This window comes from Oncorhynchus masou, chromosome 1, assembly GCF_036934945.1.
Source record: "Oncorhynchus masou masou isolate Uvic2021 chromosome 1, UVic_Omas_1.1, whole genome shotgun sequence".
Classification (NCBI taxonomy): Eukaryota; Metazoa; Chordata; class Actinopteri; order Salmoniformes; family Salmonidae; genus Oncorhynchus; species Oncorhynchus masou.
This window is the reverse complement of record NC_088212.1, coordinates 38,743,549-38,804,089: the sequence shown is the minus strand read 5'-3', so window position 1 is coordinate 38,804,089 and position 60,541 is coordinate 38,743,549. Positions and strand designations below refer to the sequence as shown.

The window sequence follows — 60,541 nt, the reverse complement described above, 5'->3', positions numbered from 1 at the left end:
TCATGCAGGAACCAATGGGATGCTCGATGGGGGGATTCCTGCAGATGCAGGAATGCCCACATGCAGAAACGCCCCGAATTGTAGGCTGCAGTTGCACCCTATTGGAAGCCGCAGGTAGAATGAACACGTCGAACGAGCCTGTTGGAATCTCTTGTGCCCTAATACCAGAGCACAACCATTCAGCACCATGGACAGCGCCCCGGACCTGATTCAGCACCACAGCTGCTAGAAAAGCACAGCGCCCAGGCATCTCAATCCACTTTTCCCTGGACTTTAGATTTGTGATAAGGTGCAACGTACCTACCTGTATGTAGTGGTGTAGTGGGGGCTATACGCAGGTGAAAAAAAGTGCCACCAACTGGTGGTGGACTCTGATAGAGGTGCCAGTTTAGATTGTAGGTGCAACTGACCCAGCGTCCCGGTAAGAAGATGGAAATGACTAGTAAGACACAGGTGTACAGAACACACGTTTATGGACACACTCAAGACAGGCACACACACAGTGAATAGGAAGGAGAATAGACCAGTGGAAGAAAGGTCCAACTGATGAGTTGGTGTGAAGCCAGGGGTTTACAGGCTGTGCTCAACCTGGGCTCCAAAATGCAACTGACAAGTTCAGAGGTTGTGTTGGGGGTTCTCCTGCCCCTGGCTAGGCCAATGATTGTCTGACCATGACACAGGTCAGGAAAGCATTGCCCCTAGCATTAGAGGGCAGAGGGAGGTGTGAAACTGGGGGATGGTAGGCTCTGCTGGGTTGGAGAGTTTCTCTCTGTGTCCCAGGGTCATAGAGAGGGTTTGAGAGAGATTTTTAACAGCAGGTATATGCTGTATACCCACACAGCCTAGTTTCAGCGAAATATCAGGCAGCAAGAGGGCCCAGCTCTCAACTGGCTGTCTCATGCAGCCACTCATCGGTAGCCAGTAGGGTAGATAAGAAAGATGTTTCAACTTATGATATCTACCAGTAATTGCTAACTTTTATTTTTTATTTCACCTTTACTTAACCAGGTAGGCTAGTTGAGAACAAGTTCTCATTTGCAACTGCGACCTGGCCAAGATAAAGCATAGCAGTGTGAACAGACAACACAGAGTTAAACATGGAGTAAACAATTAACAAGTCAATAACACAGTAGAAAAAGAGAGAGTCTATATACATTGTGTGCAAAAGGAATGAGGAGGTAGGCAAATAATTAAAATTTTAGATTAACACTGGAGTGATAAATGATCAGATGGTCATGTACAGGTAGAGATATTGGTGTGCAAAAGAGTATAAAAGTAAATAAATATAAACAGTATGGGGATGAGGTAGGTAAAATTGGGTGGGCTATTTACCGATAGACTATGTACAGCTGCAGGCAACAATGGGTATGCAAACCAGACATTGAAAAAGTTTGGTCCGAAGTCTTGGTTGAATCTTTGTAATGTGCAATTCAGTCATCATGTGCTGTTTGAATGAAAATGTTAAAGACTTTTCCACAAAACCTTCCCAATTTAATGTTGACTGCAAAGTAGGTCTACCTGGCAGAATGATATCATGATTTGTATCAATCGGAAAGGCAATTGTTTTTCCATCACATGTATACTGTACACGTCCAACACACAGGGGCAGACTGGGCTGGTCAATAGTTTTGCCTGGCGGACTTGTCTAACTTAGTGTTTTCTTTAGCAAAATTATAATAATCTGGATAATTATGGGGGCCTCAAGGGGAAGAAAATAAACTGGTGCGGGTGCCTCCATGACAAAAATGGGCCGGTGTGTTATGAATTACATTATTGATTTTGGGTTTCAGTCTGCCCCTGACTGTAGGCATACATTGTACAGTAACACTACTATGGTCTCTTGCTACATGCACAATTGAAGATTTTATAGATTTTTGCCAAAATTAGAGTTTACCCTCTTCTCCAGGCACCACTACACCACTGGTAGTGGATATATGCAGGTAAACACCATATACTCACTTTTTTGTGGGCATTGCATATACTCACTTCTTAATCCCAACGATGTGTATCGAAGTAGTGTAGTGGAGGTATACAACGTATCAATTAATAAGGCTGATGGAACAGATCAGAATGTTTCACTTAAGATGTTGATAAGCTATTATTTCTTCACATTTTAAGTGCATCGGTGTGCACATGGTGGTAGGCCTACGAGCTAATGTTCCAAAATGCAATTTGCTGAAAGCACCATTCTAAAATGCCCACCGCACATGCAAGTGGTTTCATGGACAGAGATTGAAATATCCATTCGAAATTTAGAAAGAAGGAAGATCTAAAGGATGCAACAACTATCAATCATGGGTTGCTAATATGACTAGGGTAATGCCATCGGCTGCTAAACAATGAAAGAAAGTTGATTTGGAAACCAATAGAACAAGGAGAGTATATATGAAGAAGTCTATGATTTAAAAAAAATCTCCTCCACATTTCTATGCTGGGATTTTGGCTAGGTTACTTTGAAGCAAGGTAAGACATGCTTCATAATACAAAGTAAAATATCCAGGTATCAAACGATTAAGAAACAGGAAAAATATAGTGATGCTAATGATAGAACAAACCATCTTCTGATAGATGGAAAAGCTTTGCCAAAAACCTCTATTAAACGTTAACGAGCAACAAAGTAACCTATGCCTACCTGGCAGAATAATATCAAGATTATTTGCGTCAATCCAGTGGCCATTTGTTATGCAAACTTAATCTCATCTCATTAATCTCATGAAGTGCTTTGAGAGACTAGTCAAGGATCATATCACCTCCACCCTACCTGAGAGCCTAGACCCACTCCAATTTGCTTACCGCCCCAATAGGTCCACAGACGACGCAATCACAATCACACTGCCCTAACCCATCTGGACAAGAGGAATACCTATGTAAGAATGCTGTTCATCGATTACAGCTCAGCATTTAAAACCATAGTACACTCCAAATTCGTGATTAAGCTCGAGACCCTGGGTCTCGACCCCGCCCTGTGCACAGGGTCCTGGACCTCCTGACGGGCCGTCCCCAAGTGGTGAGGGTAGGAAACAACATCTCCATCCCACTGCCCCTCAACACTGGGGCCATGCACACCTCCAACTCAATCATCAAGTTTGCAGACGACACTACAGTGGTAGGCTTGATTACCAACAACGACGAGACGGACTACAGGGAGGAGGTGAGGGCCCTCGGAGTGTGGTGTCAGGAAACTAACCTCACACTCACGTACAAACTGAAATGGTCCACCCACACAGACAGTGTGGCTTATCACCAAAAACACTCACAAACCTTTACAGATGCACAATCAAGAGCCTCCTGTCGGGCTGTATCACCGCCTGGTACGGCAACTGCTCCGCCCACAACCATAAGGCTCTCCAGAGGGTAGTGAGGTCTGCACAGCCCATCACCGGGGGAAAACTACCTGCCCTCCAGGACAACTACGCCACCCGATGTCACAGGAAGGCCAAAAAGATCATCAAGGAAAACAACCACTCGAGCCACTGCCTGTTCACCCCGCTATCATCCAGAAGGCGTGGTCAGTACAGGTGCATCAAAGCCGGGACTGAGAGACTGAAAAACAGCTTCTATCTCAATGCCATCAGACTGTTAAACAGCCATCACTAACATTTTTATGAATTGATACGCAAAACAACGCCGGATTCAAAACTTCAAATTTTTCAATATAAGTTACAATACAAAATTCTTGCAACTAATATAATGTTATATATATGGGGGATACAATCTTCCCAGCTCTGCAGATTCTGCTGTGAGGAGGCAGAGTCATTAGATCATTTATTTTGGTATTGTCCATATGTAGCTCATTTTTGGTCACAGGTCCAGGAATGGCTGAAGAATTGCAACATTTGCCTAGTACTAACACTACAGATAGCAATACTGGGTGATTTGAAAAGCCATAGTCAATCAATCAATAATATAATACATATTTTAGCAAAAAAACAATATTTTTAATTTACAATCTGTAGAAGCTATGAGAATAGGCAGGTTCAATTATTTTGTGAAGCATCACAGCACAGTTGAAAAATATTTGGCAAATAGAAATCGAAATGGATGATGTTGAGAGATAGATGGGAGGGGTTGAATGGAGCTGAAGGGTGGGACTAATAACAAGATAAACAATGTAAAGCATACGGGATCTGTAAAATGTATATACTGTAGGTTCGGAACTTTTGTGAAATAGCATAGTTACAAATAGAAATCAAACTGGATGGACAGAAGTAGAGGAAGGACTAAGAACAAACAAGAGATAACTATTGTAAAGTAGACTGTGTCTGTAAAATGTGTATAAGATATATAAATTGAAGGTAAAATCAGAAGTGTTTATTAGTTTACTCTCATTGGGGGATCGGCGGTAGGGTTTGCGGGGAATAATAATAAAGGTATATTCTTTTTTTAAAGTATGTATGTCTATATAGGTATGTGTATGTATATATGTGTATATGTATGTATGGATGCATGTATGGATATATATATTTACCAAAAAAATATGGGGCATTGGAAATGATGCAGACAATTACATTGGAAGCAACATTCTGTCCTCAATATTAAGCTGATCCACCCCTTGAAAAAAAAAAAAAAAAAAACATTGAGTGGCTGCTGCCAACATATTGACTCAAATCTCTAGCCACTTTAATAATTAAAAATTTGATGAAATAAATGTATCACTAGTCACTTTAAACAATGGCACTTCATATAATGTTTACATACCCTACATTACTCATCTCATATGTATATACTGTACTCTATACTATCTGCTGCGTCTTGCCTATGCCGTTCGGCCATTACTCATCCATATATTTATATGTACATATTCTTATTCATTCCTTTTGTCAGAATGTGTGCGTACTGGTAGCGAAGTCAGGTGCAGTAGAGCATTTGTGAACAGGCGCACACTTTATTTAGGCAAAAGTGCAAAACGCACAAAACAGTCACAAGAATTATGATTAACAATAAACATCTTCATGAAAAATAACACGGAAAAAACAAGCCAGTCTGGCGCGTCAACAATACACACATAACACAAACAATCTTACACAAAGACATGATGGGGAACAGAGGAATAAATACATGTAGATTGATTGGGGAATGAAAACCAGGTGTGCAGGCAACAAGACAAAACAAATGGATACATGAAAAATGGAGCGGCGATGGCTAGAAAGCCGGTGACGTTGACCGCCGAACGCCGTCCGAACAAGGAGAGGAGCCGACTTCGGCGGAAGTCGTGACACCTTTACACTTATGTGTATAAGGTAGTTGTGAAATTGTTAGATTACTTGTTAGATATTACTGCACGGTCGGAACAAGAAGCACAAGCGTTTCGCTACACTCGCATTAACATCTGCTAACCATGTGTATGTGACCAATACAATTTGATTTGATTTGAATTTGATTTGAACAGTGGTAGGTGCCTGCTCAGTTGAATTAATGGGTAACAACACAAAAAAATCTAATCTATCTTAGATTTTTCCCAGACCTCAAAAGTGGTATACTGGCATTGTTGTGGAGTTATAACATACTTTAAAAAAATATATTACTTTGAGAGGGAAAACCTGAACATTTTGGGAAAAATCTGAAACCTCTGACTCAGTTGACAGCCTCATTTATCTATTTCAAGAGTAGGCCTCCTATTAGTCTACTTGCACAGTGCAGCTTGGATTGGCCTGATTGAATGAACAATATGCGTTTGATCATTTTAGGTTATTCAGAGTGTATGTTACTGTTTGTCATAGACTTTTTCACACAGGGCACATTTCCTTCGCCGGGCGGGCCATTCAGTAAAGTTTTGGCAAAATTTGAGTATACCCACTTCTCCAGGCACCACTACACCACTGCTTGTTGTGTGTCTTTGTTGTCTGTAATCTATGAAAATGGTATGCTTAATTGCCGTCCAATATGACTTTACATTGTAAAACACAACAGGTGTCATTAAAGAACATTTAATTTGCCTCGAAGAGAATTGCAATGCTGGCATCGGAGACCACAGCTCACACAATATAATGATGCTGCAACATTTACTGAGTGGGCGGAAGATTGACATGGCCTGCATCCGAAATGGCACCCTATTCCCTAGTGCACTACTTTTGACCAGGGCCCTAGTGCACCATATAGTGAATGGAGTTCCATTTTGGATGCGTATATGGTCTTTTTGGAATGCAGGTCAGCACCCTCTCCTCCATCACCTCACCATATTTGGAAAAAAAGTAGAGTCGATGTCCGCACCCTCGTGGAAATCTAATTAGCATAATATATACAAATCCCCATCAAAATCCGTATGTTTAAGCTAGAGATATGTGGGGGGGTTTTTTTGCATGGGTTGCGTCTCAATCCACCGTATCCGGCCATGTCGGCCTTCCACATCTGGGGTGGAAGGTAGCAGAGCTACAGTGTTTGTCAGACCAGGAGACTTCCTGAAAATCTGACTTTTCACGAAAATGTCTGCAGAGTCCAAATGGTTTGGGCTGTATGACCACCACAATCCATGTTTGTTGTTTTACTCTACTACGCCCACAAGCCTCACAAGACTTATCTGAAGGTAATCCAGTACCGGGATGAGAAATGTATGGAAGTGAATAGGGCATTTCCAGGTCAAACGTATACAGGTCATTCCCCGGTAAAAACAAATGAACAAATAATAAACAATCCTTAGCTTTCTTATATCTCGCAGATATAGGACAGACACTGCGTTTCTATGGGCTAATAGCGAATTCGATATTTAATTTAAAAAACAAATGTATATATAAGTAATTTGACTCTAGAGTGATTTATCTCCTCTGAGATACAGGGGCTGACCACCAAACCTAGTTCCCATTTATTTATTTGAATATTCACTGATATTCATAATTAATTTCCCCCTGTATTGAGAGGTAGTGGCTTGAGAAAGGAGTCAAGTTATCAACTGAGATAAATGGGCTCGTTGTAGAAATAGGATATCCTGTCTTGTGGCATCCTATTCCCTAATGCTATATAGTGCACTACTTGTGACCAGAGCCCTGGTCAGAATTAGTGCACAGTAAAGGGAATAGAGTGCAATTTGGGATGCACACTTACGCTTTCCCTCAGGGTAGATATTATTCTTACCATGATTTGGATGGTAGTTGGTGCATGGAATAGAGGAATTTGGAGCTGATTGCAGGCTATGGAGGTTTGCCTCTGATTGTGCTGTATAGGCCTGACCATGATGAAACAAGAGAGCTGAATATCTATGGGGAATCTAACCTGTCGGTGTCTCACTTAGCTTTTTACTTTTCCAAATGCTCATACTGATTCCTTTCAGGATTCAAATTGAGTTTGAAGAATAGGCAAGTCAATTATGGAGCTGACAAGTCTTCACAGGTTGAATATAGTTTAAGGTTGAATAGGTTCACAAGCTGAATAGTTGTTATATTTTCATCTATAATTACTTTTTGACTACACCCTTGTTGGCTGAGCTTCCTGCCTTGTTTCTTAACTGCTCTTAACAATGTTATTCTTCTACTTCTTTCACCTGTTACATTATACAGTCTATACCAGATACATTCTATACCAGTTTTGATGTATTTTCAATTATTCTAAAATGTAGTAGGTGTGTCCAAACTTTTGATTGGTGCTGTACATGTAGGTAGGGGTAAAGTGACTATGCATGGATAATAAGTAGCGAGAAGTAGCAGCGTAAAAAATGTCTTATGGCTTGGCGGTAGAAGCTGTTAAGAAGCATTTTGGACCTAGACTTGGCGCTCCGGTACCGCTTGCCATGAGGTAGCAGAGAGAACAGTCTATGACTAGGGTAGCTGGAATCTTTGGCAATTTTTAGGGCATTCCTCTGACACCGCTTGGTATTGAGGTCCTGGATGGCAGGAAGCTTGGCCCCAGTGATGTACTGGGCCTTACGCACTGCCCTCTGTAGTGCTTTGCAGTCGGAGGCTGAGCAGTTGCCATACCAGCTGATGATGCAAACAGTCAGGATGCTCTCTTTTTCTCGTCCTCCTGGTTTTGACCCTTGCCTGTCCTGACTCTGAGCTCGCCTGCCTTACCACTCTGCCTGCCCCTGACCTCAAGCCTGCCTACTGCCCTGTACCATTTTGGACTCTGTTCTGGCTATGAACGCTTGCCTGTCCCCAACCTGGCTTTTGTCTATCCCTTGGATTATAATAAATACCAGAGCTCAAACCATCTGCCTCCTGTGTCTGCTTCTGGGTCTCGCCTTGTGTTGGGATAAGCATACTCTGCATTTGTGAGATTTTAAGCAATCCTATTGATGAGCATCAATACAGACAGTCCCCATTGTAAGGCCTTCCAACTGCGTAGTGATGTATAACTATGCTACAGGGATGTCAATGGTGGCTCTTTGTGGAATCCTATTTTAAATGATTCTTCTCTAATGTTATAGGTACATAAAGGCTGATGAATCAACCTCCATTTTCAGTGATAAGATTACTACAGTATATACGATTCTAGTTGTACTACAACAGGTGTGTGGTCTTTTCTCAATTCCCCAGAAGATTTTCCAAGAACAGCAAAGCCTCACAGGCTTCACTCACAATTGGTGAAAGCCTGTGATAGAGGCAAGCAATGCCCTTATGCTGCGTTCATTACCAAGTGGGACCAGGGGGTATTTACCACATATAACTGGGAAAAATAAACTTATACGCCTCTCCAACTGGTTTTTTTAACCTTTATTTAACTAGGCAAGTCAGTTAAGAACAAATTCTTATTTTCAATGACGGCCTAGGAACAGTGGGTTAACTTCCTGTTCAGGGGCAGAACAACAGATTTGTACCTTGTCAGCTCGGGGGTTTGAACTTTCAACCTACCGGTTACTAGTCCAACGCTCTAACCACTAGGCTACCCTAGTGGGAAATCATCCCTGAGCTCTGAATTCTCCCACATGCTGACCTCTAATAACACCATTTTCGGCAGTTTAATCCAACAACAAAACAGTATTTATGAAAAGCAAACTATTTGCATGTTTTTTTTAACACTAATTTGGGGGCTCCTGAGTGGCGCAGCGGTCTAAGTCACTGCATCTCAGTGCTAGAGGCATCACTACAGACCCTGGTTCAATTCCAGGATGTATCACAACCAGCCGTGATTGGGAGTCCCATTGGCCCAGCGTCGTTAGGGTTTGGCCGGGGTAAGCCGCCATTGTAAATAAGAATATGTTCTTAATTGACTTGCCTAGATTCAAAAAATGTTAAACAAAAAAATGATAGTTTTACTTTATGGTTGGCACAGCTTGTTGGACATTAGGCAATCAGCTTTTCTCAATGAGTTCAAAGCATGTGAATGCATCCAACTGGTATTGATGACTTCACAGCTGGTAATTACCCCCTTGCAACTTGGTTATGACCACAGCATTATATTCCAAGATTCAAGATGGCGTAGCATTCAGACGTCTTTTGTATTTGTCTTGTCGTGTCCCATGTATATATCTTTATATATACCTTTTTATATATTTTGTCTTCGCAACACACTCTCCTGCAACCCGCTTCACCCAATGTGCTCTGAACCTCTTCACCTGGATCACCGCAGCTAGCTAGCTGCTATCCGATTGGCTTCTCCTGGCTAACGTCCCTGTCCCGAAGCAAGCACCAATTAGCCTGGAGCTAGCCAATGCTAAAGCCATCTCCCTCTAGCTGAGAGGACCATCAGCCACTCCTTGGGCTACAATACCTATTTTGCCAATTGGCCTGGACCCCTTTTATTGCCGATACAGAGCCCCGCCGACCCATCATGACTGGACTACCAACGTAATCCGCCCGAGGGTTTTCAACTGGCTCGCGATGTCCCCTGAATGCTCATCTGCTAGCTTATTTGCCGGGGTCGCTAGCTATCTAGAGCATACCGGACTGTTAGCTGTAGTGGCCCATCAGTCAATTTCCTGGGCTACTACTCCTATTTTGCCAACTGGCCTGGACCCTTTTACTACACGGACAGCTGCTGATCCAGCACGACTGGTCTTCCGACGTAAACACATTTAAGGGGCTACAACAACTGACTTCTTCTGTCGCGACATCCCTCTAAGGCCCTCTGCTAGCCTGCTATCCCTGGCCCGCTAGCTGTCTGAGTCGCAGTGTCTACAGCCTGTCCAGCTACTCATTGGACCCTATGATCACTCGGCTACGCATGCCTCTCCATAATGTTAATATGCCATGTCCATTGCTGTTTTGGTTAGTGATTAATGTCTTATTTCACTTTAGAGCCTCCAGCCCTGCTCAATATGCCTCAGCTAACCCTCTTGTCCCCCCCCCCCCCCCACACACACACACATGCGGTGACCTCACCTGGTTTCATTGATGTCTCTAGAGACAATACCTCTCTCATCGTCACTCAATGGCTAGGTTTACCTCAACGGTATGCACATCCTACCATACCTTTGTCTGTACATTATGCATTGAATCTATTCTACTGCGCCCAGAAACCTGCTCCTTTTACTCTCTGTCCTGAACATACTAGACGACCAGTTCTTGTAGCCCTTAGTCGTACCCTTATCCTACTCCTCTGCTCCTGGTGATGTAGAGGTTAATCCAGGCCCTGCAGTGCCTAGCTCCACTCCCAATCCCCAAGCCCTCTCATTTGTTGACTTCAGACCCTAAAAGCCTAACTAAAACATTTTCCAACAAGATAGAACTGCCAAAGGGGGTGGAGTTGCAATCTACTGTAGAGATAGCCTGCAGAGTTCTGTCTTACTATCCAGGTCTGTGCCCAAACAATTTGAGCTTCTACTTTTAAAAATCCACCTTTCCAGAAACACCAACATCTCTCACCGTTGCCGCTTGCTATAGACCACCTTCTGCCTCCAGCTGTGCCCTGGACACCATATGTGAATTGATTACCCCCCATCTATCTTCAGAGCTCGTGCTGTTAGGTGGCCAAAACTGGGACATGCTTAACACCCCTACAATCATTCCTACAATCTAAGCTAGATACCCTCAATCTCACAAAATTATCAATGAACCTACCAGGCACAACCCCAAATCCGTAAACACAGGCACCCTCATAGATATCATCCTAACCTACCTGCCCTCCAAATACACCTCTGCTGTCTTCAACCAGGATCTAAACGATCACTGCCTCATTGCTTGTGTCCGTAATGGGTCTGCGGTCAAACGTCCACCCCTCAACACTGTCAAACACTTCCTAAAACACTTCAGCTAGCAGGCCTTCCTAATTGACCGAACTGATATCCTGGAAGGATGTTGACCTCATTCAATCAGTAGAAGATGCCTGGTTATTCTTTAAAAGTGCTGTCCTCACAATCTTAAATAACCATGATCCATTCAAAAAATGTAGAACCAGGAACAGATTAGACCGTGGTTCACTCCAGACCTGACTTTCCTTGACCAGCACAAAAACATCCTGTGGCATGTGGCATTAGCATCAAATAGCCCCCGTAATATGCAACTTTTCAGGGAAGTTAGGAACCAATATCGACAGGCAGTTAGGAAAGTAAAGGCTAGCTTTTTCAAACAGAAATTTCCATCCTTTTGCACAAACTCCAAAAGGTTCTGGGACACTGTAAAGTCCATGGAGAATAAGAGCACCTCCTCCCAGCTGCCCACTGCACTGAGGCTAGGAAACACTGTCACCTCCGATAAATCCACAATAATTGAGAATCTCAATAAGCATTTTTCTACGTCTGGCCATGCTTTCCACCTGGCCACCCCTACCCTGGTCAACACCCCTGCACCCCCCACAGAAACTTGCCCAAGTCTCCCCCATTTCTCCTTCACCCAAATCCAGATAGCTGATGTTCAAAATCTGGACCCCTACAAATCAGCATGGCTAGACAATCTGGACCCTCTCTTTCTAAAATTATCAGCCGAAATTGTTGCAATCCCTATTACTAGCCTGTTCAACCTCTCTTTCGTATCGTCTGAGGTCCCCAAAGATTGGAAAGCTGCCAGGGTCATCCCCATCTGCAAAGGGGGAGACACTCTAGACCCAAACTCCTACAGACCTATATCTATCCTACCCTGCCTTTCTAAGGTCTTCGATAGCCAAGTTAACAAAAAGATCACCAACCATTTAGAATCCCACCGTACCTTCTCCGCTATGCAATCTGGTTTCCGAGCTGGACATGGGTGCACCTCAGCCATGCTCAAGGTCGTAAATGGTATCATAACCACCATCAATAAGAGACAATACTGTGCAGCTGTATTCATCAACCTGGCCAAAGCTTTCGACTCTGTCAATCACCACAGTTTTATTGGCAGACTCAACAGCATTGGTTTCTCAAATGATTGCCTCGCCTTGTTCACCAACTACTTCTCAGACAGAGATCAGTGTGTCAAATCGGAGGGCCTGTTGTCCGGACCTCTGGCAGTCTCTATTGGGGTGCCACAGGGTTCAATTCTCGGGATGACTCTTTTCTCTGTATACATCAATGATGTCGCTCTTGCTGCTGGTGATTCTCTGATCCACCTCTACGCAGACGACACCATTCTGTATACGTCTGGCCTTTCTTTGGACACTGTGTTAACTTACCTCCAGATGAGCTTCAATGCCATACAACTCTCCTTCCGTGGCCTCCAACTGCTCTTAAATGCAAATAAAACTAAATGCATGCTCTTCAACCGATCGCTTTCCGCACATGCCCGCCCGTACAGTATCACTACTCTGGACGGTTCTGACTTAGAATATGTGGACAACTACAAATACCTAGGTGTCTGGTTAGACTGTAAACTCTCCCTCTAGACTCACATTAAGCATCTCCAATCTAAAATTAAATCTAGAATCGGCTTCCTATTTCACCTCAAAGCATCCTTCACTCATGCTGCCAAATATGCCCTCGTAAAACTGACTATCCTGCCGATCCTTGACTTCAGCGATGTCATTTACAAAATAGCCTCCGACACTCTACTCAGCAAATTGGATGCAGTCTATCACAGTGCCATCCGTTTTGTCATCAAAGCCCCATATACAGCCCACCACTGCGACCTGTATGCTCTCGTTGGTTGGCCCTCGTTTCATATTCGTTGCTAAACCCACTGGCTCCAGGTCATCTATAAGTCTTTGCTAAGTAAAGCCCCGCCTTATCTCAGCTCACTGGTCACCATAGCAGCACCTACCCGTAGCACGCGCTCCAGCAGGTATATTTTACTGGTCACCCCCAAAGCCAATTCCTACTTGGGCCGTCTTTCTTTCCAGTTCTCTGCTGCCAGTTCTCTGCTGGAACGAATTACAGAAATCACTAAAGCTGGAGACCCATATCTCCCTCACTAACTTTAAGCACCAGCTGTCAGAGCAGCTCACAGATCACTGTACCTGTACATAGCCCATCTGTAAATAGCCCATCCAACTTCCTCATCCCCATACTGTTATTTATTTATTTATTTGCTCCATTGCACCCCAGTATCTCTATTTGCACATTCATCTTTTGCACATCTATCACCCAAGTGTTTAATTGCTAAATTGTAATTATTTTGCCACTATGGCCTATTTATTGCTTACCTCCCTTATCATACCTCATTTGCACACACGGTATATAGACTTTTTCTCTATTGTATTATTGACTGTATGTTTGTTTATTCTATGTGTAACTCTGTGTTGTTGTTTGTGTTGCACTGCGTTGCTTTATCTTGGCCAGGTCGCAGTTGTAAATGAGAACTTGTTCTCAACTAGCCTACCTGGTTAAATTAAGGAGAAATAGAAAATAAAATATATATATTTTTAATAATATAATTAATAATAATATGCAAATGTATTTGTCCTTTGTGGCTCAGTTGGTAGAGCATGGTGCTTGTAACACCAGGGTCATGGGTTTGAGTAATGCTGGGGCCACACAAAAAAAATATTATGAATGCATGACTGACTGTAAGTTGCTTTGGATAAAAGCATCAGCTAAATTGCATATACTTTATTATATTATGATGCACTCAGACACAGAAAATGACACAGAACAATATATCTCTGGGCCTGACCTGGTTAATTACCAGTTCTCCCTCATAAAGTGGATGATAGATCAAAAGCTGTTGTTGATGAAGCTACTTTAATGTAGTGGTTGTATACCTGGACTATCCTCAGTCAGGGTCAGCCTGATGTTCATACGTGGTTTGTAATGATGGTGAATCTTTTGTCAGATGTATTTATTATTCCTTTATTAGTGGTGTGCATCTGTTCCAGCTTTTATGCACATTTCCCTTAGGTAATATGACCTCTCCTGTCAGCCACATTGACACTGTGCATCCTCCCTTACTTCCTGGCTGCGTCACACCCTGATCTGTTTCACCTGTCTTTGTGATTGTCTCCACCCCCCCCCTCCCCCCCTCCAGGTGTCGCCCATCTCCCCCATTATCCCCTGTGTATTTATACCTGTGATCTCTGCCTGTCTGTTGCCAGTTTGTCAAGCCAACCAGCGGTTTTGTGTTAGCGCCTGCATTTCCCCAGTCTCTCTTTTCTTGTCCTCCTGGTTTTTCACCCGTGCCTGCCCTGACCCTGTACCCACCTGCCTGACCACGCTGGCTGCCTGCCGTCCTGTACCTTTGCCCCTGTCGCTGTAATAAACATTGTTACTTCAACACGGTCTGCATCTGGGTCTTGTCTTGATACCGGATAGGCTGCTCTCTCTGACAGTAAATAAATAGTCTCTCTTTCTCTCTTCCCTCCCCCGCCCCCTCTCTTCCAGGTTGCATTGTCTTTGACGCAATAGAGACCAGAGCCTCCTTTACCTTCAATTTCAAATGAAAAGATCCATCAAGACTTTTCACACCTTTTAATAGCTAGCAAGGCAACCTGTAATACGATAACACGATAACACCTATACGCTACAAAGTTATTTGTCCATGGTATCAAACCAGCAATACAGACATGAAAAAAGACATTCATCCATGGTTGAAGAGCCAATAAATACCTCTAGTAAATCACTACTACCAGCGGTATAGGCATGAACTCCACTGAGAATTACAAAAATGTAGAAGCAAGTTGTTCACAATTGACATGTTGAACTGTGAATTACTGTCAATATTAGCTCTGCAAAGGGCAGCACTCATACTTAATTTTCAGTCAGAAAATACTCCCTGGCACAGAACATCCCAACACATTTAATCTCAATACACAGAGCACGGAAAATGTCTAATAACATGGCATGCTACTGTGAAAAGCTGATCTTTTTTGTTTCAGCATCCAGGAAAATTCAGGTGCCTCTGAGAATAACATATTGCCGTATGAGTCATGACACTAAACTATTGAACGTAAAAGATAATGGAAGTGTATCCGATGCTGATGGTTGACTTTGTCAGCTCTTGGCACAGATCATTAAGTGGCCACCAACATTGGCAAACAACAACGTTTCTTTCTTCCGTTTGCTGGGAGGCACGGCTCTGGCCAAGGCAGCACTGAGCTATTGGGAGAACTATCCTGGTATGGCAGACAGTGGGGAAATATTGCATGACCAACTCTTGGCTTTCAGTCCAAAAGCCTGGGTGTCATCCCGAAAACACTCACTGATGGAGCAAAAAAGAGACCAGCAAGATGGCATTCAAGCCTCGACTTCTGCCACCCAACATTAGTTATCCAAACGATATCTGGCTGTCTTGTTACAAAAGGGCACTGTGGCTTCAATTTAACTACTGGAACACAAAGGAGAGATGTAAATAGCGTAAAGAGTAATTTGCAAATCCTACTGCAACCTCTCATTTTTCAGCTTTTACATGTAATCGGTTACATTTAATCTGATTCCAAAAAAAAACTTTACCTGTAGCCAGTTACGTTACCTGGAACAATATTGTAATCAGATTAAAGATACTTGAAAAAAATGATGATTACTTCTTTGATTACTTTTAAATTCAGAAAGGATGTTTGTGAAAACAATATATAGACACCTTTCTGTTTTCTCAATGACATCAATTCAGAGACCACTATGATGACACACCAAATGCGATGGATCCTTTTTGTATTTTTCTAATGCATCTTAAAGGGGAAGTAATCCAAAAGTTACTGAAAGTAATCAGATTAAGTTACTGAGTTTGGGTAATCCAAAAGTTACACTACTGATCATAACTTTGGGCAGGTAACTAGTAACTGTAATGGATTACATTTAGAAGATGGACCAACCCTGCCTGTGGCAAGCACATAATATGATCTCTCCTGTCAGCCACATAGACACTGCGAAAGGAATACAAATGTCCAGTTCGGCACCAGACAAGGGCTTCCTCCCTTTTCTCCTATAGCTGCTCTCGCTAACAGTCAATAATGTGTCCCTGACAGTCTATATTCAGCAGTCTTGCATTCAGTAGTCTCTCACTTTCTCTCTCCCTCCATCCGTCCCCTATTCCTTGGCTACAACATTCATTCAGATATTTAGCTATGACCATTATAGCGCAGATTTCACCACAGAGCAGTAGGTGGCTGTGGCAGAAAGTACCACTAGATGGGGACAGTGAGCAGAAACATGTAGCAGACAGTCAGTTGTGATAAGGATCAAAGAGAGTAATACAACTTATTGTTAAATTGTGTATCCCATGCTGTCTTTCAATTCTTAGGAAATTCATGTTTTACTTTGACATATCCCTTTATGGCTTATGATACAGAAGCCCATCATGTCAGTTTCCAGAGGCCTCTAAAACGACCCAAATGTATCCTTTCACAAAGGTGTCCACCTCAGTATAAAAATATTTTAAGCTTTTACACCAATTTGGGGGAAACTGAGGAAAACAGAGCAACAATCATTTTAGTCTCTCTCTAAACTGCATCTCCCCTTCCCATTTTTGTCACCTCCAAAACATGATGCTGCCGCCCCTGTGCTTCACGGCTTGCAAGCCTCCCCCTTTTCCTCCAAACATAACGATGGTCATTATGGCCAAACTGTTCTATTTTTCTTTCATCAGACCAAAGGACATTTCTCCAAAAAGTACCATCTTTGTCCCCATGTGCAGTTGCAAACCGTAGTCTGGCTTTTTATGGCAGTTTTGGAGCAGTGGCTTCTTCCTTGCTGAGCACCCTTTCAAGTTATGTTGATATAGGACTCGTTTTACTGTGGATATAGATACTTTTGTACCTGTTTCCTCCATCATCTTCACAAGGTCCTTTGCCATTGTTCTGGGATTGATTTGCACTTTTCACTTTTCGCACCAAATTACATTCATCTCTAGGAGACAGAACGCATCTCTTTCCTGAGCGGTATGACAGCTGCGTTGTCCCATAGTGTTTATACTTGTGTACTATTGTTTGTACAGATGAATGTGGTACCTTCATGTGTTTGGAAATTGCTCCCAAGGATGAACCAGACTTGTGAAGGTCTCCAATTTTGTTCTGAGGTCTTGGCTGATTTATTTTGATTTTCCCACGATGTCAAGCAAAGAGGCACTGAGTTTGAAGGTAGGCCTTGAAATACATCCACAGGTACACCTCCAATTGACTCAAATTATGTCAATTAGCCTATCAGAAGCTTCTAAAGCAATGACATCATTTTCTGGAATTTTCCAAGCTGTTTAAAGGCACAGTCAACTTAGTGTATGTACATTTCTGACCCACTGGAATTGTGATACAGTGAATTCTAAGTGAAATAATCTGTATACAATTGCTGGAAAATGACTTGTGTCATGCACAAAGTAGCCGACTTGACAAAACTATAGTTTGTTAACAATAAATTTGTGGAGTGGTTGAAAAACAAGTTTTAATGACTCCAACCTAAGTGTATGTAAACTTCCGAATTCAACTGTAGAATGTTTGTAGAATGCTGTCAGAAAATGTGAGCTATTGGAAATGGTTAGGTGAAGAGCCTATAATAAATTACACCAGTGAAATACACCCACCATTCACTACAGGAGTCCTTATCTGCTATAGAAGAAACCGACCAGTCCTTTTATTCGTCGGCTAAATACTTATCTATTGTCTACATTTGGACAATCATTAATTACTTTAAGTATGCTGGTCTTGCTGAACAAGTTGTCCAGTCCATGAACGTTTCAAGTTACCACACACTATTGCAGAACATCTATGATATTTGCGTATGCGCGCTCTTGGCTGCGCTCCCGTTGGCGCACGTTGATTGTGTGAGAGGAGAGAGAGAGAGCACCTCTCTGAGCCAAGAGTATAGGGTACGGAGTACAGAGTACAGCGCTGGAGACGAGGACGCTGTTCCCCGTGTCTTTTTGCTGCGGTGGAGAAGAGCCACACACCAAGGACCATCTCAATTTCACACGGAGTGGAGTCAACTTAAATACATATTCATCGTATTATCCAAATTCAATTTTTAATAACTTCGACAATTCTCAATTTTCTGTGTGTGAGCTGCGCCTTCAGTGATCATTCCATTATTTTACCATTCTAATTTAGCTGTGCCAAATGAATCAGAAGAATGGCAATGATGAAGAAAGTTTAAATTGAAAGACATCAACACACACCAAGATTATCTCTAACCATTTACTCAATCAGTTGTTAGTGGTTGAGTGTACATGTCATAGGTATCGCATGGACCAATATTATTTTTGTCACAAAAAAAAAGATACCACCAAAATGGATCCCTTGTTCACTACGACTGATTTGCCATTGCTAAGCAATTTGACCAACGCTTCAGGGCTCAATGGAACTGATCTAGACGGAAACCAGTTTGTACAACCAGTTTGGAGAATTGTTCTATGGGCTTTCGCTTACAGTTGCATGGTTACTGTGTCTCTGGTGGGGAACGTCGTAGTAATATGGATCATTATGGCGCATAAACGAATGAGAACTGTGACCAACTATTTTCTGTTGAACCTGGCGTTTGCAGAGGCGTCTATGTCAGCCTTCAACACCGTTATCAACTTCGTCTATTCCGTCCATAATGAGTGGTACTTCGGGCTGATGTACTGCCGCTTTCACAACTTCTTCCCCGTCGCTGCTGTCTTCGCTAGTATCTACTCTATGACTGCGATAGCGGTGGACAGGTGAGTTCAGTTTTGGGGGGACGTTTCAATGGATATAGGCTAGAATGTTTGCCTATGGTCACAATAAGCAAAGCAGAACAATAATGCAATTGGATCCTGTCACAAATGTATTTGTAATAAATATGTAATATCAATGAAATGAAAATTAAATCTCATTTATTTATAGTCCTTTTACCATCAGCAGATGTCACAGAGTGCTTATACAGAAACCCAACCTAAACCCCCAGAGAGCAAGCAATGCAGATGTATGGCCACAGTGGCAAGGGAAAACTCACTAGAAAGGCAGGAATCTAGGAAGAAACCTAGAGAGGAACCAGACTTTGAGGGGTGGCCAGTCCTCTTCTGGCTGTGTCCGTGGAGATTTTAAGTGTACAGGTTCAAAGCGGCAATCAGCAATTGATAGATCAATTTTTTCCCTTATATATACCCATTGATTCTTGAAGAATATCGCTTACTGTCAAAATATATGTTTGTTTTACTCCGTTATTTGTAAACAATGTAGTTGTAAACAAACATTGTATAGCCTCGAAACATTGTTAAAACTTTACCCTGATGTTGATATCGTCGATGGTCAGTCCTTGAATCCATAGGTCTGTCTATGAATTTAAGAGTGGTTACATTTCTCCAGCCCTATCCCTCAGCTGTTTACCAAAACACTGGCTGGGCGCCCAATTTGTTGTTCTTTGAACTGCAGATTGCCCATTTAAGATCAGAACATTTCTACCAAGGCTACATAGACATGTTATATAGCTAACGTATTCATTCAACTTAATTGGTTCTGGGGTGATGCTGCTGTTGCTGCTCCACCATCAAACCAATCAATCAATAACATGTGTGTGTGTGTGTGTGTGTGTGTGTGTGTGTGTGTGTGTGTGTGTGTGTGTGTGTGTGTGTGTGTGTGTGTGTGTGTGTGTGTGTGTGTGTGTGTGTGTGTGTGTGTGTGTGTGCGTGCATGAGTGTGACCTCACTCTTGTGTTTATATCCAGGCTGTTGTTTTAAGCAGACTCACCCCCACAATGCTATTCATATTAACCTCTGTTGCTGTTAGTGAGATAAAGCCATTCTCATGTGAAAGCTGCTGTCTGATTTCTCCTCTTACCCTCTGACTTGGTACTCCAGAGGTAATAACCTGTAATGCATGCATAGCTCTGCTTTTTTCCCAGCAGAGTCTGCATGTACTTGACCTTTGCATTGTTTTGATATTTAATTACCCTTGAGATGACCTGGAGTAGGGAGAACAGGGAGAGCAGGGAGAACAGGGAGAGCAGGGAGAGCAAGGCGAACAGGCATCATGTGAGGCGCTAAAATACATACTTCAAACAACACATACTGATCTGATTCAACCCCATACTTATCAACGGGTTAAGCTTCTAGTCATCTCTCCACTCATCATTATCTAACCACTCTTATAAACCTGCCTAATGAATCCTGTCTCAAATCAAATCAAATCAAATTTATTTATATAGCCCTTTGTACATCAGCTGAAATCTCAAAGTGCTGTACAGAAACCCAGCCTAAAACCCCAAACAGCAAGCAATGCAGGTGTAGAAGCACGGTGGTTAGGAAAAACTCCCTAGAAAGGCCAAAACCTAGGAAGAAACCTAGAGAGGAACCAGGCTATGTGGGGTGGCCAGTCCTCTTCTGGCTGTGCCAGGTAGAGATTATAACAGAACATGGCCAAGATGTTCAAATGTTCATAAATGACCAGCATGGTCGAATAATAATAAGGTAGAACAGTTGAAACTGGAGCAGCAGCACGGCCAGGTGGACTGGGGACAGCAAGGAGTCATCATGTCAGGTAGTCCTGGGGCATGGTCCTAGGGCTCAGGTCCTCCGAGAGAAAGAAAGAGAATTAGAGAGAGCATATGTGGGGTGGCCAGTCCTCTTCCGGCTGTGCCGGGTGGAGATTATAACAGAACATGGCCAAGATGTTCAAATGTTCATAAATGACCAGCATGGTCGAATAATAATAAGGTAGAACAGTTGAAACTGGAGCAGCAGCATGGCCAGGTGGACTGGGGACAGCAAGGAGTCATCATGTCAGGTAGTCCTGGGGCATGGTCCTAGGGCTCAGGTCCTCCGAGAGAGAGAAGGAGAGAATTAGAGAACGCACACTTAGATTCACACAGGACACCGAATTGGACAGGAGAAGTACTCCAGATATAACAAACTGACCCCAGCCCCCCGACACATAAACTACTGCAGCATAAATACTGGAGGCTGAGACAGGAGGCGTCAGGAGACACTGTGGCCCCATCCGAGGACACCCCCGGACAGGGCCAAACAGGAAGGATATAACACCACCCACTTTGCCAAAGCACAGCCCCCACACCACTAGAGGGATATCTTCAACCACCAACTTACCATCCTGAGACAAAGCTGAGTATAGCCCGCAAAGATCTCCGCCATGGCACAACCCAAGGGGGGGTGCCAACCCAGACAGGATGACCACATCAGTGAATCAACCCACTCAGGTGACGCACCCCTTCCAGGGACGGCATGAGAGAGCCCCAGTAAGCCAGTGACTCAGCCCCTGTAATAGGGTTAGAGGCAGAGAATCCCAGTGGAAAGAGGGGAACCGGCCAGGCAGAGACAGCAAGGGTGGTTCGTTGCTCCAGAGCCTTTCCGTTCACCTTCCCACTCCTGGGCCAGACTACACTCAATCATATGTCTCCTCATGATCACATTCTTTTGACATACTCAATGAGCAGTGATCGTGTATGCAAGATGTAATTGGTAAGGTCTATCATTTTTATTCTACATTTCCAGTAAACAGAGGGAGCGAAATAATCATGGCGCAGAGACTCTAATGTGTAACATATGGAGGAAAAACACCACAAACAACAGGTGTTTATGCCTTCAATTATATAGATCAAATGATGCGTCTTTCCATGTATTCCCCTTGTATAGGAAATGTCTCTCTAATGCCCTATAGAAAAGCAGTAGAGTGTGCTACGTGCCAGGCGATTGTGATGAGCGTCCCCACTTAATTCCCTCTCTCATAGTTCCAGCATCTGCTGCTTTGAGGCATCACCTCCATGTTACTCCCATGCTATGCTGTACACATATTCACAGCAAGGCAGACGCAAAACCAAGCCTGTAGTGACTCTGTCCCCCCCCCCCTCCTCCTCGTGTCAATGTATGTGTGTGTGTTTGTGTGTATGCGTGTGGGGTGACGCTATGTGTATGTGTGTGTGTGTATGTGTGTGTATGTGTGCGTGTGTGTGTGTGTGTGTGTGTGAGAGAGAGATAAAGAGAGAGAGCATGCATGTGTGTGACACTGTGTGTATGCCTGTGTGTGTGTGCTTGGCAGCGTTGTGCTGCTGCAGTGCAGAGCATCTTAATGCAGCCATGCCGTTCTCTCCCAGCTGTGGCAGCAAGACTACTGTGTCTGTTTTCGTTCATTCAATTTTCTCTAATTTCCTCCTGACTCTCAGGGGATGTCACAGCGATTCAGCCAATCTCTGTATATTTCTCTCCTATCTTCATCTGATTGTTTTTTATAAAAAAGCAGAACAAAATTCTGTATTTAGTTGTGAAGGAATAAAAGAGAGAGTTAGAGGGTTGTGAAGAAAGAGATGTATGGAGTATGATGAACCCCCACTGTTGGGGGTCAAACGTATTTAGTCTGGGGTCAACACGGCAGTGCTATATCCAGACCAGACTTTGGCACACCGTCTATTCACTTTGGATTTATTTGCACTGTGTCATGTTATGCCATCATATCCCGTCTCCCACCTTTCACCTATAAGAGAACTGCACACACACAGTCACACACGCCAATACAGAGTTGATAAATAAAGCCTATATTTACTGTAGGTCTACAGCTGATCTGTCCAGAGACACACTCACATAACACACGTGCGCACACACACACACACATACACTTGAAGTCGGAAGTTTACATACACCTTAGCCAAATACATTTAAACTCAGTTTTTCACAATTCCTGACATTTAATCCCAGTAAATGTTCCCTGTCTTAGGTCAGTTAGGATCACCACTATATTTAAAAAAATGTGAAATGTCAGAATAGTAGTAGAGAGAATGATTTATTTCAGCTTTTATTTCATTACATTCCCAGTGGGTCAGATGTTTACATACACTCAATTAGTATTTGGTAGCATTGCCTTTATATTGTTTAATTTGGGTCAAACTTTTCAGGTAGCCTTCCACAAGCTTCCCACAATAAGTTGGGTGAATTTTGGCCCATTCCTCCTGGCAGAGCTGGTGTAACTGAGTCAGGTTTGTAGGTCTCCTTGCTCGCACACGCTTTTTCAGTTTTACCCACAAATGTCCTATAGGAAGGCTAGCATCCCGGAGTCGCCTCTTCACTGTTGACATTGAGACTGGTGTTTTGCAGGTACTATTTAATGAAGCTGCCAGTTGGGGACTTGAAAGGCATCTGTTTCTCAAACTAGACACTCAAATGTACTTGTCCTCTTGCTCAGTTGTGCACTGGGGCCTCCCACTCCTCTTTCTATTCTGGTTAGAGCCAATTTGCGCTGTTCTGTGAAGGGAGTAGTACACAGCGTTGTACGAGATCTTCAGTTTCTTGGCAATTTCTCGCATGGAATAGCCTTCATTTCTCAGAACAAGAATAGACTGACGAGTTTCAGAAAAAAAATATTTGTTTCCAGCTATTTTGAGCCTGTAATCGAACCAATAAATGCTGATGCTGCAGATACTCAACTAGTCTAGAGAAGGACAGTATTATTGCTTCTTTAATCAGAACACCAGTTTTCAGCTGTACTAACATAATTGAAAAAGGGTTTTGCAATGATCAATTAGCCTTTTAAAATGATAAACTTGGATTAGCCATTGGACACAGGAGTGATGGTTGCTGATAATGGGCCTCTGTACGCCTATGTAAATATTCCATTAAAAAAACTGCAGTTTCCAGCTAAAATAGTCATTTACAACATTAACAATGTCTACACTGTATTTCTGATCAATTTTATGTTATTTTAATGTACAAAAAAATGTGCCTTTCTTTCAAAACAAGGACATTTCTAAGTGACCCCAAACTTTTGAACGGTAGTGTATGTGTATTGGATTATAATAATTAAGGATATATTGCTTCAAATCTCTGTCTTCAGTGGTTTAGGTTGTGGGCTGTGGGCTGTGGATAGCATTAGATTTAGGTTGTCTATGGCTGGTGTCCAGTGGGAAGTGCTGACTGCTGGAGCAATGAACGCAGGGTAGGGCACACAAACAAACTCACACACACACAATGCTTGGCAACGTTGGACTGCTGCATATATATATAGTATATGTCTCCGGCTGGAATAGAAATCTTCTCTATCAATCAGCATTACCTCTCTCACCCGTCAGACCTGGGTTCAAATACTATTTGAAATCATTTCAATGACTTTATCTGTGCTTAATTGACCATGCCGCTTAATTGACCACTGTATAGTCCCAATACTGTAAACCCCACCTATTTGGAACCCCAGACAGGCAACAACAAACACTCAATGTATTTGAAAGATTTCAAATAGTAGTCTGCCACCGGGCTCATTTCCTCCCAACTGTTGATGGGGATTTTATGTAATCTTCAGCAAAACAACAGTACCCCCTGAGAGCACAATGAGCTGGGAAATAGATTCCTGATCAAATTTCAGCCTTCAAACCAAAACAATTCAAAACAGAAAAAAACACTGCACGCGGGAAGGTTAAATATTGTGTTGGCACCTCTGTAGAAGGAGCCTATACCTTAAAGATTTATAGAGCAAGAGAGCACCCGGACAGAGCATCTGCCTGTTGTCTTAAGTGGATTATTCCTTATGTATTAAGTGCCTTTGGTGGTTTAGATGTCATTGCTGGATCATTAGACCTGTGACTCTCTCATTCATTTATACCAGGGACAGGCAACTGTGATGGGGGTGTGGGCCACAAAATCTGAACTCATCATGAGGGGCCACTGTTGCAATTCTATACATTTTGCCACAGGGTGGAGAGACATGTTTGCAGTTTTTCATATTATATATGAGTGAGAGTGACTAACAAAATCAATGGGGGCCCCTGGGCGGTAATTCGAAAATTATTACTATGAGTTTAGATAGCTGGCTTGACTAATTTACCAATCTAAAAAATGTTAGCTGACATGGGCTAATTGAGTGACTATCAGCGACAGACATGACAAAAGAAAAACTGCTTATGCAAAACCAAATTTGGAAATTGCACCTTGTGTATTCTACTATTCTAACTCGCAACAGTAAAATGAGACTCCGACTGAATTTTTTTTTTTTTTTGGGGGGGGGGGGGGGGTAAATTTAACCAAGGTTCTTCAAAAGAGGGGCCACGGGCCCCAGTTGCCCATACCTGATTTATACCATCTTCCAGTGGGGTCTGCTATTGCCCAGAGACATTCGCAACAAAGCCAGGTTGAAAACCGAGAAAGTAAGTGAGGTGTAAAACAGGTTTGAAAGAAAGTGAGACAAACAGGGATGCCGCCGACACTCCGGGCAAACAGTAGATCCAGAAAACAGACTGAAGTTCTAGTTTAAAAAATGACAAAAGGATTCTCAAAACCGTGATTCCATGCTCTTGTTGTAAGGTTATACAAAATAAAGAGAAATACAGGGGTTGTGTGTTTGCTGTGTGTTCATGTGAACATACAGTATGTACATCTATGCATTTGTATGCAGGTGGTGAACAGAAAACAGACTGGCATCAGTCACCAGCAGCTAACCCACACTAGCCCTGTAAGCCAGGCCTCTTTATGCTTTTCAAAGAGTGTTGTCAGAAACACAGCTAAACTAAACCCATACCATGGAAAAGCAGCATTGTGAGTATCACTTGAAACAAGATAGGAGATTCCAAGAGCCGTGTGCTCATGGAATGAGCCAGGTATAGCAGATAGTCAAGATGTGACAAATAGTTGTGTTCGACTACAGAGAACGTTTGAAATCAAAGATTATTGGGAGAATGTCCAAATAGAAGATTAAATGGGGCTATTAGGTGGATTAAGATGTTGATTAAATCTGAAAGTTAAAGACATTGAACTCTCAAGTGCTGCTTGACACGATCCTGTCACAGTGTTAGATATCGTTAGGTCAGTAGTCTATTGATGGAATGGGACTTGCTTGGGGTTGCATGCCAAATTGCAACCTATTCCATATAGTGCACTACTTTTGAACAGTCACTGGTCCTATATAGGGAATAGGATGTAATTTGGGAATAGGACTAAAGGGTTATTCCACTAATTAGTGCCTTTGATATTTGGGGTAGAAATAAAAAGGTTGGAACCGGTTCAGGGAACAGAACCGAAAACCGGAAATAACAAAATTATTTGAGGAACAGAACCCAAACTGAAAACAAAAGTGATCCATAGTGTTCTGGAACAGAACGTTGTTTTAAAAGCATGGGAACTGGTTAATAACATTATTTTACGTTCAATGCATTTTTTTCCAGTCCCACAAAAATCACAACAAAGCACCCATGCAAGCCCTCACTGTGTCACTTACAAACTTATTCCAGCGTCTGCCTGCCAGCTGGAAATCTTTTCCAGTGGGTGTGTTTGTGTGTGTAGACTACCTGCCCCTCCCTTCTGAAGCATAGGATACTGTAGACTACTGACTATGTTACAAGCATAAATAAGAAATTAGGGAGAAACCTTTTACTGCAATGGGCTAAATCAGGATCACACAGAGTGTTTCTTGGTAGTCTTAAACAAATCTACTTTGAAACAAAAGTATACACTTCCCACACATGCTTATCGGCTTAAAAAAGACGACACCTGTACCATGTCAAATATATAATTGAAATGTATTGCATTTTGAGTTTGCATCCCAATATTACACTTTATATACATCGAAGAAAGCTGAAATATAACAAATAACATAATGTTGATTAATTATGAAACATATGAATAACATTCCACCCATGAAGCCACTAGGTAATTTGACTGCAGGAAAGGGCTACATAGAGAAGAATGGATTTACTTTTTAAATGATAGTTAAGGATAGGATTTCACATTTCAAATCAAATCAAATTTTATTTGTCACATACACATGGTTAGCAGATGTTAATGCGAGTGTAGCGAAATGCTTGTGCTTCTAGTTCCGACAATGCAGTAATAACCAACACGTAATCTAACTAACAATTCCTAATCTACTGTCTTATACACAGTGTAAGGGGATAAAGAATATGTACATAAGGATATATGAATGAGTGATGGTACAGAGCATCATAGGCAAGATACAGTAGATGGTATCGAGTACAGTATATACATGTGAGATGAGTATGTAAACAAAGTGGCATAGTTAAAGTGGCTAGTGATACATGTATTACATAAGGATGCAGTCGATGATATAGAGTACAGTATATCGTATGCATATGAGATGAATAATGTAGGGTAAGTAACATTATATAAGGTAGCATTGTTTAAAGTGGCTAGTGATATATTTACAACATTTCCCATCAATTCCCATTATTAAAGTGGCTGGAGTTGAGTCAGTGTCAGTGTGTAGGCAGCAGCCACTCAATGTTAGTGGTGGCTGTTTAACAGTCTGATGGCCTTGAGATAGAAGCTGTTTTCAGTCTCTCGGTCCCAGCTTTGATGCACCTGTACTGACCTCGCCTTCTGGATGATAGCGGGGTGAACAGGCAGTGGCTCGGGTGGTAGATGTCCTTGATGATCTTTATGGCCTTCCTGTAACATCGGGTGGTGTAGGTGTCCTGGAGGGCAGGTAGTTTGCCCCCGATGATGCGTTGTGCAGACCTCACTACCCTCTGGAGAGCCTTACGGTTGAGGGCGGAGCAGTTGCCGTACCAGGCGGTGATACAGCCCGACAGGAGGCTCTTGATTGTGCATCTGTAAAGGTTTGTGAGTGTTTTTGGTGATAAGCCACACTGTCTGTGTGGGTGGACCATTTCAGTTTGTACGTGAGTGTGAGGTTAGTTTCCTGACACCACACTCCGAGGGCCCTCACCTCCTCCCTGTAGGCCGTCTCGTCGTTGTTGGTAATCAAGCCTACCACTGTTGTGTCGTCCGCAAACTTGATGATTGAGTTGGAGGCGTGCGTGGCCACGCAGTCGTGGGTGAACAGGGAGTACAGGAGAGGGCTCAGAACGCACCCTTGTGGGGCCCCAGTGTTGAGGATCAGCGGAGAGGAGATGTTGTTACCTACCCTCACCACCTGGGGGCGGCCCGTCAGGAAGTCCAGTACCCAGTTACACAGGGCGGGGTCGAGACCCAGGGTCTCGAGCTTGATGACGAGCTTGGAGGGTACTATGGTGTTGAATGCCGAGCTGTAGTCGATGAACAGCATTCTCACGTAGGTATTCCTCTTGTCCAGATGGGTTAGGGCAATGTGCAGTGTGGTTGAGATTGCATCGTCTGTGGACCTATTTGAGCGGTAAGCAAATTGGAGTGGGTCTAGGGAGTCAGGTAGGGTGGAGGTGATATGGTCCTTGACTAGTCTCTCAAAGCACTTCATGATGACGGAAGTGAGTGCTACGGGGCGGTAGTCGTTTAGCTCAGTTACCTTAGCTTTCTTGGGAACAGGAACGATGGTGGCCCTCTTGAAGCATTTGGGAACAGCAGACTGGTATAGGGATTGATTGAATATGTCCGTAAACACACCAGCCAGCTGGTCTGCGCATGCTCTGAGGGCGCGGCTGGGGATGCCGTCTGGGCCTGCAGCCTTGCGAGGGTTAACACGTTTAAATGTTTTACTCACCTCGGCTGCAGTGAAGGAGAGACCGCATTTTTCCGTTGCAGGCAGTGTCAGTGGCACTGTATTGTCCTCAAAGCGGGCAAAAAAGTTATTTAGTCTGCCTGGGAGCAAGACATCCTGGTCCGTGACTGGGCTGGATTTCTTCCTGTAGTCCGTGATTGACTATAGACCCTGCCACATGCCACTTGTGTCTGAGCCGTTGAATTGGGATTCTACTTTGTCTCTGTACTGACGCTTAGCTTGTTTGATAGCCTTACGGAGGGAATAGCTGCATTGTTTGTATTCAGTCATGTTACCAGACACCTTGCCCTGATTGAAAGCAGTGGTTCGCACTTTCAGTTTCACACGAATGCTGCCATCAATCCAAGGTTTCTGGTTAGGGAATGTTTTAATCGTTGCTATGGGAACGACATCTTCAACGCACGTTCTAATGAACTCGCACACCGAATCAGCGTATTCGTCAATGTTGTTATTTGACGCAATACGAAACATGTCCCAGTCCACGTGATGGAAGCAGTCTTGGAGTGTGGAGTCAGCTTGGTCGGACCAGCGTTGGACAGACCTCAGCGTGGGAGCTTCTTTTTTTAGCTTTTGTCTGTAGGCAGGTATCAGCAAAATGGAGTCGTGGTCAGCTTTTCCGAAAGGGGGGCGGGGCAGGGCCTTATATGCATCGCGGAAGTTAGAGTAACATTTGATTTATTAACTACAAAAAATGTAAGACATTTTTAGTTCTAGAGCCACTCTGCACACACAAGCTTGTCATTCGCTCTGGTCCAACATTAAACCGACTCAGAAGTTCAAAGACATTAAAAGTTCCTCCATAAAAGCCGCTCCTCCGTATGTATACTTCTGTGGGCCTAATTCAGATAATGCTGGTCATAACAAAATGCCCCAGCACGTCAAGGTAAGCTTCCTTCATCCTCTCTCGTTCTCTCACACCCTCAAAATTTCAGATGCATCTCACACCCTACACTGACTGGCAGCACAGTGTTTGTTTTGTCTTTCATTATGATTAAACCATGCAGTTATCGACTTTCTTATACAGATTCAATCGCTTACCCGCTCCACAGCAAGCTGCTCTATCCGCACTGATTGGTGAAGTAAGTTAATTTCGAGCTAAATGTAAAAAAATATATATTTCAGAGTTTTAAAAAGGAACAGAAAGGAATGATATAAACCGTTACTTTTTTGATTGTTTGAACCAGTTCAGGATGTTATTGTTTTGGTCGGAACAGTGGAACGGAATTTAAAAAATAATGGTTCTGTTCAGAATGAAACATGGAAAATAATTAAGTTCCAACCCCTGGAAGAAATTGTGGACAAATATTGAATTTTAAAAGCATGTTATATTAAATTAAGTGCCCTTTAACATAGACCACATGGACAATTATATAAATCTGATTTTTCACATGAATAAAGACTTGCTCAAATTAATTTGTGGAGTGGTTGAAAAAAATAGTTTTAATGACTCCAACCTAAGTGTATGTAAACTTCTGACTTCAACTGTATGTACACTTAGGTTGGAGTCATTAAAACTTGTTTTTCAACCACTCCACAAATGTCTTGTTAACAAGCTATAGTTTGGTCAAGTCGGTTAGGACATCAACTTTGTGCGTGACACAAGTCATTTTTCCAACAATTGTTTACAGACAGATTATTTCACTTATAATTAACTGTATCACAATTCCAGTGGGTCAGAAATGTACATACACTAAGTTCACTGTGCTTTTAAACAGCTTGTAAAATTCCAGAAAATGATGTCATGGCTTTAGAAGCTTCTGATAGGCTAATTGACATAAGTTGAGTCATATGGAGATGTTCCCGTGGATGTATTTCAAGGCCTACATTCAAACTCGGTGCCTCTGCTTGACCTCAGAAAGAAATGTAGACCTCCATAAGTCTGGTTCATCCTTGGGAGCAATTTCCAAACGACTGAAGGCACCACATTCATCTTTACAAGCAATAGTACGCAAGTATAAACACCATTGCACCACGCACCCGTCATACCGCTCAGGAAGGAGACACGTTGTCTCCTAGAGTTGAATGTACTTTGGTGCGAAAAGTGCCAATCAATCCCAGAACAACAGCAATGGACCTTGTGAAGATGCTGGAGGAAACAGGTACAAAGTATCTATATCCACAGTAAAGCGAGTCCTGTATCGACATAACCTGAAAGGCCGCTCAGCAAGGAAGAAGCCACTGCTCCAAAACCGCCATAAAAAAAAGCCAGACTGTACTGTTTGCCACTGCACATGGGGACAAAGATCGTACCTTTTGGAGAAATGTCCTCTGGTCTGATGAAACAAAAATGGAACTGTTTGGCCATAATGACCATCGTTATGTTTGGAGGAAAAAGGGAGAGGTTTGCAAGCCATCCCAACCGTGAAGCATGGAGGTGGCAGCATCATGTTGTGGCGCTGCTTTGCTGCAGGAGGGACTGGTGCACTTCACAAAATAGATGGCATATTGAGGAAGGCAAATTATGTGGATATATTGAAGCAACATCCCAAGACATCAGTCAGGAAGTTAAAGCTTGATCGCAAATGGGTCTTCCAAATGGACAATGACCCCAAGCATACTTCCAACGTTGTGGCAAAATGGCTTAAGGACAACAAAGTCAAGGTATTGGAGTGGCCGTCACAAAGCCCTGACCTAAATCCTATGTGTGGGCAGAACTGAAAAAGCATGTGCGAGCAAGGAGACCTACAAACCTGACTCAGTTACATCAGCTCTGTCATGAGGAATGGGTCAAAATTCACCCAACTTTTGTGGGAAGCTTGTGGAAGTCTACCTGAAACGTTTGACCCAAGTTAAACAATTTAAAGGCAATGCTATAAAAATAGTAATTGAGTGAATGTAAACTTCTGACCCACTGGGAATGTGATGCAAGATACAAAAGCTGAAAAAAATAATTCTCTCTACTATTATTCTGACATTTCACATTCTTAAAATAAAATGGTGATCCTAACTGACCTAAGACAGGGAACATTTACTAGGATTAAATTTCAGGAATTGTGAAAAACTGAGTTTAAATGGTTTTGGCTAAGGTGCATGTAAAATTCTGACTTCAACTGTATTACAGTATATAATGTATTATTCGACATTAGTGTTACAATAGACTCATAGGAATGGGTCATTGTTTACAAGTTGCAAGCTATCCCCTAAAGCCATCCCGAATACCACATATTTTCCGTCTTCTTCTGAGTCTGGCAGCATAACACATTTCAACGGAAAAATACATTCAAAGTGCTCAAAAAACTCTTGCTACATTGAAACATTGAAGGTTCCTCAAATAACCCATTAACTAACCAAAGTTTCAAATATAAACCCATTGATTGCAATGGTTCCTTGTGGAACTCCAGTGTTTCTTGAGGATCTCCAGGGTTCCTCGAGTCACCCTTAATTCTAAGAAGATGAGGATAAGCTTTTACTCTTTCAAAGGCATACGGTCTATGACTCAAACTAAATTGAGACAGGGGAGGATTGCAACATGCACATTGATTGATATAGACCCTGATGCTCAGAGGGGAAGAATAAAACATTTGTGTTTTAGTTTGATCAATAATGTCAATTTGTGTGTGTGTGTGTGTGTGTGTGTGTGTGTGTGTGTGTGTGTGTGTGTGTGTGTGTGTGTGTGTGTGTGTGTGTGTGTGTGTGTGTGTGTGTGTGTGTGTGTGTGTGTGTGTGTGTGTGTGTGTGTGTGTGTGTGTGCGTGCAGAGGTGGAAAAAATACTCAATTGTCATAATTGAATAATAGTAAAGATACCTTAATCTAAAATGACTCAAGTAAAAGTGAGAGTAACCCAGTAAAATAGTACTAGAGTAAAAGTCTAAAAGTAAGTACAGTGGTGGAAAAAGTATTCAATTGTCATACTTGAGTAAAAGTAAAAAGTAAAAGTAAATGCTATACTTCAAATTCCTTATATTTAACAAGCCAGATGGCACAATTTCCTTTTTTATAACTTTTTTTGACAGCCAGGGGCAACTCCAGCACAAACATAATTTACAAAGGAAGAATTTATGTTTATTGAGTTCACAAGATCAGAGGCAGTAGGGATGACCAGGGGTGTTCTCTTGGTACGTGTGTGAATTGGACCTTTTTCCTGTACTGCTAAGCATTCACATTTTAACTTGTACTTTTGCGTGTCAGGGAAATTGTATGGAGTAAAAAGTACATTATTTTCTTTAGAAATGTAGTCAAGTGAAAGTAAAAATATTCAAAAATATAAATAGTAATGTAAAGTACAGATACCGCGAAAAAAAATGCTTAAATAGTACTTTAAGGTATTTTTAAAGAAGTACTTTACACCACTGTGTGTGTGTATGTGTGTAGATCTTCACCTTGTATCTTCCTGAACATGTGTTTGACCCTCCTTTCTCTCCTCTTTTCCTAGGTACATGGCCATCATCCACCCCTTGCAGCAGCGTATGTCGTCCACAGAGACCAAGGTGATCGTGGGAGTGATCTGGGTGCTGGCTCTGCTCCTGGCCTTCCCTCAGTACTACTACTCAGTGACAGAAGAGCTGCCTGGACGAATCATCTGCTACATCGAGTGGCCCGAATACTCTGGCTTCGACTACAGAATTATGTGAGTTTCCTTTATAAGTGTGTGTATGTGTGAGAGAGAGAAAAAGAGAGAGAGAGAGAGAGAGAGAGAGAGAGTGTGTTTGTGTGCGTGGGCATTTCCACTAATCACTAAACTAAACACTCCTGATTACTTTGAATGGAGAACAAATGCATGAGGGTCATTGGTATACACTAGCCAGTAAATAAAAGCAGCATGGAACAAAAATCCTTTGTTTCTTTTCTGTTTCTCGATGAAAGAAAAAAACAAACACCAAAAGCTTTTTATCAAGTACACCTGTGCAGGGAAAATATCACTTCAGATGTAAACAGTAGAAGACATGACTATACAGTTTACTCTTCTCTCACTATTTATTAAAGCCGATGTAACGTTTACCATTCCCGCACTGCTTATTAAAGCAGCAGTTTGACTCTGTTTTAAATACAGTGCTAATGATGGCTGTTATCGAAAGCAGCGGAGAGTTAAGGCCCCCCTGTGTCGACTTCTGCATGTCTTCAGCAGAGCATATACAAGATAGACCAAGACATTCTGCTGTTTACTATTCTGTTGCCTAACAGATCAAATATTTTATTTACCTTCACTATCGATTCCAAATTCCTCGAATTGTGTCTCCACTCAAGAGCAGCTTGGGTTAAACATAAAAAGCTCAATTCCATTATCTTCTAGCTGTCCAAACACAGGGCAGATTTCATATTATCCTCTTAGCTCCATCCATCGAAAGCAATAAACAAACTGAAAGGACTGAGAGCACATCCCAAATGGCACCCTTTTCCCTTTATAGTCTACTACCTTTGACTAGGGCCCATATAGCTCTGGTCGAAAGTCGTGGACCATAAAGGGAATGCCATTTGAGACGCAGACTCGACTGAGAGTGCATGCAGACTACATACCCTGTGTCTAACCTTAACAAAACATTGTTGGAAGGGAACAGAGTATTATTTATTGGTGTGATTGCGAAGCCAGTAGACACATTCTGAGCTGCAGTATCAGGTGAATATGGGTAGCCAGATATTGAACAGATTATTATTTGTATTGTAGGGGGCAACTTTGGCAATTTAGATGTTATTGCTGAATCATTGGATCTGAGCCTCTCACATTCATTCTTCCATTCGCCCTGCTCTCAACTCTCATCTTTCACACTGTTTTGCTGTGCTTCACAGTTGAACATGAAGCAGGAAAGTGACACCATCAGACACGTGTCTGACTGAGTGATATTCTGCCCAACCTTTCCTCTACATTGCTTCCTTCCTTACGTTACCAAAATAGAACGGAAAGATTACGGTTGTCATACCCCGATTCAGAGGGTTGGGTTAAATGAGGAAGACACATTTCAGTTGAATGCGTTCAGCTGTACTCACTAGGTATCCCCTTTCCCTTTTCCAATGAACAATACAATTATAGCCGTGAAGTGCTTTATATATATAAGGAGTTAATATTAGCACTTCACACCTATAATATTAGCACTTCACACCTATAATTGTATGCTGTATTTGATTTGTACGGTGGGGAATAGAATAGCAAGTCTGTCACCGGGGCCGCTTCCCAACGCTCTCCTTGGTTCTCTTCACCCCATAATGTACGGAAAACTAAAAGCTGTGAAGCAGTGGAGTCTCCTCAGAATAGGAAGGGGAGGCCCATCCTCCTCAGTGAATTTCATACAAATAAAAATTGTGAAATATTAAAAGTTATCCTTATTAGATAAAAGTATGCTGAATATATTTACATCACCATATCATTGATTAAAACACTGTTTTGCAATGAAGGTCTACAGCAGCCTCAACAGCACTCTATAGCGTAGCACCATGGTGTAGCCTGAGGATAGCTAGTTTCCCTCCTCCTCTGGGTACGTTGATTTCAATAGAAAAATTAAGAGACTTATGGTTCTCACCCCCTTCCATAGACTTACACAGTAATTATGTCAACTTTCAGAGGACATCCTCCGAGCTCTTGCAGTATTCACTGACATTTTGTCAATCAAATCAGATGATCAGAGAATGAATATAGTACTGAAAGCATAAGCTACAGCTAGCTAGCACTGCAGTGGATAACATGTGGTGAGGAAGTGACTCAGAGAAAGTAAATAGTTTTGAACAATTCGATTTCTTTAAAAATGAAGGAGAAGCAAGAGAGAGAGCGAGAGAAAGAGAGAGAGAGAGATATTTCGTAGCATTTATTTTTTCACTTTCAGTTTCATTAAACTAGCGAATGCAAATTGCTAGTTTAGCCTACTCAAACACCCGGCTCAAACAGAGAGGGATGCTATGTTAGCTAGCTGGCTATGCCTATCCAACACTGGAACTCTTCCAAGTCAAGGTAAGCTTTTGGTTTTCCCGGGTCCCGCCGGTATAACTGCTAAACTGCTTGCTGACTGTACTGCGTGATTGTAGCGGGTTTACTAATGTATTAGTTCTAGTAGTTATGTTGACTATGACGTTATATGGTAATATGCTAATATGTTGACAATTATATAGGCTGTGTGTAGCAGTTAGTGGTTATGATATGAAGGTTTGGCTTGGAAAGTTTTTTTTGCCTGTTCACAGACAGATAATGTGTTGTGCACTGAAGTCCACAAGCGAAGGGGAAAAGTTAGAGGAGGAGAGCGAGTAGATGCGAGAAGGAATTATACAACGAGTAAAATTATCATGCTGTTTGTATGTGGCTGCTATTAAAGTGAACTGTGTTTGCGTGTGATAAGAGGTGTGTTAATTCCGCCGATTCTGTTTAAAAACCTTTCTAAAACGTAAGCAAACGGAATAAAACGGGGATAAACATACCTGAATTTGTCCAATGGAACCTCTTGTTTGCAACTGTTAATAATAATTAACTGACTAATAATTAAAGCCTAGATAAGCTAGATCCAGGCAAGAGTGTGCAAGGCGGTATTGAATGTGTCACTGTCTGTCACCTTGATTACTAAAAATGTTCTTTTGACCTGTGCATCTACGTTGTAAACGTTCATTCATAGGCTAGGTTGTAGCAACTCATGATGGCTATAGGGAACATTTGAGTATCATGTACTAGCCTAAACCCATCGATGTAACATTGAGCTGGGTGAATGGAATTTGAATGACAGTCATCCAATATAATGTAATAGAAATAAGGCCATGCTCATAACAAAAATGAATCGTCCTCCTTAATTGTAAACGTCACTGCTGTGAAAATGTATTACAGTGTGTGTGTGTGTGTGTGTGTGTGTGTGTGTGTGTGTGTGTGTGTGTGTGTGTGTGTGTGTGTGTGTGTGTGTGTGTGTGTGTGTGTGTGTGTGTGTGTGTGTGTGTGTGTGTGTGTGTGTGTAAATGCCATGAAGGTGTATGGCAGCTTCAGCTGGAGGTTGAAATCCTCTGATGGCCACACTGTAGAGAGTACGAGATAGAGAGAGTGACACAGAGAGAGACCTGAGACCTGGAGATTCAAGGGATGATTCTAGCACGCGTAAGGCACATTTACTCTTAACAGTGGGAAAGTGCTCCCCACCCCTGTGGCCCTTAATGTATTTGTTTGACTGCAGTCGTTACCTTCCGACATCCAGTGAGCTGATAAACGCACAGCCTCCAGCTCTGATCTGATCAACAGCAGCCCCTCTGCTCTCAGCACATCAACACCACAGCATTTTAGGGTTTCTCTCTTTGTCTCCAAATGCCATTGTCATTCAGTCTGGCTGTCCAGGCTCCCACCCTTCCACATTGTGACCATTTGTCATGAATAGCACGATGGCAATTAGAATGTTCATGTAGGAATCGCTGTGGCACTTATTACTTTTTCAATGAAACTGTAATCACTGACACATGAGGGCTAAGTGAGCGGTGCTTTGGTGTGGTTGTAATTCAGCCAGCCCGTCCGCTGCTGTAATTGACACATTTGATTATGGCTGACCCTCCAGTCCAAGCAATGTGTGGGATGGTGTGAGTGTGTGGTTGTGTGTGTGTATGCTGCCCCTCTGCCACCGTCGCTATGGCCCCCTCTCAGTGAGCAGGAATCAGGGAGTAAGGCCACGGGAAGGGTATAAATAGCAACGTCACAAACTTACCGAAGATTAAGTTTCCAACAGTATGATCACACACTCAGACAAGTACGCTGGAACTTCACACACGCCCGTGTGCGGGTTTGAGCACAGCCGCACACACAGCTGGGCACAGACCTTTTCTATACACACACTAATATACAGAGAGCGATAGACACACAGTTACACCCTCTCCCACCCTCACACATACACAGATAGTTAGACACACAGTGACCCCCCACACACACACACACATAGAGAGAGAGAGAGAGAGAGAGAGAGAGAGAGAGAGAGAGAGAGAGAGAGAAAGAGAGGGTGAGTAATAGAGAAAGAGAAAAAGACACACACAAAGTGACACACACAGACCATCCTGAGCAGGCACACCCCGTTCTCTCTGTTCCCCTCGTCCCTTAAATTGGGTACCTAAAGAGCTTGTCTTTGACCTATGCCAGTAAACCAGCAGCATTGTGCAGGGTGTCATGTTACCTCAGCCACTACATTAATCTCCCTCTGCAGACGCCCAGGCTTCATTCTCTTCTCCCAGCAATGTCAAAAGAACAGCAACAGTGGCCCACACATGGCGCAACAGAACACAGACAAACGTTGAGATCCAGTCTAGAGCTTGGCTGGACAGTCAGGCAGGAAGAGAAGACAGACAAATAATGAGCAGCAAGTACTGTACATGGTGAATATTTTCTGGATGGGCTATTGGACCTTGATGTGCTGGGTGTAACTGTAAACTGTAAAGTTGATGTATCATTCCTCCCAGTGTGACTTTATTTGGCAGGATGTTTATTGATAACTGTGTTGTGACAGTTAGGTGACAGACACTCACTTCTCTTGTCTGCTAGCCCAGCGAGCAGGAGGCAGGGGGCAGGAGGCTTAAGGAAGACGAGAGGATGGGGGGAGAGAGAGGAGATGAGACGGGAGGAGGAGAGGAGAAGATGGGAGAGGAGAGGCAGGATGCAAGCAGCCACCGGGCTCATTACGTATTCCGGGGAAGTTTGCTCAAGGCCGCACTGATTTTTGTAAATTGCCTTATACCCACAACAGGCATCCCTGGAAGTACTGACAGTTCTTTAGACAGACAATAGTTTTTAAAATCAAATTTAAATTTTTCTACAAACACCCACCAAACTGTGCGTGTGTGTGTGAGTGTGAGTGTGAGTGTGAGTGTGAGTGTGAGTGTGAGTGTGTGTGTGTGTGTGTGTGTGTGTGTGTGTGTGTGTGTGTGTGTGTGTGTGTGTGTGTGAGTGTGTGTGTGTGCGTGCGCATGTGTGTTTAAGCATCTTCATTTGTAGGATCTTAATTTGATCACCTTGTTGCAGGAGAACTTCTGAAGTTTCAAATTTCCACTTTGAAATCTCAGACTTAATTTTCCCTTATGAAATATGTATCAACCCCTACAATGATGTCCAATAATTACAATCCACATAATAATTCACATTTCCTGTGTCTGCAGGATTATTTTTCTTGCTGTAGCAAGCTGGCTAAAAGATCTTACATCTGTTCACTTCCAGGTAGAACCCAGGTAGAACCCTTTTGGGATCCATGTCGAAAGGGTTCTACATCAGTGGAGGCTGCTGAGGGGAGGACTGCTCATAATAAATGCTGGAATGGAGCAAATGGAATGGCATCGAACACATGGTAACCATGTGTTTAATACCATTCCATTTATTTCGCTCCAACCATTATCACGAGTCCATCCTTCCCAATTAAGGTGCCACCAACCTCCTGTGTCCAACATTGAACCAAAAAGGGTTCTACCTGGAACCAAAATCGTTCTACTTGGAACCAAAAATGGTTCTTCAAAGTGTTGTCCAATTGGGACAGCTGAAGAAACCTTTTAGGTTGTAAATAGCACCTTTTTTCTACTAGTGTATGTGTGTAACTGTACGTGTTTGCCAGTTTGTGTGCATGCATTTGTGTGTGTTTCTCTGTGTATGTCTATGGCATGTCTGTGTGTCAATGCATGTGTCTGTCTGGCGAGTGTGTCTGCATGAGTGCGTCGACGACATATGATATCCTCAGCTGCTTGTGATGGGTGTTGCAAAATACTAAAATGCTGTCTGACTCACAGTCTCCAAGTGAAGTGACCCTGATAAGGACCTGCAAACAGTCAGATCCTCAGCCTGCCAAACCAAAACACACTGACAAGCCCTGCTACCTTTTGAAATATTCCCCTGAAGAAAATAGTTATCCTAGTGACAACAACAACCCTGAAAACTGTCAGAGAAATTCAACACATGCTTTGCTGACAGAGTCATAGGGAGGTAAGAATGGAAAAGCTGGCCTGATATACACATTCTTTCTATGTGTCCGTATTTGGAAGTTCCTCAGATTGCGTCGCAAATGGCACCCTATTCCCTATGTAGTGCACCATATAGGGAATAGGGTGCGATTTGAGAATTCTTTCAGGTTGAGAGAGAGGGATGAAAATATGGCACTGTTGTTATTGGTTTCTCTGTTGTTACAAATACACTGAACAAAGATATAAACGCAACATGCAACAATTTCAAAGATTTTACTGAACTACAGTTCATATAATAAAATCAGTCAATTGGAATAAATTCATTAGGCCCTAATCTATGGATCAGTGCAGCATGCATAGAGTCTCCTTCGCATAAGGTTGATCAGGCTGTTGATTGTGGCCTGTGGAATGTTGTTCCACTCCTCTTTAATGGCTGTGCGAAGTTGCTGGATATTGGTGGGAAATGGGTGACATGTCTGGTGAGTTTTCAGGCCATGGAAGAACTAGGACCTTTTCAACTTCCAGGAATTGTGTACAGATCCTGTGCTCCGTAGCTTATGCCTGCCCATACCATAACCCCACTGCCACCATGGGGCACTTTGTTCACAACGTTGACATCAGCAAACTGCTCACCCACACAACGCCATACACGCTATCTGCTCTGTACAGTGGAAATCGAAGTTGTTTACAATGCCGAACTGCAGTCAGGTGAAGACCCTGGTGAGGACGACAAGCACGTAGATGAGTTTCTCTGAGACGGTTTCTGCAACAATGATTTGGTTGTGCAAACCCACAGTTTCATCACTAACAGGGAAGCAAACAAATGTGTTCACAGAATTTGAGCGAAATAAGCTTTTTGTGCATATGGACAATTTCAGGGATCTTTTATTTCAGCTCATGAAACATGGGACCAACAATTTAAATGTTGCTTTTATATTTCTCTTTACTATAAAACAAGACTTTATCTGAAGAAGTACTGCCTACCTGTTCTCCAAAGACAGTGCAGTATGAAGATAAGCAGAAAACGGCTTCTCCGGCTTCTACAATAGAAATCCCCAATCACACTTGTAGGCGATGTCATGGTGTCATTGGCTTGCTAAGCTCATGTGCAGAAACACATCTTCGGGTCTAACGGTTGTCTCGCGCCGAAATGTGTGTGGTCAGGCCATCAAATCAAAGGCACTTCTTCGATATAAAGTTGTTTTTGACTAAAATAACATCAGTTTATCTCTTTAACAAGGTTGTTTACTAAAGACATTTGTTCGAACCAAGAAAATGAACAAGTAAGGAAGATTGTTTAACTTCTCTCATATACTTCTCAAACCCTGCCCTGGTCTGCTTGGTCTGTTTCACACGTGTTACCAGCAGTCTTGCGATGTTGCTCCTCTGTTTTCTCCTTTGAATTTAATTCATTTCCCTCCTCCTATCATATTATTTACAAAAAGCAAGTATTAGGGAGCTGTGACCGTTAATTTCACACATCTCAGACAAAAAAGTCAGTGGAAGTCTGTACAGGAGTCCACCCAATACCAATTTGCTGCCTGTACTCTATCATGCAGTTCCCAAACATTTCATTGTAATAATCACTGGCAACAGACTGTGAATGCCATTAAAATGATATTTCAGGATGTTGGCAGTGCCCTTTATCTACTTCCCCAGAGTCAGATAAATTCGTGGATACCATTTTTATGTCTCTCTCTGAAGAAGTTGCTATGTTGCGTTAGCGCAATTGCTAACTATTGTTGTTCCTGTAGACTTCCAGTCAATGAGATAATGCTAGTGAGCATTGATTTGCGAAACTACCTATAACTTCCTTCGTACTGGACACAGAGACAAAAAAAAATGGTGTCCACGAGTTTATCAGAATCTAGGGAAGTTGTCACGATCGTCGTATGAAGCGGACCAATGCGCAGCATGGTATGAATGCATTTCTTTTATTGAATGACGAAAAACACAACGTAAACTGAATAAGCTAACAAAACAACAAACGAAGGTAACTGCTAATGAAACATAGTGCTAACATGCAACTAGACATAGACAATCACCCACAACCCACAATGATAAAACAGGCTATCTACATATGGTTCCCAATCAGAGACAACGACTAACACCTGCCTCTGATTGAGAACCATATCAGGCCAAACACAGAAAAAGACAAACTAGACATGCAACGTAAAATGCCCACCCGGCTCACGTCCTGACCAACACTAAAACAAGGAAAACACAAAAGAACTATGGTCAGAATGTGACAGAAGTAGATAAACGGCTTCACTGACACAATTCAGAAGTATACCTTGAACATTGGATTCCTCAGCAAACACAAACAGATGCTTTCCACAGTCGTCTTACCTTTTATATCCAAAAAACTAAAGCATTGCATGCATCCCTAGAGAACAAAAAGGTACAACAGAGCTTTTGGGGAGGAAAACCATTGATGCAAAAAAAAAGATAAGCCTTCAAGTCAATTGGTTGAATTGCAGCTGCTCTCTCTTTGGGCTCATTTCTTATGCCTTGTGTACTGTGTATGCCAGGTTTGATCCTCTGGTGCACCTGCATTTTGCTCAGTAGGCCAGTATGAGGGCCTGAAGGCTGGTGTTGTGTCTCTGTCCTCCTGGGCGTTCTATCTGATTATAATAATTGTTCGAATTTTCCTTGTTTAAAAATAAATAAAACACACAGACTTCCATGGAAGTCTCTGGGGAGGAGAGACCGACTACTGTGTCTGATAACCAAGCCATTAACTCATATTAACTGAATCGGAGCTGTCTTAATTTGTTATTTATTATTGGAAAGTTAATTATGGGGGGAGTTGGTTCCTTTGCCATGTAAATATAGAAAAATGTTCTCAGAATAGTTGTATTGGACATGTTTGCTCGATAAGGAGGCCCTTATTCATGCCCTGTTACTGTTGCACCTGTCGTAAAGATACGGATAAGACCTGATAAGTATCCCATTCGAACCCACACACCTACCTGATCCCTTTTTTTTGACTCTATGTCATCATTCACTGATGTCCTCCCTGTCTCCACTTTTCTTCCAGCTCCCTGTTGTTTACAAGTAACATCCAAAATAGAGGAAACATCAACATAAAGTGTATTAATATGGCATTGGGCCATCATGACCCAGAACAGCTTCAATGCACCTTGGCATAGATCAGTGTTTCCCAAAGGGGTGCACGTTTTGGTTTTCACCCTAGCACCACACATCTGATTGAAATAATCAAAGAGTGATGGTGTGTTGATTATTTGAATCAGCTTTGTATTGCTAGGGCTTAAACAAGAACGTGCACCACGTTTGGGAAACTCTATTGGAGGGATTCTTCCATGATAAGTTCTATAATTTCGTGTTTTAATGATAGTGGTGGAAAACGCTGTCTCAGGCACCACTCCAGGATCTCCCATAAGTGTTAAATTGGGTTGAGATCTGGTGACTGAGACGGCCATGGCATATGGTTTACAATGCTATCATGCTCATCAAATCATCAAATTGCTGAATTAACTCAGGAACTACACCTGTGTGGAAGCACCTGCTTTCAATATATTTTCTATTCATCATTTACTAAAGTGTTTCCATTATTTTGGCAGTTTTTTTTACATTTTATTTTTATTTAACCTTAATTTAACCAGGAAGGGCTCATTGAGATTTAAAATCTATTTTTCAAGAGCGTGCTGGCCAAGATAGACAGCACCAAGTCATTACAAAAACTATAGACAAACAACATGAAAAACTACAAGTAATCTCGAAAAACCATAGAATTCACAAAATTATAACTAAATCAAAAACAGCAAATTAAAAACATTGGCAGGTCAGGGAATCAGTCTCAAGATCATTCATCAGTGATTTAAAAATACCAATCGAGGCAAGTTCTTCCAGTTTAAAAGTATTTTGTAAGGCGTTCCAAGACTATGGTGCAGAGTACATAAAAGCCCTTTTACCAAATTCAGTTCGGACATTTGGAACAGTTAGCAGGATAATGTCCAGCGAATGAAGAGAGTACCAACCACATTTTTGAACAATAAAAATGCCCAAATAAAAAGGTAGTAAACCCAAAACGGCTTTGAAAATAAAAGTATACCAGTGCCTGAGTCTACCAGTGACTAGAGAAGGCCAGCCAACCCTGGTATGCAAAGTGCAGTGGTGCGTAAGGGTTTTGCAGTTTAAAATAAATCTCAAAGTGCCATGGTAAAGGGTGTCTATTGATCTCAAACACTGAGCGGAAGCATTCATACAGTATATAAAATATTCCCATAGTCTAGTAAAGGTATAAATGTAGCTGATACTGGCCTCCTTTTGGCTTCAAAAGAAAAACAGTCCTTATTCCTAAAATAAAATCCCAAATTCAGCTTCAATTGTTTTGTAAGTTGTTGAATATGCAATTTAAAAGAGAGGCCGTCATCAATTAAAATTCCAAGATATTTATATGAGGTTATCTGTATGTGTGTGTGACTGTGCCGATCTTCTTCCCCTTTCCTGTAGGTACAATTGTAGCAGTGCTGCATGCTGATCTTGTCTTCCCCTCCCTGTCGTGCCCTGTAGGTACTACATGTGCGTGACAGTGCTGATCTACTTCCTGCCTCTACTGGTGATGGGCTGTGCCTATCTGGTGGTGGGCCTCACTCTCTGGGCCAGTAACATACCTGGAGACTCCTCTGACCGCTACAAAGAGCAGCTCACTGCAAAACGCAAGGTACAGCACACTATAATAAAAGGAGCAGCACACTATAATAAAAGGTGCAGCACACTATAATAAAAGGAGCAGCACACTATAATAAAAGGTGCAGCACACTATAATAAAAGGAGCAGCACACTATAATAAAAGGTGCAGCACACTATAATAAAAGGAGCAGCACACTATAATAAAAGGTGCAGCACACTATAATAAAAGGTGCAGCACACTATAATAAAAGGTACAGCACACTATAATAAAAGGAGCAGCACACTATAATAAAAGGTACAGCACACTATAATAAAAGGTACAGCACACTATAATAAAAGGTACAGCACACTATAATAAAAGGTGCAGCACACTATAATAAAAGGTGCAGCACACTATAATAAAAGGTGCAACACACTATAATAAAAGGTAGAGCACACTATAATAAAAGGTGCAGCACATTATAATAACAGGAGCAGCACACTATAATAAAAGGTACAGCACACTATAATAAAAGGAGCAGCACACTATAATAAAAGGTGCAACACACTATAATAAAAGGTGCAGCACACTATAATAAAAGGAGCAGCACACTATAATAAAAGGTGCAGCACACTATAATAAAAGGAGCAGCACACTATAATAAAAGGTGCAGCACACTATAATAAAAGGAGCAGCACACTATAAGGTGCAGCACACTATAATAAAGGTATAATAAAAGGTGCAGCACACTATAATAAAAGGTGCAACACACTATAATAAAAGGAGCAGCACACTATAATAAAAGGTGCAGCACACTATAATAAAAGGTGCAGCACACTATAATAAAAGGTACAGCACACTATAATAAAAGGTGCAGCACACTATAATAAAAGGTGCAGCACACTATAATAAAAGGTGCAGCACACTATAATAAAAGGTACAGCACACTATAATAAAAGGAGCAGCACACTATAATAAAAGGTGCAGCACACTATAATAAAAGGTGCAGCACACTATAATAAAAGGTACAGCACACTATAATTAAAAGGTACAACACACTATAATAAAAGGTGCAGCACACTATAATAAAAGGTACAGCACACTATAATAAAAGGTACAGCACACTGTAATAAAAGGTACAGCACACTATAATAAAAGGTACAGCACACTATAATTAAAAGGTACAGCACACTGTAATAAAAGGTACAGCACACTATAATAAAAGGTGCAGCACACTATAATAAAAGGTGCAGCTGTAACGGCTTTCTTCCAACTCCTCCTCTGACGAAGAGGTGGAACAAGGATCGGACCAAAATGCAACATGGTTTGTTCGATACATCTTTAATAATGAAGAACACGAACAATACAAAATAACAAACGTCGAAAACCGAAACAGCCCTGACTGGTGCAACAAACACAGAGACAGGAACAATCACCCACAAACACACAGTGAAACCCAGGCTACCTAAATATGGTTCCCAATCAGAGACAACGATAATCACCTGACTCTGATTGAGAACCGCCTCAGGCAGCCACAGACCAATCTATACACCCCACACAACCCCAAGACGAAACACACTACAAATAAACCCATGTCACACCCTGGCCTGACCCAATAAATGAAAATAACATAATAAATATAGACCAGGGCGTGACAGCAGCACACTATAATAAAAGGTACAGCAAACTATAATTAAAGGTACAGCACAGTAACCCTGGGTTACACCAGCCCAGCTCACCCTAACCCTAACCACAAGGTACCATACAGTAACACTAGGTTTAAAGAAATAGCGTTGACCATAGTATTATATCATGGATGCAAGGTACAGGTGTACAGTAGGATCTTCATTGATCACCCTGTTGCAGGACATTTTAAACTTGTAGTGTATTTGAGTTTATTTTTTATTTTTATGTCCATTAATTATAATCCACACAATAATTCACATTCCCTGTTGCTGCAGGATTATTTTCCTGCTGTAGCAAACTGGCTCAAATTAAGATCATATATCTGTACACTAACAAATCAGGGGTATTGTAGGGTAAATATTTACTGTGGGGCCCTGGGAAAGATTAGACGATGTCAGAATTGGGTACAGTAAGTATGCATGGGTTTACACCATGGTAACCTATGGTGTACATGCTCTGCTAGAATTATCAGTAAGAGTATGTGGAGTTTATGGGGCTAGCTGTATACCTCTATGGCTGCATTTACAGAGGCATCCCAACTCTGATAGTTTGCCCAATGTTTGAAAAAAGCACAATTGTATGAGCCCTTGTCAAAATCAGCGCACTTTATAGGGAACATGGTGTAATTTGGGAAAAAACATGAACAACTTGGCTCCATCACCTCCAGGTCCAGGAGAGGGAGAACTTTCTTATGTCTCTCACGCATACCCTATTCCACTTTATTTCCTGTTGTCTTGACCCCACGATATAAAATTACATCTTGATTCAACAATGGAGAAGTGCCATGTATACCAAGGAAATGCCTCTTGAAATGACTGTATCGAATTCGGAATTACAGAACTCATTTAATAGGATCTCTGTCATTAGAATTTGAATCCTGCGGTTGATCTGTGTCTCTGTCTGTGATAGGTGGTGAAGATGATGATCGTGGTGGTGTGTACGTTTGCTATCTGCTGGCTGCCCTACCATGTGTACTTCCTGCTCCATCTGTTCTTCCCCCTCCTGTTTGAGACGCTCTACATCCAACAAGTCTACCTGGCTGTCATGTGGCTGGCCATGAGCTCCACCATGTACAACCCAATCATCTACTGCTGTCTCAACGACAGGTAGGTACACTACAGAGGAACACACACAGGCACCGAGGCACGCATGCAGCCACACACACACAATGGGTAAATCAAAATGGTTTACAGTTCTCTTACCTGTTTTTTATTAGGTAGATTATTTATTCACTGCGTTATTTATATGTTGAGGAACATTCATCACGTATTATTCATAACCTTTACTTGTGTGGTGAAGGCAAAATGAAAAAAATATGAATTCCTGCATGAACAACAACAGCTTGCTATAATATGACTTGTTTCAGTGTTTTTATCGCTTTGGTGCAATTTTCCCAATTGTGTGGTACAAAACTCAAAACAGATCATCAAAAAGGCTCTAAAAACTCTAAACACAAAATCATAGTCATTTTTTCACCAAACTTAATCAGTGTTTCATCTGGAAATATACAGTGGGGCAAAAACGTATTTAGTCAGCCACCAATTGTGCAAGTTCTCCCACTTAAAAAGATGGGAGAGGCCTGTAATTTTCATCATAGGTACACTTCAACTATGAAAGACAAAATATTTGGTCCAGAAAATCACATTGTAGGATTCTTAATGAATTTATTTGCAAATTATGGTGGAAAATAAGTATTTGGTCACCTACAAACAAGCAAAATTTCTGGCTCTCACAGACCTGTAACTTCTTCTTTAAGAGGCTCCTCTGTCCTCCACTGGTTACCTGTATTAATGGCACCTGATTGAACTTGTAATCAGTATAAAAGACACCTGTCCACAACTTCAAACAGTCACACTCCAAACTCCACTAGGGCCAAGACCAAAGAGCTGTCAAAGGACACCAGAAACAAAATTGTAGACCTGCACCAGGCTGGGAAGACTAAATCTGCAATAGGTAAGCAGCTTGGTTTGAAGAAATCAACTGTGGGAGCAATTATTAGGAAATTATTAGGAAATGGAATACATACAAGACCACTGATAATCTCCCTCGATCTTGGGCTCCACGCAAGATCTCACCCTGTGGGGTCAAAATGATCACAAGAACGATGAGCAAAAATCCCAGAACCACACAAGGGGACCTAGTGAATGACCTGCAGAGAGATGGGACCAAAGTAACAAAGCCCACCATCAGTAACACACTACGCCGCCAGGGACTCAAATCCTGCAGTGCCAGACATGTCGCCCTGCTTAAGCCAGTACATGTCCAGGCCCGTCTGAAGTTTGCTAGAGAGCATTTGGATGATCCAGAAGAAGATTGGGAGAATGTCATATGGTCAGATGAAACCAAAATATAACTTTTTGGTAAAAACTCGTCGTGTTTGGAGGACAAAGAATGCTGAGTTGCATCCAAAGAACACCACACCTACTGTGAAGCATGGGGGTGGAAACATCATGCTTTGGGGCTGTGTTTCTGCAAAGGGACCAGGACGACTGATCCGTGTAAAGGAAAGAATGAATGGGGCCATGTATCGTGAGATTTTGAGTGAAAACCTCCTTCCATCAGCAAGGGGATTGAAGATGAAACGTGGCTGGGTCTTTCAGCATGACAATGATCCCAAACACACCGCCCGGGCAACGAAGGAGTGGCTTCATAAGAAGCATTTCAAGGTCCTGGAGTGGCCTAGCCAGTCTCCAGATCTCAATCCCATAGAAAATCTTTGGAGGGAGTTGAAAGTCTGTGTTGCCCAGCAACAGCCCCAAAACATCACTGCTTAGTGGAGATCTGCATGGAGGAATGGGCCAAAATACCAGCAACAGTGTGTGAAAACCTTGTGAAGGCTTACAGAAAACATTTGACCTATTGTCAAAGCCAAAAAAGGGTATATAACAAAGTATTGAGATTGACCAAATACTTATTTTCCACCATAATTTGCAAATAAATTCATTAAAAATCCTACAATGTGATTTTCTGGATGTTTTTCTCTCATTTTGTCTGTCATAGTTGAAGTGTACCTTTGATGAAAATTACAGGCCTCTCTCATCTTTTTAAGTGGGAGAACTTGCACAATTGGTGGCTGACTAAATACTTTTTTGCCCCACTGTATGTTTGACGTTGCAATACATTTTCATATAAAGTAATTGCTTTTCACAATGCAATGCTCACATTACGTTTGATATGATTCTCTTCTATTTTGAAAACATTTTACGATTACTTAATTTGACTGATGATCACTTAAACATTTGGTAAACCTATAGATGTAAACTGGTTTGTCTACTGCAGATTTTGAGAGCTAGATCATGAATATGTATGTCTGTAAAGTAGAAACATAAAAGTATGATATGCTTGAATGTAATACTATGATGATGACTATTATGATTTTTATTTGATCTGATATTGACAAGCCGACATGAAAAAATAATATAGTGTGTACTGTGGTAGGAATACTATAATATTCACTGTAGTGTTTTTGCAGACTTTACTGTAGTATTCGCTGAGGCATACAAAGATTTCAATCCAGACCTATGTCAGGTTTGGATTCACCATGCCAAAAGGTTTTTCCCTAAGTGCATGAACAATGAAGATATTTACTGCAATTTCAAGGAGAACCTATGGCCAAATGCTCAAGACATGCTTGATGCAAACTAGTGCCATCTAAACATTGTTTATTTTGTGTCTTTCATTTGATTACATTGTGAAAGATCACAGCTTTGATCACACATGAGATTGAATCCTACTACAACGGCTCTGACGCTCGTCGGATGTGGCAGGGCTTGAAAACTATTACGGACTACAAAGGGTAACCCAGACGTGAGCTGCCCAGTGACGCAAGCCTACCAGACGAGCTAAATGCCTTTTATGCTCGCTTTGAGGCAAGCAACACTGAAGCATGCACGAGAGCACCAGCTGTTCTGGATGACTGTTCTGGATTACTTTTTGATAACGCTCTCAGTAGCTGATGTGAGCAAGACCTTTAAACAGGTCAACATTCACAAAGCCGCGGGGCCAGATGGATTACCAGGATGTGTACTCAAAGCATGCGTGGACCAACTGACATTTTCAACATCTCCCTGATTGAGTCTGTAATACCGACATGTTTCAAGCAGACCACCATAGTCCCTGTGCCCAATGAAGCAAAGTTAACCTGCCTAAATGATTACCGCCCGTAGCACTCACGGCGGCAGCCATGAAGTGCTTTGAACGGCTGGTCATGGCTCACATCAACAGCATCCTCCCGGATAACCTAGACCCACTCCAATTCGCATTCCACCCCAACAGAGGACGCAATCTCAATCACATTCCACACTGCCCTTTCCCACCTGGACAAAAGGAACACCTATGTGAGAATGCTGTTCATTGACTACAGCTCAGAGTTCAACACCACAGTGCCCTCAAAGCTCATCACTAAGCTAAGGACCATGGGACTAAACATCTCCCTCTGCAACTGGATCCTGGACTTCCTGACGGGCCACTCCCAGGTGGTAAGGGTAGGCAACAACACATCTGCCACGCTGATCCTCAACACTGGGGCCCTTCATAGGTGTGTACTTAGTCCCCTCCTGTACTCCCTGTTCACCCACGACTGCGTAGCCAAACACGACTCCAACACCATCATTAAGTTTGCTGACGACACAACAGTGGTAGGCCTGATCACTGACAACGATGAGACAGCCTATAGGGAGGAGGTCAGAGAGCTGGCAGTGTTGTGCCCGGACAACAACCTCTCCCTCAATGTGATCAAGACAAAGGAGCTCATTGTGGACAGGAAAAGGCGGGTCGAACAGGCCCCCATTAACATCGACGGGGCTGTAGTGGAGTGGGTTCAAGAGTTTCAAGTTCCCTGGTGTCCACATCACCAACAAACTATCATGGTCCAAACACACCAAGACAGTCGTGAAGAGGGCACAAAACAAAATCCACCTTAGGAGACTGAAAAAATTTGGCATGTGTCCCCAGATCATCAAAAGGTTCTACAGCTGCACCATCAAGATCATCCTGACCGGTTGCATCACCGCCTGGTATGGCAACTGCTCGGCATCTGACCGTGAGGCACTACAGAGGGTAGTGCGAACGGCCCAGTACATCACTGGGGCCAAGCTTCCTGCCAACCAGGACCTATATAATAGGCGGTGTCAGAGGAAAGCCCATAAAATTGTAAGAGATCACCCAAGTCATAGACTGTTTTCTCTGCTACCGCACGGCAAGCGGTAACGGAGCACCAAGTCTAGGACCGAAAGGCTCCTTAAAAACAGCTTCTACCCCCAAGCCATAAGATGGCAGAACAGTTAATCAAATGGCCACTGGACTATTTACATTGACACCCCCCTCCCCCTCCATTTGTTTTGTACACTGCTGCTACTCAATGTTTATTATTTATGCATAGTCACTTCACCCCTACCTATGTACAAATTACCTCAACTAACCTGTACCCCCGCACACTGACCTGGTACCAGTGCCCCCTGTATATAGCCTCGTTATTGTTATTTCATTGTGTTACTTTTTATTATTTTTTACTTTATTTTATTTGGTAAATATTTCCTTAACTCTTCTTGAACTGCACTGTTGGTTAAGGGATGGTAAGTAGGCATTTCACAGTAAGGTCTACACTTGTATTCGGTGCATGTGACAAATAAAGTTTGATTTGATTTGAATTATGGAATGTGATGTTCAGTCAATTTTAATGGGTGGTGCAAGTGTATTGCCAAATGTGAAAACAGTGTAATGTGCTGTAATTTACAGTACTGTAGCATACTTCATTCAAATGGCAATTTTGAAACCTGTATCTTACATTTCTTGCTATTGTAAATATGTTTAATTCACTGTGGTGGTACATTTTTATGAAGAACCAACCTCCCATTGGTTTTCCTATCAACCACCTGCCGGCTGTCTAGTGTCTCTGAAAGATGCCTATTTCACACTAGGTTATGGCTGAGTGTCATTAAAGTACAAAACAAAAATGTGAGAGTTAGTTACACTGCTAGAGAACTGCCAGGGTCTAAGTCATGAAACATTCTGCAGCACCCCTCTCCTCTCCACATCTGCCTCCACTCATTTTCCATCAAACTCTTTCCTCTTCTTCTTACTATATCCTCAGCTTTTTCACATTCCCCTTTAAAATAAAATCTGTCCTCCTGGTCTCTCGTCTGTCTGTCTGTCTGTCTGTCTGTCTGTCTGTCTGTCTGTCTGTCTGTCTGCCTGCCTGTCTGTCTGTCTGTCTGTCTGTGCTATCTGTCTGTCTGTCTGTGCTATCTGTCTGTCTGTGCTGTCTGTCTGTGCTGTCTGTCTGTGCTATCTGTCTGTCTGTCTGACTGTCCTGTGCTATCTGTCTCTCTGTCCTTCCCTAGGTTCCGAGCTGGCTTCAAGCAGGCGTTCCGATGCTGTCCCTGTGTTCCCGCTGGCTCTTACGAGGGTCTGGAGCTCAAGTCCACACGTTACCTACAGACCCAGACCAGCATGTATAAGACCAGTCGCATGGAAACCGCTGTGTCCGCCGTGCCGCACGTGGTCGACGACTTGGAGCCTCCCAGGTTCGGGGCCCTATCTGGGGCCGGGTGTGAGGCCGGGGTGCGGGGGGTTGGCCTAGGGGGCGTGGGGTTGTGTGCGGCGGCACCGAGGCGCTCCTCTCTGGACCTGACTTCCAATGGCTCTTCGTCCCGCAGCATCTCCAAGACCGTTTCGGAGACCTCCAGCTTCTACAACAACCTGCCTGAGTAGGGAGGGGAGAGTAGAGTCAAGCACCGCTGAACACTCTCTCACAATATCTGCCAATGGGGACCGTGTGCATGTGTGTTTTTGTGTGTGTGGCCGTGAATGTGTTTGTGTGTGAGTGTACATTTGAGTTGGTGTGTGGGTTCCGTCCATGTATGATGTCCTTTCATTGAATGTTGGGCATCAAGTCTACCGCCTGTGACTAAGGCTTGGTTTGGTTCCCCTTCAGAGGGCTTTCCAGTGTGCCCTGATTCAAACGAAACAGGAGTCAGTAGACACTAAGGCCATAAGGCATACCTAGCCCACACTACCTGGTACCTTCTGTACACGAGTTAGTTGAGAACGTCACGAAACCGATGCGCACGCTTCAATGGGGCACAAAGCTGTGTGTTGTTGGGATTCTGGATGGCCAGGTAGCTAGCAACAATGACAAGTGGGGAATCGTGAGTGGCTCGTTTCAGCTAGTTTTACCTTGTTTTTTGAGGTTTTTATGCTAAAATGGCTCAAATTCGCCTGCTAGCTAACCAAGAAATGTAAGGATGTATTTGAGAGACAACATGTACTCATTGTGCAACTTTATTTATGTTTTCAATAAACATTGGAGACAAAATGTAGTTTACATGTTGTCAGAAATTTAAACCGACCCTGTCTGTTTTGCCCCATAGTTGCACACGTGTCGGTTTTGTTGCTAAACAGCCAACCCGTCTATAGCCCGCAGAGCTAAAGGCTGGGTTCAAGACTGGGTCACAAGACTTGATCAATACAGAAAACAAGCTTAATACAGGACCCAGCCCTAACTGAACCCTAGAACCTTTACACTGTCCACAAAGCTTCAATTAACAGAATCTACCTAAAACTTACCTAGCATAGTATCAGTTGCTTCTAATGCTCATATTACCACCAGTACTTCTGAATGATGCATTAGTGTGTGATTGCTGGGAGCACAGTCAGTTCTCATGAACATGTTTATGATAAGCATGGTATTCCGGTTGCATAGCCTAAGACCCTGAAATGAAGCCCGGGGTTAACAAGCCAGCACTCTATGGGAAACTAGACTACTGGGAAACTAAATTAGACTACTGGGGCTGATGTGTGTTTAGCTGGTGGCTTTTCAGCATGACTTCAGTGGAATAATGTGGGATAGACCTGAACAGAGTGCTAGTCAGCTGTGTACTTCACAAGACATCAGACAGTGGAGAAGTGTAGTGTGATTATATAAACAAAGAGAAACTGTACTGCGAGGCTTTTGTTAGTTCTTGTAACTAGCGATGGGAACATGGGTTTGGATACTTAGCATAATGGCGCTGAGGGAGGGAGGAAGGCGGCGCTGAGGGAGGGAGGAAGGGCGGCAGCTTTGAGGCAATTCTCTCTGTATAAAACCTCTGGGTCTCAGATGGAACCCTATTGCCTAGATAGTGCATTTTGACCAGAGGGTGCCCTTTGCCATGCAACCATCTGAAACCTAGCGAGTACACTTACGTATGTATGATGTTCAGCACACACATAATTACACATTCTGATACAGACCCAAATACACCCACAGCTGTTCACACACATGTATTTAAATTCCCCAATTTTACGTTTGTATTAACATTTTACATTTTAGATCAATATTTTTGCATTTGCATTTGCCTTATTGAATAATTGAATTCATCAATTCAAATTGTATTTGATGATTTGAAACGGAATTGAATGAATATTGCATTAAGTTTTAAAATTAAATTTCAATTTAATTCCATATTCTATATTTATATTCAGTGTCAATATGGTAGATACAGTACTGCATTCATCCTTTACGTTAACTTCCTGAACATATGCCTATGTGGGCTAACACAGTCTTCTGTCATGCATGTTCCGGAGAGTATTAGCTATCAGAAATGGGCTAAGCTTATTGCCAAAACGATTAAAACCCTAGAGACAAATTTCTAGGAAGACAATAAATTCAACATACCACAATGGCTTCAGAAACCAACAGAATCTGCTCCTTTGATAACGCTAGCTTCAGTTCACCACAGAGAGAGTTTGATTTTATCGGTCCTCCTCTACCTTTCCTGGTTGGCAAAGTACCAGGATGTTGTTTTGAATCTGAATCTGGGGAGTACTGAATTCAAAAACGTAAATCATTAGAGGTGTAGAATATCTACCTATCCCGTTGTAATTAGATACCTATTCTTTCTGCCTTGCCACTACTATGTTACTGTGTCTGGTAGACTTCTAAGATTCATTCAGATTTAATGGTGTGTGTGTGTGTGTGTGTGTGTGTGTGTGTGTGTGTGTGTGTGTGTGTGTGTGTGTGTGTGTGTGTGTGTGTGTGTGTGTGTGTGTGTGTGTGTGTGTGTGCGTGCGTGTGTGTGTGAGTGAGACACGTCTCAGTGGATACAGTCTGTAAGGAGGACAGGATTCACTCAGACATTGCATTTCTCCTCAAGAAACACGCCTTGCAACTGATTCATTTAACATGGGGAACCAGATAGCCTATTTTTCTCTCCAAACAAACCCTCTCAGGCAGACACTAGTTTAGCCAAAAAGGCATCCCTCCTAAACCAAAAGGTCGGTAGCTCCCATACAGTTGAACTGAATACTGAAACCAAAAATAGACCAAACACTCAATGTCTAAATTCAATAGAATGTTTTTACATTTCAGATGGCAGGTTCAAGAGAAGATTATGCCAAAGAGAGGCAGCTGAATGTGTACACAACCTCATTCACAAAAATATTTGTTAATTGACAATGTTGCAGGATGTATGGTTGCTTATTTCAGAAAGCAGTGTTGGTTTTGATCACTGCAGTGATGGAGACAATAGGCTGGCCTTGTTCCCGTGGGTTGGGAGAGCTGGCGCCATGCTGTCTACTCAACTGGGTGAATGTCCTCATCAACGCCATCTCTCTCCAATCACACTAATTACCCACAAGGGGAGAGAGACGGAATGGAATGAGACAGAACAGCTGTACACACACATACAGAAAGAAGCACACACACAAAGACACAAATGCACATAGGCACATACAGACACATCCATGCACACAAACAGACACACATACACACACAGGGTAAAAAGAGCAGATCTCTCCTTTGCCTTAATGATGTGATGTGTTTTTCACTTACCTGTATGTATGAGCCTACCATCTACATGATGGATTCTGGCTGGTGCAACGCACCATGAGATGTGCTTATCTCTGCTACAGTTATCTGAGTGGCTACTGCTTAGATGTGTTTAGATCGAGAGAATCTGCCAGGACTGAATGGGATGGGTGGGAGCCGAGCAGCATCAGTTCCAGTTTTTCGTCACTGGTCATTTGGACATATCAGGATTGGGCAAAGACAGAGAGCTTGCTTTTGTGAGGGTGGAGACTGTTTTTGCCGGAACTCTCCATTTCGAACACGTACGAACACAGAAGTTTATAAAGCAGCTGACCAAATCACGTGAGATTTTACTTCTGGGTTAGCAAAGATTACAGCAGTACTGCTGGACAGCAGCTCACACACTGCTTGTAGTTTACCACAGCCACAGTTGCGCCCCAAATGGCACCCTATTCCCTATATAGTGCATTTCTTTTGACCAGGGCTCATAGGGAATAGGGTGCCACACACAATGCTCTCTGATACAGTGCTGAAGGATCAGTTAATCTCTTGTGTGGATCTCCTTGTACATAGTACAGTTATGTTTGGTTGGTTCTCTGTGTAACTTTGTTGTTTCTTTGAAATGTCATTGTTAAGCATACCAGATGAACTCATACTGCAGGGGTCAGCAACAGGTGAGCCATGGGCCAAAACCTGTCCACAAGTGATTTCCCCCCACAATTAAGGTATGAAATGAATGCTATTTTCAAATACAATCTCTTTTGGGGCTTAGTTGTGGTCAATTTGCAGCATACAGATTATTATTATTAGGTTCCGGCCCTCCAACCATACGCTTCGGCAAAAATTGTCCCACGGCTGAATCTAGTTGCCTACCCCTGCCATGCTGCAACGTTACAAACACTTGCTCATTTACTGCTACTGCACATGGCTTGGCTTGTGTGGTCTGTGTTGGTCTCTGTTGTACATTTAGTTTTGAATACATCTGTCACGCTAAGCAGCACATGAAAGCAATTGAACATATCCAACTATTGCAGCTGATGTGGTTTACAAGCTGCTGGAGGGAGAAATGCTGCAACTTGGTCTCAGAGCATTTCGTATTATTCTATACGAGACACTCCATTTAGCATAATATGTTACGTATGTATGTATGTATTAATTTGTGGACTTCCATTATCCATTTTGTGTGATATGTTATGAATTACAATTGTTATAAGTTACCCATTGCAATTCATACAATATATTAAGAATTTGCAATATATATGATATGTTACTAGGTGGCTAGGTGGCTAATTCAAACATTAGCTAGGTGGTTAATGTTTGCTAGGCTATGGGTGAGTGGTTAGGGTTAAGGTTAGGAGTTAGGTTATAGGGTTACGGTTTAGGAGTTAGGTTAAAGGGTTAAGGTTAGGGTTAGGAGAAGGCTTAGCTAACATGCAAAGTACTTGAAAGTAGGATGTAGTTGCAAAGTTACTAATTAGCTCAAATGCTTATGTTGTCCATGATGAGATTCGAATACGCAACTTTTGGTTTGCTAGACATTTGCGTTATTTTTGCCTTAATTAACCTTTTGTCTTATGTAACCATACCAGTGGAGTCTTGTGGGAGGAGCTATAGGAGGACAGGCTGATTGTAATGACTGGAATGGAATTAATGGAACGGTATCAAACATATGGAAACAACATGTTAGACTCCGTTTCATTTATACCATTCCAGCCATTCCAATGAGCTCATCCTCCTATAGCTCATCTCACCAGCCTCCACTGAACCATACCAAATGTTACATATCATACTAATTTTAGGGTCCTGGATTTACATGCACTATGTTACATCTAGTCTATGAGACCAGGATGGGAGAAATGGTAAGATGAACCATTGAACAAAACAACTTTGTTGTTTGTATTGCACTGATCTATCAAATGGACTTCACTTGTCCTGCTGCTGACTTGTCTGAGGCACTGTTGAACATTTCTGAACACTCTGTCAGACAATTACCCTGAAGGACTGAACTATTAGCCCAGTATGCAGCATCCCTGGTGGAAGATCTCTGTTTTCAACAGAGCAGCATGTATTACTGTCCAGTTTCCACATTATATCCTCTACCTGAGTCCCCTGCATTGGCCATTATCAGCAACTATCCCAAACCACCTCTTTTACACCACTTACTCTCTCGGGTTATGCTTTCATAAGTGTTATTATGTGTTATTTCAGACATGTGTATTTCATATGTATTTGTTACTCTTGTTGAGAGATTTACGTCGACATTGTGAAGGCACTTATTGCAGTGGTGTCAAGATATTTATTTTAGCAGGATTCATCAGTAAAAAATGTAAAAAGAGCAAAGGTATTTACAGTGTTAGTATTGCTTTACACTAAAACCCACTATCTCTGATGTACATATTCAGGTGTTTTCTGGGGTTTCTTTTACCTTTTAACGCATTGCTATGTTTGTTCGTTGTTTTCATGCAAATCTCAATATTGTGTTAATGTTTTGAATACGTTTGCTCATATTATAGCTACTATTTTAATCTAACATCAGTTTGTTGAGAATATTGTAACCTATAGTATTTAGTATGACTTCAAACAAAGAATCTAAACAATGTTTAAGTGTAGAAAAAGTTTAAATACCCCCCCAAAAAAAAAATATATATATAGAGAGTGAATGGAGGAGCACCCTTGCAGACCTCAGCAGAGAAATAGTGCTAAATAATGTTGGGGAATTACTAAAACAACACAGACAACAGTTCGCTCTGGGATTGGCATGGTCTCATTATAATTCCTGACCTCCAGTGGAGACCTCACCACACAGATAAAAGGAGAGAAGAGGGAGAGGAGAGGGAGAGGAGAGGGAGAGGAGAGGGAGAGAAGAGGGAGAGGGAGAGGGATCGGCGAGCGGAGAGCCCTGTGTCAGAGTAAGTGTGTTTGTGTTTGGACTGGACCTTTGTTTTTTGGTCTGTAAAAGGAGAGCAGAGGGCAGTCTGTGCGTATTAAACACCAGTCCAACTGCATGGGTCTGGACAGAGTGCGTCTGTCCACGTTTCTGTAGACCTGCCAGAACAGCAGTGACTCACAGGCCATGTACTTTATCCGTAAAATGGGATACGTTCCAAATGGCAGCCATATGTGCCCTGGTCAAACGCAGAGCTCTATAAAGGGAATAGAGTGCAAATCTCAGACATGGGCTTGGCTTTCTGGAAGCAGTCTATTTAAGAATCATCTGACCGTAACAATCTATCCTATTTCAAGGAAAATATAAAAATATGACATACCTGAATGTTCCTGATGATACTTTTTACAGCATTGTATGGTGTTTTTGTGAGGAGTGTGTTGGTTGTAGAGCGAGCTAACCGCAGCCCGATCCTTGAATTGCCTCAGTTGCGAATGCATTAGGAGACAGAAGTGAGGTTGACAGATGAACAGAATAGGCATCGAGGAGATACAAAATGATATTGACAGCATGAAGAGAGTGATAGAGAAGATGGAGACAGAGAGACTGACCGAGGAGAGAAGGCGACGGGGGAGTATAGAGGAACCCATGTGGAGACTGATTATCACGTCTGGATCACCCTCTCTGTTCGAAAGCCAGACTGATCTGCAGCTCATGTAAATAAATCCTGATTTCCTCATTCACTTATCTCACTTCTTCTCAGAAGCCTATCACCCCACTCACAGAGAAATGTGAGAGAGGCTGGCAACAGACTAGAAGCCAGATTCTTCCCCAGAGAACAGGTGTGTGTGGCTCTAGTGGCCTGAGCGTCCGTGCAGTGATTTGTGTCAGTGTGCCTAGTTTGCGGTTCAGAAAGTTGCAAGAAATACAAATCGCTGATGCATTCTTTAATATTCTTTACATGTAGGTTTTGGATTGAACTAATATTCACTTGCTTTTTTCTCGAGGGCACAACAATTATTATCTGGGGTGATTTATTTTCGTGGTCACACTGGTGCTCCCAAACTAAATGGCAGGTCGAAAAGCAAAATATCTAGGAGCATATGCGACTAAAATGGTTGCACTTTAGAGCCCTGAGTGGCAAGTGGTGGAGAGCGGTAGGGGTTCCGCTTTCCCTCGTTCCCTTATCAAGCACATCTTTCAGTATCATACATTATCGTGTGATCATGCAGTGTAAGTGGATCTATGTTCGTGTCTGTGTTCTTCCTTTCTTTCTCTCTCATCTTGATGTGCATAAGAAGGGACTTGATCTGAGGGCCCTTAGATGGTACCGTATGTCTCTCTTCAGATGTTCTGCTCTGATTGTCGTAAAGGTTTGTGCTGTTGTGGTTCCCTCAAACAATGTACAAACTGTATTTAAATGAAACAACCACCAATAAAGGCTCCTTTTGTTGAGAGAAACTTGTGTCTGTTATTAAGTATGACTATTGATCTTATATACTGTATCTTATTGAGGATTTATTTATACTCTTTTTTTCTGCTTTCTTTCTGCTTTCATTAGCATTTCTTCTTCCCCTTTCACTATTACTGAAATGACCATAGCATTCTGACAAGGTCTCTCCGAGATACATGTCCCCCTTCCTTGGTGGGCAGTGCAGTTTTGGATAGAGGAGAATAAAGAGAGGGTGAGTCACACCGGGCAGTTGTCTGAGAAGGTCCAACTCACATGTCCATCTGTCCTAAGGGCATGCATAGGAAGCAGATACAAGGACTCTTGATCTCCCTCTCTCACATAAACATGCAGAGACATATATTCATTCACTGCTACCGTAATAATACACTTTATATATGTATATAACATTCACTACTACCATTTGGGCTCCTAAGAGACCACTGTGTCTCAGTGCTAGAGGCGTCATTACAGACACCCTTGTTCGAATCCAGGCTGTATCACAACTGGCCGTGATTGGGAGTCCCATAGGGTGCTACTCAATTGGCCCAGCGTCATCCGGGTTTGGTTGGTGTAGGCTGTCATTGTAAATAAGAATTTGTTCTGAACTGACTTGCCTAGTTAAATAAAGGTTACATTATTATTTGTAACACCATAATAATACACTATATGTATCAGTCACCTGCCTCTGAATGGGTAAAGGACTGACAAACGTAACATTCCCTACGCTGTCTGATTCTTCTCAC

At 42.3% G+C, this 60,541-nt stretch overlaps 1 protein-coding gene across 1 annotated transcript; it reads left to right on the top strand.

The window, feature by feature from the left end:
• The first annotated feature begins 18,046 nt into the window (after window positions 1–18,046).
• Window positions 18,047–58,315, top strand: LOC135543803 (substance-P receptor-like). The gene is made up of 5 exons (XM_064971140.1): window positions 18,047–18,833; window positions 32,910–33,104; window positions 43,889–44,039; window positions 46,584–46,780; window positions 52,016–58,315. Exons 1-5 carry the CDS (start codon window positions 18,379–18,381, stop codon window positions 52,383–52,385), a joined length of 1,368 nt encoding a protein of 455 aa, XP_064827212.1. The 5' UTR covers window positions 18,047–18,378; the 3' UTR covers window positions 52,386–58,315.
• Window positions 58,316–60,541: the final 2,226 nt, after the last annotated feature.

Bases quoted from the DNA above. Each gene is read 5' to 3' on its own strand.
- LOC135543803 (XM_064971140.1), top strand. From the start codon at position 18,379: ATGGACCAATATTATTTTTGTCACAAAAAAAAAGATACCACCAAAATG. The intron at 44,040-46,583 runs GTACAGCACACT...TGTCTGTGATAG, and splicing joins AGCTCACTGCAAAACGCAAG to GTGGTGAAGATGATGATCGT. The intron at 46,781-52,015 runs GTAGGTACACTA...GTCCTTCCCTAG, and splicing joins TACTGCTGTCTCAACGACAG to GTTCCGAGCTGGCTTCAAGC.